Source organism: Mustela nigripes, chromosome 5, assembly GCF_022355385.1.
Source record: "Mustela nigripes isolate SB6536 chromosome 5, MUSNIG.SB6536, whole genome shotgun sequence".
Lineage (NCBI taxonomy): Eukaryota > Metazoa > Chordata > Mammalia > Carnivora > Mustelidae > Mustela > Mustela nigripes.
This window is the reverse complement of record NC_081561.1, coordinates 24,763,531-24,834,556: the sequence shown is the minus strand read 5'-3', so window position 1 is coordinate 24,834,556 and position 71,026 is coordinate 24,763,531. Positions and strand designations below refer to the sequence as shown.

Below are 71,026 nucleotides of genomic sequence, written 5' to 3'. Positions count from 1 at the left end.
CCTGGCCTGCTGCCCCCTGGGCGATTTTGGACTTACCACAACTCCCATAATCTTGTGAGCCAATTCCTTAAGATAAAGCTCCATACACACCCACATCCCACTGGTTCTCTCTCTGGAGAACTGAGGAATACAGTAGTGGAAACAAATTGTTTTACTTTTCACTTTTTCTGGTGACTGATGAAGATCACCTTTCTTATGTTTATTGGTTCTTTTGATATCCTTTTTTTCTGAAAGACCTGTTGAACTTTTCTGCCCATTTTTCTCTTGGATTGTCTATTTCATACTCATTTTCCTTATTCACATCCAGGTGGACCTGTACACGTCGAGAGGCTAGTTAAGCTACTCCAGGTGTGGCTGCCGTGGCATCCACTTTCCGTGGCCTGCAGGGAGCATCAGGAACGCCTGGACCTCCTATAAGGGCCATGCGGAATAGCCCACAGAGTCACCAGCAAATGTCAGGTCCTGTTAGGACTTCTCCAACCCCCCTGTGACCAGCAGTCCTCCCTGTCTCCCAGGACCATGACCTTGTGCTGTCCTTAGATTAGACCCCCGTGAAGCTCCCCCAAACCCCTCTTGTGGTCCGGATTGACTAATCCAGCCTTAGCCCCGGAGCTGCCCAAGCTCTCCGCCCATGCACCCCAATGACGGCAGATTCCAGGGTCTCATTGCTCTGTTCCCTGCCTTGACCTCCCCCTGCGCCGCCTTAAAGACTGCTGTGCACTTCCTCCAAGACCCGTGAGTCATGAACTTCTCTAGTGTGATCTCTCCCGTGGTCTGCTGTTTTGTTATTTTAACTCACTATCCGCCATCTCCTGCTCTACCTAACAAACGTTAACGTAACAGTGTCCTGATGACGTCTGCACAGCTCCCTGAATCCTGGAGCCAGCCTTCGGTGGGGCAAGCGTCACGGGAGGGGAGAGGTGGGCGGAAGCCGGGAAGGGCGCCCTGGGGTCCCGGTCGCCTGCGCCTCAGCACCCCAGACCCACCGCTCACGGTCCCCACCAGCGCGCGCCCCGCAGCTGTCAGATGAAGGGGCGAAGGAGGACAGTATTTGATCCGAAGCCGTGCGGCCCTGATGGTCAGGAATTCTAAAATGATCGCGTGGACACAAAAGCGACAAGCGTGCTCCCCGTCGGGGAATCGAACCCCGGTCTCCCGCGTGACAGGCGGGGATACTCACCACTATACTAACGAGGAGAACCTGGTGGCTGCGTCTTAAAGACGCCTCATAAAGGGAACTACAGGGCGCCCTCCCGTGCTCTGCTCGCGCTGAGGCCCGCGCACCCGCGTGTGCGCCCCCGGGGCTGCCCGTCCTCACCCCACGGCTCCCGCCTCCCCGCAGGGTGTCTCGGCCGGATCGGCGTCCGGCGCGCGCAGGCCACCGAGGCCGGGGAACCAGCGCCTCCGAGCGCTCTGCTCCCGGGCCTGGCCGCGCAGGAAAACCCCCGCAGATCTCCCCGCCGGGCGTCCCCCAGGCCCCTGCCCCCGGCCGCGTTCTCCGCTCCTTCGAGTTGGTAAAAGTGACGCCCCCTGGCGGTGCAGCTCTGGCCCGCCGGCCCCCCATCTTCCCCGGGGGCATTTAATCCAGCCCAAAAAGAGAGCTCCGTAGTCGGCAGGATTCGAACCTGCGCGGGGAGACCCCAATGGATTTCTAGTCCATCGCCTTAACCACTCGGCCACGACTACGCGGCGTTCGGGCGCTTTTTCCAGGGGCGGATGACAAAGAACGCAGGCAGGAGCCCTGCCCGCCGCGCCGGAAAGCAAACCGTGAACGGGACACGGACCTCCAGTAAGACGGGGTTTGTGGTTCTCATTTAAAAAGTCCAACCTCTCGCGCCGCCGGCGCAGTCGGGAGCCCGGGGACGCGAGTCCTCACCGCGTGAGCACCCGCGTTTCAAGCCAGCAGGTCAGTCCCGCAAAGCCTGCGCCCGCGCGGGGCCGCCCTGGGGCTGCGCGCGGGTCTGAGCCGGGCTCCCGCGTGTGCGCTCCAAGAACCACTTGGCTTTCTCCCCCGAGCCGGCCCTCGCTTCCAGCCCCCGCGGGCCCATGCGAGTGGGAGGTGAGGCAGCTCGTGTGAGGTCACCACTTTGACCGAGGTCCCGGCAGGGGCAGCTAGTGATGCTCCTGGTTAGAGGGTCCGCTGCAGCGCGCTCTGCAACGCGGGGAGAGAGAGGCGGTAACGTGCTCATCATTAAGGCGTTAGTAAGATGCTATTCCCATCACAGGGTACCACGGAGCCCTGGAAGAGTTAGATCTTCATCGTTTTACTCGGAAAATGTGCGTGAACCTTAATGCACAAAACAACAAATACAAATAGTCCCTTTTATATAAAATGAAACTCCAAATTACACAAGCCCATTTTTTAAAAATCTGATGGGATACTCACCAAGCTAACAGGAACGCAAACAAGTGGAATGGAAGCGACGGATAAAAATATCTCATGCAATTACTTTTGAATTCTTTAAATTTTTCATAATAGTTCTTGCTTTCTGCATCGTTTATATAATTGGAAAATATAAAAATGGAAAAGCAGGTTTAAATCAATATGCCACTACATACCCTTACATTAGAAAACTGGATGTGTCAACAAAAAGCTGAAAACTAACTTCCCGTGGGTGTTGGAATCATAGCTACTTCTTGTTTACTTTCTTCAGCTTTTCTCTCTCTTTCAAATTTGGAGGAAAAGTATAGTATTTCTTTGTATTTGGACGTAAGGTGCCCCACAATTCCTTTAAAGTTATAGGATGGTTCTACACAACTTGTCATCTGTTTGAAGAAACAAGGAGTGCTGTGGCATGGAAATTGATCTCGTAAAAAAAAATTATCTGGTATCTACCAACTCTGTATTTCACATTTTAGAAAGTGACTTTTGATTCATAACCTCATTAAACCCTCAGAACAGTTCCATGAAGTGCCACGAACCTCGTTTACAAACAGAAACATGTGCAGAGAAGTTCATCAATTCACAGGGCTACTGAGTGTTGGAAGAAAGGGCCTTAGTTCCCATGTTTCCTTAGGGACAGGGAAAATGACTCCCTCGAGAACTGAAAAGCAATAGACACTTTTTGCTACCCATGGATAAGCCCACTTGGTCACGGCTCATCATCTTTTTTGGAAATTACTTGATATGATTTGCTAAAATTTGTTAAGAATACTTGCAACTCTTTTCATGGGGAACATGGGTCTGTGATTTTTTTTTTTCCCTCAACTCTTATTTGATTTTGTTATCAGGGTAGTGTTGACCTCCCAAAATGAATAGGAAAGTGTTCCCTCTTAGTTTTTGGAAAAGTTGATGTAGATCTGGTGTTCTTCCTTCTTTAAAGGTTTGGTAGAATTCACCAATAAAGCCATCTTTATTGGCCTGGATTTTCCTTTTCTTTCAAGGTTTTATTTATTTGAGAGAGAGAGCGTGTGAGCATGAGAGCGGGAAGGTCAGAGGAAGAAGCACACCTGACGCCCGCCCGATGTGGGACTCAATCCTGGGACTCCAGGATCGTAACCTGAGCCATCCAGGTGCCCTGGCCTGGACTTTTCTTTGTGAGAAGGTTTTAAATTACAAATTCTGTTTTCCTTGTTTGCGTATTTATTTAGTTTTAAAGATTTTATTTATTTATTTAAAGCCCGCCCGAACCGGTAGAGGGGTAGAGGAAGAGGGAGATGGAGAATCTCAAGCAGATTCCACACTCTGCGCACAGAGCCCAAATCCAGGCTCATCCCAGGACCCTGAAACCATGACCTGAGCTGAAACCAAAAGTTGGATGCTTAACTATTTTAAATAGATATATGACAATTTAGATTCTTTATTTTTTCATGAGTGAGCTGTAGTCTGTGTTTTTTGAGAAATGGATCCATTTCATCTAATTTGTCACATTAATGGACATAATATTATTCATTATTCTTTGATTGTAGAATCTGGGCACGTGCTCCCTCTTCTTTGCTGATATTGGTAATATGTGACTCTTTTTTTCCTGATCAGTCTGACCAGAGATTTGTCAATATCATTCAACTTATAAAATAACCACACTTTGGGTTTCATTGATTTTTGTCTTTTTTCTGTTTTCTTTAATTAATTATTACTTTTCTGTTTAGTATTTCTTTTCTTCTGCTTATTTCATGTTTAACTTGCTGTCCTTTTTTTTCTACTTTCCTTTTTTCATTAGGTATTTTCATTCCAGTATTGTTAACACACAATGTTATATTAGTTTCAGGTATTATTAGATATTAGATATTATTAAAAAATAATATCTTAAGGTGGAAGTATAATTAATTTATTCATGAACTTTGTTCTTTTATAATATAAATATTTCTTGCTATAAATTGCTTTCTATTCAGAACTTCAGCTGCAGACACTTTGTTATATTTTACCTTTATTTTCTTAATAAAATACTTATATTTTCCTTGTGATATATTATTTGGCTTGTGGGTTTTTAGAAGTATTTTCTTTAACTTCTGGTATTGATTTGTGGTTTAATTCCATCGTGGTCAGAGAATATATTTTCTATTATTTCATTCCTTTTAAACTTAAGATTTGTTATCTTAGTAAGTATTCAATGTTACTTGAAACTTGAAAATAATGTATTCTGCTGTTGTTGGGTAGAGTGTTGTATAAATATTAACTAGGTCAAGTTCATTGATAATGTTGTTTAAATCTTGTATATTCTTACTGATTTTACTAACTAGTTGTTCTATCAGTTACTGAAAGAGAAGTGTTAAAACCCACTGGGTGGCTCAGTGGGTTAAGCCTCTGCCTTCACTCGGGTCATGATCTCTGGGGGTCCCTGGGTGGCTCAGTGGGTTAAGCCTCTGCCTTCACTCAGGTCATGATCTCAGGGTCCTGGGATTGAGCCCCACGTCGGGCTCTCTGCTCAGTGGGGAGCCTGCTTCCCCCTTCTCTCTATGCCTGTCTCTCTGCCTATCTATGATCTCTGTCAAATAAAAAAAAATATTAAAAAAAATAAAATCTCCAACTGTATTTGAATAATTTTTCTATTTCTCTTAGTTTATCACATTTTGCTACATGTATTTTGAAACTCTGTGATTAAGTGCATACATAGGTAGGATTATTATGTCTTTTTGACGTATTCATTCCTCTATCATTACGAAATGTCCCTCTTGATCTGTTTTCAGGCCTTAAGGTGGCTTGATTCTTTTCTCATTTGTTTTCCTTCTCCCGGGTATCAGAGTTAGTCACTGTCTGAGGATGTCTACTGTCGGAAGAGCATGACTCTGCTATACTTTATTCAGTTTTTTAGTTTAAGGTGGAAGAGTAAGTCTGGTCCCAGTTGTTTCACTGTGGTGAAAAACAAATCCTGGCACTGGTCGTTTTAAATCCACCAATCTGACTTTATTTTTAAAGATTTATTTATTTATTTTAGAGAGAGTGGCAGGAGGGGTAGAGGAGAGGGAGAGAGAGAATCTTAAGCAGACTCCATGCTGAGCACAGAGCCCCATGCAGGGCTTCACCCCCTGACCCCAAGATCATGAGCTCAGCCAAAACGAAACCAAGAGTCGCGACCCAACTGACTGAGCCACCCAGGTACCCCCCAGCCCCCACCACCAAACTGACTTTAAATCTTGGTGGGACATCATCCTTTCCTTTTTATTCATCCTTTTCTTCCATGACTGTCTTCTTGAATACAGACATTTCTGTAGCTACTTTTATTCCTGGTCAACCCTGTGAGAAGTAACACTTGGAACAAGTCCATGAACGGGGAATTGCAGTCAGCGTTCAAGGACAGAAGCAGAACCGCGAAGATGGTTACATACATTCACATATATACGTATATATATATATATATTCATATACATATTTGAGAGATTTATCGAAGTTGGCTAAGTAGTCTACATATACATGCTGACATGTCGTGGCTCAGCCTCCAGGGGGCAGTGTGATCCGGAAGGGGAGAAGGACATAAAGTGGGGAAGATTAGAGCAAGTGGGAACCCACAGGCATGAAGGGGAGCCCCACAGGAGGACTGAAATCTGTGTCACTTCGGTGCACGTGTCCTCCAGAAGCCAGGGCCTTTCATTTAGAGCTAAACACACACATTTATCAGGGTAAGAGGAGGCCGAAGGAGGATCCGGGGAAGGTGGGGCAGTGGCAAGGCCAAGTGCCACCTCCCGAGGAGGTCAGTCAGCAGAGGAATTGGAATGAGCTGCTACTTGACTTCTCCCCCCTCCAAGAATGTCTCTTGGGGACCGTCCAGTCAGAAACATCTAAAAAAGGGAATTCTGGGGAACATAGTTCAACCTGGCCAAGTTGCTATGGATATCAAGATAATGTTTTGGTATTTACCTATATAATAATCAATATTCTGTCTTGATTACTGTAGATTTATAAGTAACTACATATATCTTGATATATCTATCTTGTACCAGTCTTCAAACTTTGCTATCTTTTTCAATAGCTTCTTGTTTTTTTAAGTTGCTACACATTTTCATATGTATGAGACAGTGAGTTAATTTCCATAAGATACATATTTGGAGGATGATAAGGATTTTATTGAATCTATCGATCAATTTGGAAATAGTTGCCATCTTGATAAAATTGAGTCTTTCAAAAAAAATTGAGTCTTTCAAAACATAAACATAGTATTTCCCTCCATTTAATTTCTACCAGCAATATTTTGTGGTTTTTAATGCAGATTCTTGCACATCTTTTGTTAGCTTTATTCCTAGATGTTTAAGGTTTGGCTGCAAATGAAATATTTGAATTTTAATTTCCACTTGTTTTACATGTATGCATTTTATATATGCTCTATAATGAAGGAAGAAACAGAAACAAATAATGTTTAATCTTAGCTGAAAGTGGGATCTTCATGTTACTTCAAATGTGAACCAGAGGGATTGAAGAAATAATTGAATGCATACCCCTGCTGCACAAGAACATTCATTCACACTTTACCCACTAACATCTAAATAATATAATTTTAATAATGTTCAAATTAAAGGGTTGATTAAAATTTCAGGTTTATTTTTGTCCTAGAATGTGTTTCTTGATTATGAACTTGGATGGTGAATTCATTGAAAGGCTGATGTTGGGGCACCTGGGTGGCTCAGTCGGTTAGGTGCCTGCTTTCAGCTCAGGTTATGATCCCAGGACGGAGTCCCTTTGCAGGCTCCCTGCTCATCAGTGAGCCTGCTTCTCCTTCCACCCCTCCCTCTGTTCAAGCTCTCGCTCTGGCTCTTAAATAAATAAACAAAATCTTAGGGGAAAAGAAAAAAAAAAAAAAGCTGATGTAACACTCAGTCATTCAATGCACTTCTCATTTTTTTCCTGATACAAAATCATGGGACCCCAGAATGATTTGATTATATTCGCCCTTCAATCATGCAAGAAACTGCTGTGTGATACTTCTTTCTTGTGCCTTTATCCTGAATATCAGTCATTATTAAAAGTAATGTGTATGTTTCTTTGCTTACTATAGAATTCTGCATACTATTCTTTCATCAGGTATAAATTCATGTTTAATAATGTCCTCAACACCTATGTTACATCTAATGTTCAAATTGTGCTTGGGTTTTTATCTCAGTGAGCGTTATTTTTTAAATTAAGTGATCTATTGGTTTTTCTTCTTTCAACTTTTTATTTTGACCTAATTTCTAATTTATGGAGCAGTTGCAGGAATAGTACAAAGACGTTTCATAAAGCGTTCACCTGTATTCACCAAATGTTGACAATTTACGACATGTGCCTTAATTTTTCAACGGCTATATTGAAATTTACATCCATATAATTTTTTTCCTTAGGTATTGAAATTGAGTTTCAGACAAGATGTCCCTTTAGCCTTATTACTTCAGTGTTTTCTGAAAACAGGAACTTCTCTTTCCTAACCACAGAGCAATTATGAGACCAGGATTAAAATTCTTACTAAATCTACAGATCTTGTTAATGTTTTGCTAATTGTACAGCAATTTTATCTCAGGAAAAACTGGATTGCATCCAATTGTCCTGTCTCTTTAGTCCTTGAATCTGGAAGAGCTCCCCATTCTTTGTCTCCTGTTATATTTATTTGTTGTTTGCTTGTTTGTTAACCTACTTGACAGGGAGAGAGCACTGGTAGGGGATGACGGAGAAGCGGGGGTAGGGATGGGGGGCTCAGTCAGTCAGGTGACCCTGAGATCACGACCTGAACCAAAGGCAGACGCCCAACTGACTGAGTCACCCAGGTGCCACTGCTTCGCCATGGAAAAAACAATTTGGTCACGTATTTTGGAGAATGCACCTCAAACTTGAATTTGTCTTATGTTTCCTGAGAGTCTAATTCAGATTATGGGCTTTTAGCAGAAGGCCACACAAATGAGGCGGTACCGTCGCAGACCATCCTTGGGAGGTGCGCGATGTTGATTGTTGATACTGGAGAAGCTGACTGTGGTCAGTCGACGCACGTGGTGTGCGCCGAGGCTCTCCACGGTCAGACCACGATTCTGCTTTTGTAGTGCTCATCATGATTTATGGATTTCGCTTCTTTTTCGTTACATTTGATTGTCTAGAAAGAAAATAAGGTCAAGGAAGAAGAAAGGGAATATCTGACTGGGAGAACAAGCACGGTTTGTCGGAGCCACGAGATTGCACGGAAGCGCCATCAGGCCCCCCGGGAAGGGACGTGGGCGCCCGGGGGCCGCGAGGCGGGGCCGTGTCCGGGGCGGTGTGGCCTGACCGCGGGGTGGCTCTGTGGCTGGAGGTTAGCCCCCGCACCTCGGCGGGGACTCCTGCACACTCAGCCCCACCTGGGGGCTCGCGGAGCTGACGTTTCAAGTGACAGCCGTGTGCTCGCCACAGGGCGCGCGTGGGAAGAAAATCCGGGTGGGCTTTCAAGGGCAGCGGAGAGGCGGCATCGCCGAGCCCCGCGTTTCGCTCGAAGAAAAACTGGGTTGCTGGGCTTGCTTCTTTAGTTTCGTGTTTCGTTTTTGGCCCATGAAGGTAATTGCTAAAACAAACAAACAAAAAACACGGCAGGACAGGCGATTCGGGGCCGCAAAGTTACAAGTGAGGGACCGAGCAGGGCCCTCGGTCACCGGCATCCCCCTGCCGGGGCGGGAGCGGCCAGCGAGCTCCCCCCGGGGCAGCCTCAGGGCGGTGGGAGAAAAACACGTGCCTCAGTCGGCAGGACTGGAACCTGCGCGCGGGGCCCCCAGGGGATCTCGAGCCCGCGCCCTTAACCGCTCGGCCACGACCACCCGCAGGTGGGAGCCGCGCACACCGGCTGCCGGAGCTCCCGGCCCGCGCCGCGCCCGTCTCTGTGGGGGGGAAAGCGCCGGCCCCCGGCACCCCCGGGACTCCTGGCACCCCCGGCACACGAGAGCACCGACGCCACCAGCAGTCCCGGGTGAGTTCAGGCGTCCCCTGCGCGCTCTGGGGCCGGCCCCGCGCGCCGCCTTCCGAGCGCAATTCCCCGGCGGCCCCAGGGCCCTGAGGTCTCCTTCGGCGCCAACACCCCTTTCTGGCTGACCCCGCGCGCGGCGGGCTCCGTGGGGCGACCGGGGGTGACTCCGACCGGGTTTCCGGTTGGGGACGGCTCGGGAGGGCTCCGGGCGGGCCCCAGTGGGGCTTCCGGCGGGGGAGGGGGCGGGCGGGCTCCGGGCGGGCTCCGGGCGGGCGGTGGGGTGGGGGTGGGGGCTCCGGACCCGCACCAGGTGGGGCACTGCTTCCGCCGCTTTGCGTCCGGGACGGGGGGGACACGCCCCTCCCCTGCATATTGCTACGCCTCATTTTTTGTCTTTGTTTTCTTTGAATGTCAGTTTTTGAGGCAAAGATAAATAGGAGGTGGGGGACAGAGGTGTAGAGCAGGGTGAAGGGGGTGGGAGGGAAATGAAGAGCGAGCCCTCGCCTACTGACGTGAAATCAACTCTGAGGTGCCCCCAGTTTAATGGCGGGGAGTCTGGCCCGACGGGAGTATTAAGCCGAGTTTGGGGTAAAGGAGCTGAGCAGTTTATTGTTCCAACGTTTGCTCTCGAACTGCGTATCAATCACATAATCACTCTTTAAAAAGCAGGACTGAGTGCAACTTAAAACAGAAGTTGGGAGAGAGATGTTGCCAGAGTAAGTTAGATCGTGACTCTGCTGCTGGGTCTGTGGCGTCCGTCGGATGCGGTGGGGGCCCCCAGATGTGGGGGACGATCAGGTGGAAGTCGGTGGCCGGGCAAGCGGGGAAAGGATTCACCTGAGGCAGAACAAGGGGAATAGAAATTTACTGATAACATGGCGGGGGAGCGGGGGGCGCGGAGCCTGGCTGCACGGAGGCGGTGGGGGCTCGTAATTCCCGGTGCACCAGTGAGGGGTGCCTGGCTGGCTCAGTTAAGCTCACTGGGCTCTTGATCTCAGCTCAGGTCATGATCTCAGGGTCTTGAGATGGAAAGGGGGCTCCGAGAGAGGATCTGCCCCCTGCCCCCCACCACCCTCGTGTGCGCTCGCTCGCTCGCTCTCTTAAGTTAAATTTTAAAAATGGGAACGTGAGGAGGTATGGGGATATATGGAATTTTCCCTTGTTGAAACGTCCTGGGTTGTAAGTAGCGCATTGGTCAGCTGGGGCTTATGGGAATTTCTAAGCGGGTCACGGGATGGGCGGGTCCGCACAGGTGATGGCCGTGGGCACTTGTGCCTTCATCAAGTTCCCATTGCTCAAACCTGTTGTCTACGGTCTGCACGTTTGTAACAAGCCTACAGCATTTTAAGTAAATTCCTTTACAACTCTAGTTTGAAGGAAGTTCAATGCCTAAGAAATAACAGAAAAGAAACATTTCAAGCTTTCAGAAACCACAGGGGGAGAAAACATGGCTGCAATCAGTATGTACTGAATTTGTTGAATTGATTGTTTTTGTTTTTTGTTTTCTTTTTGTTTTGTTTTGTTTTTACTTAGACTGAAGTAACATCATTGACAGTTTCACCTTTTTATTTTTCTCCTCATTAACATGTCTGGACTGGAAAGAAGGGCGGCATGGGACTATAGATTCAGACAAAAGTGAATTGGAGTTCAGCTGCAGGAAACAAAATCATTCTAGCCATTTTAGTCCCAAACTGGAAACAATCCAAAGTCCATTAACAAGAGAAAGGGTAAATAATTGGTTTTCATACTAAACGTGGGTAGAGCACTGAAAATAAGTGAATTTCAACAGTACACAAACTGGAAAATCTCACCTTGTATTAAAGTGATACCACACTTAAAGACATGCATACCTCTGAAAGACCCCTCTCCCCTTGCTGAAGGCTTGATTAAGTAACCTATTGTCCCCATAGCCCGATGGCAACCCATACCAGGATGTCTATAGTCACCTGGCCTGTCAAAAGGGAAGACAAATGAGGAACAGAGTGACCTGAGACTTTCCAGAGTGCTGAGCCAAGGCCTGTCAGAACAAACCATTGTGTCCTTGTCTTAAACCCAGTGCCTGACAATGCTTGATTTAAATTTATCAATCAGACTCCTGTAACCATGCATATCTGCTTCTGTAACACCGCTTCCCGCCACCCCAACCTTACCCTATATAATCTGCTCCCCAGCCTAGCCGGGCATGCTCAGTCCACAAAGGCTGATGCGTCCGCAGGCGCCTGTGTAACCAATAAACCTCTTGCAACGTGCATCCAGTGGAGGCTTGGTGTCTGCTTCTTGGGTGAGGATCGAGGGTCTTTCATTTGGAGGTTCCACCGAGATCTCTTGGAATCCCACCCAAGACCCCGGCCAATCCCCACCGGGAGGTAAGCTGGCCAGCATCTGTGTCCCTGTCTCTCTGTTTGTCTGTTTTTATGTTTTATGTTCTGTACAACAACGTTGTTGCTCTGTGTTTGTGGGCAGCTGGAGAAGGATTTGACTTACTCAGACTTCTCCCCTGCCACGCCGGGGGACGCCTCCGGGGTCTAGGAAGGTCCATTATCTTGGGCCGTCTGTGAGTCAGGAGGGGACCTCTGTGCTCCTCCTGACCATCTGTGAGTCAGGAGGGGACCTCTGTGCTCCTCCTGACCGTCTGTGAGTCAGGAGGGAACCTCTGTGATCCTCCTGACCGTCTGAATCAGTTCTTTCGGTTTTGAGCCGAGGCTGCACAGCGATATCTGTTTTTGTCTCCTATGTCTAATGTCTAAATTGTCCTATTAATGTCTTTAAATGTGGTTATATGTTCCTTGTACTGGTCATGAAGGTTACATTTTGTTTAAGGGAAGAATGTCTAACCCGTTTGAATCTGAGGAATGTCTGACTGTATGAATGTGTTTCTGTGGCTCCACCGCCTTCGGCTGCGGAGTCTGAGTGCGCTGCACCCTGAGTCTCGGGGAGCGTCATACGGCATAACGGTCATCTACTCCATGGAGTAGCCTGGTCCGGGGTTTATACGGATAGACCTCAGCTAAGATGCTCCTAAGTTCCCGCGAGGGACGCGAGCAGCACAGCACCTGAAAGGTCCCCCTCCCCTTGTCTGCAACATCATACATATCGGAAGGAAATATAAGAGATAGGTATTAAGAGCTAAAACCAGATTCAATGAGTCAGCTAGTAAATTTCCTCCTGACATATTGGATAATAATTATGTAAATAAGCCTTCTTCTAGTAAACCCAGGTTGCTGGGCCATCCCTAGCAAAGGGGACTCTAACTTTATTTCCCTCTGTTTCTCCTAATAGATGTGGGAGCTTCTCCCTTACTCACTTCCTGTGTTGATGGCTATAACTGGAGCCAACTGGGGTTGGTCTGACTCGGGACAGAGACTAGAGGGAATATTCCCAAGCAGCTGCCGAAACTCTTTGTTTCGGGGAGGTTTCCCTGTGTTCTCTGGCCTGACTTAGACTGCCTAACCCCTCCCCCTTGGCTAATGGGAAAGCATGATGTCTGCTCCTCTGTTGGGCCTTATTGATGAGGGAGCAGGAGGCTGGCTGAGGACAGAGCAAAAGCTGGCGCCTTGCACCCCCTCTTCACCCGCTCCCCTCCATATGTGGAGCATTCCTCAGGCACCCCTGACTGCCATAAGACGATAAATAGTTAACTTGCAGGGATCGCAGTCCTGCAGAACAGGAATCTCCCTTGCCCTACAAGATGTCCTAGAGACCTAAACAGGGAGGTTACCTTATCAATAGCACAAATTTCCAGAGGCAAATAACTCTCGGTTCCTGAAGCCCTAATGTCTCCCTCCCACCATAAACTGGAGGAGACTGAGGTAGAAGGGAATGTAAATGATAGCCAGATCATAATGCCCCACCAAGAATCCCCCATTATCTTGATGTTAGTGCCTGACCTAAAGACGACATTGATCAAGCCATAAGGGCAAAGACTCCCCCCCGCACCTTGTAGGCCCTCCCTAACACGTGAGAACTCTGTTGAAACCTCCCATTCCTTCACCACCTCCCCCCAACCGTGGGGTATATAACCTGCCATCCCTCACAACCCGGGGCAGCAGCTCTTCCTGCCCACGGGTCCTGTCCCCGTGCTTTAATAAACCACCATTTTGCACCAACGACGTCTTAAGAATTCTTTCTTTAGTCGTCGGCTCCGAACCTCCTCACCCCACCGAACCTGACTTAGGTTCTGGGACTTCATCATTTTGAGCTCTAAAACTGGGAATCTTTTCTCTGCCTCCTGGCGGCGCTTTGTTTCTTCTGTTTCCCCCTTACGTGTTTCTGTACCAACGTGTGTGCAGCCTGCATGACTCGCCTCTAGATCATGCACCACGGCTCCTTCTCTCTTCACTGTCAAGGAGCAAGAAGAGCACCCCCTGGACCTAACACCCCCCCCACTCCAGATCTTCCCAACCATGTCTCAGGTAAACATTCAAAGTGGAGTGGGTCCAGGTGGAACATAAATCAGTGTTGGAACTAAGTTAAGTTTGTTGGTTTAATTAAGATAAGACCTGTCTTTTAAGTTATCAGAAGTAAATGTAAAACTTCGAAGTTTACTGAAGATCAAATAAGCTTATGTTATTTATTAAAATTTGTTAGCAAAGAAATGACTAAACTGATGGTTAATTGTCTGTCTCAAAGTTCTAATGGGTATTTGCTGAAGTAGCTTTCAAAGTCTTTGGTAACCTGAAAGTTTTAAAGTTTTGCTTGGATGACAAATGGAATTAAATTGTGGACATCTAGGTCTTAACCAAACAGGATAAAATGCTAAGTCGTTAATTACTGGTTGTAGGTTTGTGCTTTTGACTTCTTACTGCAAAGAAACTAAGAGTATTTAAATCTGCTGATAAAGTTGTTTGCCACTTAACTGATTCATAAATTTGCCACCTGAAGAATTCTGTTGTAACAGTTCACAATTAGTTAATAACTAAAGGTGTTTCTAAGAGTATCAAATTCTGCTTAGTGTAACTAAGACTGATGGAAATAAGGGAAACTCTATAGAAAAATAGATAAGTAAAAAAAAAATTTAAGAAATGGGAATACATTTTGTTGAAGGTAAGGGAAGGTAATTTTATCCTAAATGAGATGGTTGCTTGGAAAGAAATGGCTTAGGACAAGACCTGAATGCAAAGAAAAGTTATAAAAGGTTTATGAAGGGTCTTTCTGAAATTCTCTGTTCAAAGGATAAAGTTTTCTTAGATTAATTGATCTCCTGTTACGAAAATGTAAGTGATTTTCTCTTTGCCTGCCCAGAAAAACCAGTTTCTATGTTTTGTTTTATCAGGTGTTTAACATCCCTAATTATATTTAGGCATGTGCTTCAAAACTTTCTAAGATCTTAGCAAATGTTGACAAGATTTAAATTGTAAAATCTCTTTAACTCAGGCTTTTCCTTGATATATGAAGTTGCTCATAAAATACTACTGAATCGATGATAAACCTTGGATTACATTTGGTTAAATACTATAACTATTCTAGAGATTCTACGCACTTCCTAAAGTTTTAATATCTTGAGAGTCATCACTTGATACTGTAATTATGGAAATGTTATGTATCACAAAAATAACCTGATTTCCTTGCAGCTAAATTGTAAACTCCCATGTCTCTTTAGCTTTAACCATATCCATTCTGAGTTTTTGTCATTTATAGTTGTTTTAATTCTCTTGTAAAATAAGTTTTATTTCAAGGAGATTCCTATAAAGGACTTTCAGGACAAATACAGATATTTGATATACTTGAAAATCCTAAAACTGAAATGGGTAAAAATTTCCAAAACTGACTAAAGCTGCATTCACCAGATTTAGTAACATGGGACTAAATAAACTAAAAAAATATATATAATGTTATATCTCTTAATGTTTTGTCTTACTTTAAACACTGCTGGTTCTCTCTAATGTTTGCTCTTCCAGACTAGGAATACTTCCTCCTAGTTATCTGTAACTTATAGAGATGTAAAAGTGCTCATTTATAAAGGAGCTCAAAGCATTCAAGCTTTTCTCTCTATCTGAACCCTCTGAAACCAAAAGGTCTCAGTAAGTAAGCATTCTTCCATGGCAATCAGTCATTTGCATAAGTCCAATAAGAATCTGTTCTCCTTGTAACAGGAAAGAATTGGAAACACGGGTTATTTTACCAAGGCTTTGACTGGGATGTCATATTTGAAAAGACTCGGATATGACCAGACAGTTTAAAGGAAATAAGGTTGACTTTATAAAACCTGGAGCCATAAAGCCCCTTGGGACTGTTGGCCTGATACCTTGCTTACAGAGTTCCCAGCAGCCTCACCAGGTGAGTAAAGAATGTCACTCCTTGGTAGGTGCAGTCTCAGAAGAGGAATTTGCCCACTGAGGAATTCGCCCAAATCTACAGGTATTGCAAGCATGCCTGATGGCAAGTACAGGGTTTGGCTTCTGGCCCGGAGAGGCTACTAAAAGTTCAACCTAGATATTCCTTATTAAAAGTTCCAGCAAAGCAGATGCTAAAAGATCTATTGATCACACTCATTGTTCTTGCTGAGCTTATGTAAATAATAGGCCAAGTTTGTTAAAACTGAACTTGTTTCACAAGTGAATTAGCCCTGGTTTGGCTATCTCTGTAAATGAGGGTTATTTTAGAGAGAAAAATTCTGTTTTAGTAACACACCTTTATGGATGTTAAATTCTAGATTTGATTGTCTTTAAATGTTTACCTAAGCTAAACAATTTGAGGTAAACTTCAGAGAAGTTGTACAATAGCTTCTTTAGTCAATCTTATTATTTTGTGGGATATTAGCAGACCCCACGGCACATGATTAAACAACTGGAATAATAAAATTGCCTAAAAGCCAGCATACTGCACTCTTCTCCCACTTGACAATGATCCTCTGTAATCAGGATATTGTTAAGGTTGGGGACCACTCAAACGTCTTCTTATTGGTTTCATCCCTTAGTCATATTTATCTAGAGGCCACCTCCATTGAGGTGCAATTGCAAACAGATGCTTTAGCAAAACCTAAAACAGCCCTCATAAGAGAGCCTCAAAGCTCACTATGGGACAGTCCCTAACTGTAATAATGTCACATCAGGTCCAGATTTGTCTTAGTAGCCAAAGGCACCAATGGATGATGGAGGCCGACTTATTAAATACTGGGCTACACTAACAGAAATGCCAGAAATAAAACTTAAAATTTGTCAAACTTTAAACCTAGTTACCTGTATGCCTGAACCTGACCACTGTACTTCTTTCTCTGTGGAGCGGAGGTGTTCAAAGGTTGTTGATCTTGCTTATCCTATAATCAATAACCTCTGAACATTTTTGCTCTATAGACAGTCCTACAAAATAGGATGGCCTTAAATGTCCTGACAGTAGCCCAGGGTAGCACATGTGCAATTATCAAGACAGAATGTTGTGTGTACATCCCAGACTATCAAAAAAATGTCACAGGACTAATAAAAGATATGAATACCCAAATTAAGGCCCTACAAGATCTCTCTCTCTCTCTCAGTGGTTAAGTTCCTGGTTTGAAGGAGGACTATGGCCGAATCTCCTTTTCGGGCTTCTCATTCTTATCGCCTTATTAACCTTAATATGTTGCTTTGTTCCATGTTTCTCGACTTGGTGCCGAGACTCCATTGCTACAATGACTACACCACGACAGATGATCCTTGCGCGCAAGGACACCTCTTCACTGTCAGCGCTGGATTCAGCTGCCTCCACCTTTCGAAACTCCCTTATACATTCCTACCCTGATCAATATTGACCCCGTAAGTAGGGACAGCTCTACGCCCCTATTCAGCACAAAGAAGTTATAGAAGATGAGACCTTCCACCTTCAACCACCTTAAAAATTTAAGGGTCAAGATTGTTCAGGGGGGAATGAAGAAGCAGGAGGCTGGCTGAGGACAAAGCAAAAGCTGGCGCCTTGCAACCCCCCTCATCCGCTCCCCTCCATAGGTGTAGCATTCCTCAGGCACCCCTGACTGCCATAAAACGATAAATAGTTAACTTGCTGAGATCACAATCCTGCAAGACAGGAGCCTCCCTTGGTTTGCAAATGTCCTTGAGATTACAACAAAGAAGTTACCTTATCAATAGCCCAATTTTCAATCGGCCCTTGTATCTTAAATAAACTCATACAGTTCATGAAAGATCGCTTGTCAGTAATCCAGACAATGGTGCTGACACAGCAATATCAACTAATTAAACAGACCGGCTCTCAAACTGACTTACTTCATGAACAAAGTGAATGGATATAAGATTCTATCCATGATAAAGAAAAAGGGGGGAATGAAAGACCCCTCTCCCCTTGCTGAAGGCTTGATTAAGTAACCTATTGTCCCCATAGCCCGATGGCAACCCATACCAGGATGTCTATAGTCACCTGGCCTGTCAAAAGGGAAGACAAATGAGGAACAGAGTGACCTCTGAGACTTTCCAGAGTGCTGAGCCAAGGCCCGTCAGAACAAACCGTTGTGTCCTTGTCTTAAACCCAGTGCCTGACAATGCTTGATTTAAATTTATCAATCAGACTCCTGTAACCATGCATATCTGCTTCTGTAAGACCGCTTCCCGCCACCGCTTCCCGCCACCCCAACCTTACCCTATATAATCTGCTCCCCAACCTAGCCCGGCACGCTCAGTCCACAAAGGCTGATGCGTCCGCAGGCGCCTGTGTAACCAATAAACCTCTTGCAACGTGCATCCAGTGGAGGCTTGGTGTCTGCTTCTTGGGTGCGGATATAGGGTCTTTCACCTCATGATTCTATTTATATGTAGTTCAAAATAGACAAAGCAAATTTATGGTATTAGAAATCAAAGGTGATTGTTGAAGGTAGTTATGACTGAGAAAGTCTGTGAGGGGACCTGCTGGAGAGGCCGAAAATGGTGGTTTCTTGTTCTGGAGTGCTGGACACATCGGTGTGTTCACGCTCTGAAAATTTCTTGGGCTGTGAAGTTAGTTTATCGACTTTTCTGCATTGATACTATATTGTCTGTCAATAAAAATTTACTTAACAGAAAGCTATTTTAAGCAAAAGGGAATTTTAAAAGAATACAGAAACTTAAAAAGTTTTTGGAACAGAGGGATGGAGGCAGGTGGCAGCTCTCATCCAACCTTGAGGGAATGGTCTCCCCAGAGAGGCTGCTGTTGTCTCCACCATCAAGAAAGTAGCAGATTGGGGTGCCTAGGTGGCTCAGCCGGTTAAGCATCCAACTGTTGGTTTCTTGGTCTTGGCTAGGGTCCTGATCTCAGGGTCATGATCTCAGTGTCTGGAGATGGAACCCCGCCTTCATTAGGCTCCCCACTCAGCGGGGAGTCTGCGTCTTCTCTCCCTCTGCCCCTTCTTCCACTTGTGCACACTCTTTCTCAAATAAATACATAAATCTTTAAAGAAAAAGTAAGAAATGAAGATGCTCCCATTGAAATGGTTGATTTCAGGCATCTGGAGGCTTCTTCAATACGAGTGTTCTTTCTAGGGCAGTGGTTCTCAAAATGTGGCAGGAATGTGATTTGTCATGACAGAAGCAAGTCAGTCAGTGATTTTGTGCCCTGAGGTGACTGAGTGATGAGGGATCACTCAAGAGAGGGGAGGTCAACACAGAAAGAAGAATTTAATGTTACTCACAGTTCTCCCAGAAATGGTTTTGAGTTCTCTTAGAAACAGTCCTCCTGAAAACTAGAAACAACCCATGGTGGGAAGCACCAGTGTTCATCAGGAAGCAGAAAAGAGGAAGGGGAAAGCATGAGCCATACTCTTTGTTGGGATTTCCAGAGGAAAGGCAAGGCAGGTCAGGGTAGACAGTTTAGGATGGACCAAATTGAATCATCCAAGTGAGCTTTCGGGGTGTCAGGGTACTCCCTAGTTCTCTGGTACCTGGCCCTGGACTGATTTGGGGCAGGGACACATTGGCCTGGTTTGTGAGCATTAGATAAAGAAGATGGTTCAGGTAATGGGCTCTGGATGGCAGGAGACATTAAAAGAAAAAGAAAAACCCCACAAACTCTGGGGTTAATTTGGCCCTCTATGAGTGGGTACCAAACAGGCAAACACAGAATCTAAGACAACACAGAAGAGTCAGAAAGTAATTTAATTTCAAAACAAGCTGCCTTATGTCCACACTTGAAAACTCTGGGGCAAACAGAAATCACACCCAGAACCCTAGCTGCAAGGGAACTCAGGAAACGTATTTTTAACCTTCTTGCCTCTGTAGCACAGGAGGGTTCAGAAGATGGAACTAGATGGTTGCTGTGCAGACGTTGAAGCTGACATGTTCTGCCTTCCCAGACAATTAAAAATAATGTGCTAGTATCACACTGAGGGGAAGGTCACTCCACCTTGAAAGGGGCCCCCGTTGTTAGTGACCAGCTTTTCAGCCGTTGGCCTGAGAGATTCTACTCCGATTCCCACCATCGGACTGATTGCCTGTAGTCTTTTTTTCTTACTGCTTTTAAGGAGTTCTTTTTTTTTTTTTTTTTTAAGATTTTATTTATTTGACAGACAGAGATCACAAGCAGGCAGAGAAGCAGGCAGAGAGAGAGGGGGAAGCAGGCTCCCCGATGAGCAGAGAACCCGACGCGTGGCTCCATCCGAGGACCCTGAGATCATGACCTGAGCTGAAGGCAGTCACCTAATCGACTGAGCCACCACCCAGGCACACCTAAGGAGTTCTTATGTCTCTAAACATAAATTTTTTAGCCAAATATGTGTATGACAAATATCTCCTCCCACTCTGTGCCTTTTCATACTGCTGATGGTGCCTTTGGATGTGTTGAAGTTCTTAAGTTTAAAGAAGTCCAATTTATCAATTTTTTATGGTTTTTGCTTTTTCTGCTTGTTAAACCAGAAATCTTTGCTAATCCAAAGCCCATGAAGATCGTCTCCTGTATAACTCTGTAGCATTTGTTGTTTTAACTCTCATAGTTCCATCTCTAACACATCTGGCATTACTTTAGGGGGTAGTTCCACCTTTAACACCTTTAACCTCTGACACTAGTTTGGGGGATAGTTTGCAGAAGAGCTGGATGTCCACACTGTTTCCCTTCGTATGTCCGCCGACTCGTGTCTGCTTTGTGAAAAATCATCATTTGCCCCACTGAATGGCAGGGACACTTTGCTGTGTGTCTTTGTTTTTGTGTAAGCATATGTCTACTTTGTTTCATTGATCTTTTTATCTGTCTTTATGCCAGTAACATCTGTCCTCTTTTTTAAAATTTAAATTCAGTTAATTAACATATAAATATAATTTGAAATTTAAATTCAGTTAATTAACATAGTTTCAGAGGTAGAGGCCAGTGAGTCATCAGTCTTATGTAACACCCCGTGCTCAGTACATCACGTGCCCTCCTTAATGTCCATTCCCCTGTTACTCCATCCCCAGGCCTCTCCCCATCCACAACCCTCAGTGTGACTGAGTCTCTTGTGGTTTGTTTCCCTCTCTGATTTCATCTTATTTTTTCCTCTCTTCCCCTATGTTTCTTAAATTCCACATATGAGTGGAATTTTCTGTTTCTTTCTTCTTTTAAAAAATTATTTATTTGACACAGAGAGAGAGAGATCACAAGTAGGCAGAGAGGCAGGCATAGAGAGAGGAAGGGAAGCAGGCTCCCCGCTGAGCAGAGAGTGTGATGCGGGACTTGATCCCAGGACCTGAGCCAAAGGCAGCGGCTTAACCCACTGAGCCACCCAGGCGCCCTTCTGTTCTGTTTCTTAAATTGCACATATGACTGAGATCATATAATTGTCTTTCTCAGATTGACTTATTTCACTTAGCATAATACCCTGTAGTTCCATCCATGTCATTGCAAATGGCAAGATTTCTCTTAATTTAAATTCAATTAATTAACACATATTATTTGTTTCAGGGGTACAGGTCTGTGATTCACCCGTCTCATGGAATACCCAGTGCTCATCACAACACACACGTTCCCCAACGTCCATCACCCAGTTACCCCATCCCTCCACCACCCTCTCCTCAAGCAACCCTCAGTTTGTTTTCTCTGATTAAGAGTCTCTTGTGGTGTGTCTCCCCCTCTGGTTTCATCTTTTCCTCTCTTTCCCTGTGATCCTTTGCCTTGTTTCTCAGACTCCACATACCATTGAGATTACATGATAATTATTTTTCTCTGATTGACTTATTTTGCTCAGCATAATACCTTCTAGGTCTATCCACATTGTTGCAAATGGCGAGTTTTCATTTTTGATGGCTGCATAGTATTCCACAGCATAATATTCAATATATATACCATATCTTCTTTATCTAATCATCTGTTGATGGGTATCTGAGCTCTTTCCACATTTTGGCTATTATGGACATTGCTGCTGTAAATATTGGGGTGCATGTGCCCCTTCAGTTCACTGCATTTGTATCTTTCAGGTAAATCCCTAGTAGTTCGACTGCTGGGTTGTAGGGCAGCTCTGTTTTTTTGAGGAACCTCCATGCTGTTTCCCAGAGTGCCTGCACCAGCTTGCATTCCCACCAACAGTGCAGGAGGGTTCCCCTTTCTCCATATCCTCGCCGGCATCTGTCATTTCCTGACTTGTTAATTAGCCATTCTGACTGGTGTGCAGTGGGATGTTATTGTGGTTTTGATTTGTATTTGCCCGATGGTTGATGATGTTGAGCATTTTTTCATGTTGTCTGTTGGCCGTTTGTATGTCTTCTTTGGAGAAGTGTCTGTTCATGTCTTCTGCTGATAGTAACACTAGCTACCATGTTATTCACCTATTAAGTGTAATTTTCAGATTTTAAATTTTTTCTTTGGCCTTAAGAATACCCTTATTATGTCTTGTAATGCACATCTTCTAATGAAGAATTCTCTCTGCTTTTGCTTGAGTTAAATCATCCTTATTTTGCCTTAATTTTCCTCATTTTCTAAATTTTGGTATAATTTATATACTATAAAGAGCACAGATCTGAATAATGTAGTTTGATCAGTTTTCACTTATACCTGTGTGACAATCACCATGATCAAGATGTGGAATATGTTTGGGCCATCTGGGTGGCTCCGTGGGTTAAAGCCTCTGCCTTTGACCTGCTTCCCCCCCTCTCTCTGCCTCCCTCTCTGCCTACTTGTGATCTCTGTCTGTCAAATAAATCTTTTTTAAAAGATTATTTATTTATTTATTTGACAGACAGAGATCACAAATAAGCAGAGAGGCAGGGAGAGAGAGAGAGCAAGGGAAGCAGGCTCCCTGCTGAGCAGAGAGCCTGACATGGGGCTCCATCCCGGGACCCTAAGATCATGACCTGAGCCGAAGTCAGAGGCTTTAACCCACTGAGCCACCCAGGCGCCCCCAAATAAATAAATCTTAAAAAAAAAAAAGATATGGAGTATTTTCAGCAGTATGAAAGCCTCTCATTATTCTCGTTGCAGTCCGTGCATGTGCTCCCTCCAAAGACAAGCTCTCGATCATCATAAATTAATTTTTCTGTTTTGTACTTCTTCTTAGTGGGTATTCTTCTGTGTTTTTTTTGAGTGACATTATATCTGTGAGACTTAGCCATGTTGTTGTGTTAATATCAGTATTTATCCTTTATGCTGATTTTATTTTTTTACTTTATTATTATTTTTTAAATATCCATTTCCATTTTTTAATTTTATTTTTTACTTTATTTATTTATTTATTTTAATCTCCATTTCCATTCTGCCACAGACACTTACATGGTTTCAGATTTTGACTATTACAAATGAAGTGTTATGCTATTTATGTTGGTTATATACTCAAGTAGTGTAATGTCTGGGTTATAAGAACATTATGTTTAACTTTTGTAGATATGGTGAAACATTTTTCCAAGCAGTTATACTAATGTATACAGAGAGAGAGAGAGAGCACAAGCAGGAGCAGGGGCAGAGGGAGGAGCAGATTTCCTTCCAAGCAGGGAGCCAGATGCAGAACTTGATCCCAGGTCCCTGGGATCATGACCTGAGCTGAAGGCAGACACTTGACCGACTGAGGCACCCAGGCATCCTCTGATTTATACTCCTACTAACAATGTGAAAAATGCTCCTACCACCAATTTGTATTGTCAGAGTTTTACATTTTATCCATTGTGATTGGTGTGCAGTGCTATCTAATTTTGGTTTGGGTTTGCATTCCTCTCATGACTAATAATGTTGAGTATATTTTCGTATGTTTATTGACCATTTTTATAAAGTGTCAAGTCTTTGGCCCATTTTCAAATTGGGTTGTCTATTTTTATTGATTTGTAGATTGTCTTTGTATACCTGAATATTAGTCCTATATATATATTTATATATTACATATATACCACAAATACCTCCTCCCATTCCATGGCTTGTGTTTTCCCTTTTTAAATGGTGTCTTTTGCAACCAATACATCCTTCATTTAAAGTATCTAGCTCATCAACCTCTCATTTTATGATTTAGGTTCTTTATGTTTTGTTTGAGAAATCTTTGTCTAGCCCAAACCTATGAAGATATTCTACACTTTTTCTCCTAGAAACTGGGTTGATTTTTCTTTCACATGATGGTTTTAGGTTTGTCATGAAATAGTTTTGTTTAGAATGTGATTGTACTGTGAAGTAGGAAGGCTTATTTTATTCTATCGAAATGTTGTATCATCATTTATTAAAAAGACCACCCTTGCTTGACTAAATTTACCTAAGGCCTGTTTTGTAAATTGGCAGCATAAGTCTTCTAGTCTAGTTTGTCTTCTTCAATATTGACTTGAATTTTCAAGTTCCTTTGCATTTTCCAATATAATATTTTAGAATTAGTTTCTACAAAAATACTTTCTGAGATTTTGATTGGGATTTCATTGACTCTATTGATCAATTTAAGAAGAACTGACCCAACACTATTGAGTCATCCCATGTAAAACCTGGCATAGCATTCTTTAGGTCTTCTTTAATTTATCCCAGTAATGTTTTGTTGGTTTTGTTTGTTTGTTTGTTTTTTCCTTTTTTTTTTTCCAAAGATTTTATTTATTTTTTTGACAGAGAGAGATCACAAGTAGGCAGAGAGGCAGGCAGAGAGAGAGGGGGAAGCAGGCTCCCCACCGAGCAGAGAGCCCAATGTGGGGCTTGATCCCAGGACCCTGGGATCATGACCTGAGCCGAAAGCAGAGGCCTTAATCCACTGGGCCACCCAGGCACCCCTTTTGTTGGTTTTTAATGTATTCTTCTTGCACTCATTTTTCAGACTTACTTCTAGGTAATGTTTATAATGTTTGGAAATGGAATTTAGAAAATTTTATTTTTCACTTGCTTATTGCTAAAATGTACTCATACATTTGATATTTTATATATTGACCACAAAGGCAATAACCTTCTAAATGGTAGCTAATAGTAAGTAACTAGATTCAGTTAACTAATTCCAATAGTTTTTAGATTCTTCTTAGTTTGGTACATTCATAATCAAGTTACCTTCTAATAACAAAGGCTTTATTCCCAATATTAATATCAATTATTCTTGTTTTATTGTGCAAGATTTTACTTTTAGCACCATGTTGAGTAGAAGAAATGATATAGTCATAGTCCCAAACTTGGGTTCATTGTAGGTTTTTTGGTTTTTTTTTTTTTTTGCTTTTAGTTAGACTAACACAATTCCCCTCTATTCAGCATTTTTTGAGTTTTTATCATGAATTGATGTTGAGTTTTATCAAATGTTTTTTTATATCTACTAAGATGATCACTTTGGTTCTTATATTCTATTGATGTGGTAAATTACATTTAAAAATGTTAGATCAGTCTTGACTTTCCAGAATAAATCCCGTTTGGTCATGATGTTTTAGATTTTTAAAAAAATATTTTATTTATTTATTTGACAGATGGAGATTACAAGTAGGCAGAGAGGCAAGCAGGGAGAGAGGGGGAAGCAGACTCCCCGCTGAGCAGAGAGCCCAATGTGGGGCTCGATGTGAGGCTTGATCCCAGGACCCTGAGATCATCACCCCAGCTGAAGGCAGAGGCTTTAACCCACTGAGCCACCCAAGCGCCCCTAGATTTTTTTTTTTAATGCTTGTTTTGATTTGCTAATATTTTAGTTAATGGTTTTGAGCTTATGTTTATAAGAGATATTGGCAAGTAATTTTCTGTTCTCGTAGTCTCTTTTCAGGTTTTATGTTGGTCTCATAAAATGAGTTGAAAGATGTTTTTCCATTCTCTGAAAGGGTTTCTGTAAGATTGATTTTATCTTTCTTTGCATAGGAGAAATCACAAGTGAATCTGTCTATGCTTTGAGAGGTTTATATGAGTGACTTTTTAAATTGTGGATTGAATTTCTTAAGCATAGGACAATTGGGACTTCCTACTGCTTTTTGTGTCGGCTGTCGACTTTGTGCCGACTGAGTTTTTCGAGGAATGTACCCATTTCATTGAATGCTTCACATATACTGACATACAGGTATTCATAATAATGCGTTCTTGTTTTTAAAATATATTTACTTCATTGATTTTTCTCTGGCGTATGTTTGCTTTCCATTGATTAATTTTGGCACTTATTTTTGTATAGGCTTCTACTTTTTGCATTTAAATTCTCAGCATTTTAGGACTTCCTGAGCCGTTAAGTTAAAAAATTAAATCGCTTATTTTCAACCTTTCTCTTGTTCTAGTGCTTGCAGTTAAATGTAAAAATTTCCCTCTAAAAACAGCTTTATCTACATAAGACAAATGAGAATATACTGTACTTCATTACTAACCAACTCAAAAATGTTTAAATTTCCAATGTATTCTCTTCTTTTACCCGTGGATTATATAGATGCTTTCTTTTCAAACATTCAGGGTTTACTGGTAGTCTTTCTGAAATATATAAGATTAAACCTTTGTTATAGTTGGTTTATGTTAATTTTTCTTTACTCTAAAGACCTAGCCATTACTCCTTTTGTGTGGTTCTTATGACCAGGGTTTGTCACTTACTGCTTAGCCTCTAAGTCCCAAATGACAGCAGATAGTGCTTATCCAGTTCCCTCTGACTGGGAAAGGCGTGAGCTTTAAGGGTTTCCCCACAACTGTGCAGCTGCTGAATCCCTACAGCGTGTTATCAGTCTTAGAACTGCTCTTTCCTGCAGAGCTTTGGAATATCTTTTTGTATATGTGTAATTTAGGAATTAATCAGTGATGTTAGAAGAGTTTATACACAGAAGTTTGAGCTTCTCTGTGGTTCCCTCATCACTGGAGCGTGGTCCCTCAGGGTCCATGGACGTTGGTAGCCCCAGACTCTGAGGGTCTCCTCAGCCCAGTGTGTCTACTTCTTTGCACTATTCCAAAATGCTGCAAAATAGAACATGTCCTCAAGGGGAAGCCCTTGTGCACCTCATATCGTTTCCTTTCTCTCAAGAATTGTAGCCCTTTAAACTCTGCCTGCATTCATTGCTTATCAGTGCCTTCACAGTTCCTATCCATAAATATGATGAATCATATTTCCTCCATAAAGTAAGAATATTTTGTCTATGAGAAAAAGAAGTAAGAGACAAAGAAAATTCAGTGCTAGGTGAAAAGAAGGGGGTACCCTCCTCTGCAAACTAATGGCTGACATTGCTGTAGAGTAATACTACTATTTACTTATTTATTTATTATCAGAGAAAGCACATGCTGGGGGGAGTGGCAGGCAGAGCAGAGGGAGAAGCAGTCTCCCCACTGCGAGGAGCCTGGGATCATGATCTGAGTTGAAGGCAGACACTTCACCAACTGGGCCACCTATTCATCCCTTAATAGTACTTTTTAAACTTCACTACCAAAAATTCATGACAGAATGCTAATTAATTTTAAAATAAAATTTCAGATTTATTCTTTTTTTAAAAAGATTTTATTTATTTATTTGACAGACAAAGATTACAAGTAGGCAGAGAGGCAGGCAGAGAGAGAGAGGAGAAAGCAGGCTCCCCACTGAGCAGAGAGCCTGACGAGAGGCTTGATCCCAGGACCCTGAGATCATGACCTGAGCTGAAAGCAGAGGATTTAACCCACTGAGCCACCCAGGCACCCCCAGATTTATTCTTTCATAATGGAAGGGTGTTCCTTCTTTCAAAAAACAGTGCTGTTTGGGTTTAACATGGTTCACAGAAATACAGACTTTAACATTTGTCCATTTGGTAGTTGGTCCCAGTACTGAGTGTCCGTCTAATTCAAACCTTATTCATCATTATAAAGGAGCAAAGAATGATTCAGATTTGGTCACATCTTTCCATGTTACAATTGTTGTTGTGGATTTTAGCACCATTTTGTTTTCATATATTAAAGGTAGTCAGTTATTATAAGATAATAATAACCTGATATTATTTTGTTTCATTTTTTTATTAACATATAATGTATTATTAGCCCCAGGGATACAGGTCTGTGAATCATCAGACTTACACACTTCACAGCACTCAGCATAGCACATACCCTCCCCAATATCCATATCCCAACCACCCTCTCCCTACCCCCTCCCCTGCAACAACCCTCAATTTGTTTTGTGAGATTAAGAGTCTCTTATGGTTTGTCTCCCTCCCAATCCCATCTTGTTTCATTTTTTCCCTCCCTATCCCCCCGACAACCCCTTCCCTACCTCTCAAATTCCTCATATCAGAGAAATCATATGATAATTGTCTTTCTCTGATTGACTGATTTCACTTAGCATAATGTCCTCAAGTTCCATCCACATCATTGCAAATGGCAAGATTTCAGGTTTTTTCTAGGCTGCATAGTATTCCGTTGCGTGTGTGTGTGTGTGTGTGTGTGTGTGTGTATACCACATCTTTCTTATCTATTCATCTGTTGATAGACATATGGGTTTTCCCCATAGTTTGGCTATTGTGGACATTGCTGCTATAAACATTTGGGTGCACGTGCCCCTTCGGATCCCTACATTTGTATCTTTATGGTAAATACCCAGCAGTGCGATTGCTGGGTTGTAGGGTAGCTCTATTTTCAGCTTTTTGAGGAACCTCCATACTGTGTTCTAGAGTGGCTGCAACAGCTTGCATTCCCACCAACAGTGTAGGAGGGTTTCCCTTTCTCTGCATCCTGGCCAACATCTGTGGTCTCTTGTTAATTTTAGCCATTCTGACTGGTGTGAGGTGGGATCTCACTGTGGTTTTGGTTTGTATTTTCCTGGTGGTTGATGATGTTGAGCATTTTTTCATGTGTTTGTTGGCCATTTGTATGTTTTCTTTGCAGAAATGTCTGTTCATGTCTTCTGCCCATTTCTTGATTGGATTATTTGTTCTTTGGGTGTTGAGTTTGGTAAGTTCTTTACAGGTTTTGGATACTAGCCCTTTTTCTGATATGTCATTTGTGAGTATCTTCTCCCATTCTGTCAGTTGTCTTGGTTTTGTTGACCATTTCTAAAGATAGTCAATTATTAAACAATGTTGTTTTAGGCATGTACTGTTTAGGTTTTTCATGTGTGTTACGAATTTCTTTGCTCACTCTAGCACTTTGCACCCATTCCTTCATCAATCCTAAATTCATCTTCCATAATTTACTCATTGCCCCTTTCATATCAGTGGTGCAAACTGTATATTTATGCTTTTAAATTTGAATGCATATAGTCTTTATTTGTGGTTTTATTCTTTTTTCTTTTAACTTTATTTTAAAATAATTTTGAAATAACTTCAGACTGACAGTGAAGTTACAAGAATATAAAGAATGTCTGATTACCTTCCATTCCCCAAATTTAGCATATTTAGCACCATTACTGTATTTTCTTTTTCTTTGTCCTATAAGAAAGTGTCCTATACACTTTTTTGGAAACCATAGGAGACTAAGTTTTAAAGGCATTCTTTTACATAACCAAAGAACAATTAATACATTCAGGAATTACCACTGATAAAAAAAATTATTTAATGTATGTGCTTTATTCAGATTTCACCAATTGTTCCAATAATGCCCTACAGCAAAAGAAAATCCCGGATCGTGTGTTGCGTTAAGATGTCTTTTTAAAATCTAAATATTTATTCTTTCCTTGTGTTTTCTAAAAGTGCTATTTTTTTAAAAGATTTTTATTTATTTATTTGACACAGAGAATGAGAGATCATAAATAGATAGAGAGGCAGGCAGAGAGAGGGGGGGAAGCAGGCTCTCTGCTGAGCAGGGAGCCCGATGTGGGGCTCGACCCCAGGACCCTGAGACCATGACCTGAGCCGAAGGCAGATGCTTAACGAACTGAGCCACCCATGCGCCCCTAAAAGTGCTATTTTTGAGGAGTATAATTTAGTTATTTTGGAGAAAGCGCCTTTGTTTGAGTTTGTCTGAGGTTTCCTCGGATCAGATTCGGTGGACAAATTTTTGAGCCCTACTGATACGTCACATCCGGAGGTAATTCTGATTGGCCGCTCCTGCCCACCACGTGGTCAGTGGCGTCTAGCTGGCACCGCCCCTGCCGGGAAGCCATTTTTTCCTTGGATTCTTGTCCACTCCGCGCTCACTGTGTATTCCGGGCCTGAACGCCAGGGGGCGCCACCCCTGTCCGGCTGGGGACCTCGGACCCTGCGGCTGCAGGGGGATGTCCCAGGGCCGAGCGCGGGCCTCTCCCCATCTCGCGAGGATGGCTGGGACTAATAGAAGGGGAGTGGCCGGCCTTTAAAGCTTCAGGCCGGTCTCCCGAGGAAAAGAGGCCGTCGCGCGGGGAGGGAGTCCCGCGCTCTCAGGTACCCAACTCCAAGCGGCGCGCCAAGGTCTGTCTCGGAGAGGACTTCCAGGCGCCGGGCAGAGAAAAACACGCCGTAGTCGGCAGGATTCGAACCTGCGCGGGGAGACCCCAATGGATTTCTAGTCCATCGCCTTAACCACTCGGCCACGACTACTCAGCGATGGGCCGGTTCCTTAAAGTCCCTCCTAGAAACTGGCGTCGCTGGAGCCTCAGGCGGGGCGATCGCGGCCGCCCGCGCAGGACGCCGCGGTCTGAGACCGTAACGGGAACCCTACGGCGAGGGCGGCCGGCGGCACGAAGGTCCCCTCCCGCAGCGGGGGACCGCGGCCCTGCAGGGGGTTCTCCCAGCGGCGGCTGCGCGGACTCCCGAGGCCCCCGCTCCGGACCACCCCTGTCGCCTTTGTGCGCCGCAGCCGCGCTGCCGGGTGCTTCCTGGGGAGGCCAGGGCGCTGCCGCCCAGGGTCCCGGGGTCCCGGCTTTCCGGGCAGAGGGCAGGCCCGCGGCGGGGCTCGCGCAGCGGAGCCGCTCAGAAGCCGAGCTTGTCCACACTTGGCGCGTCCTCCGCCCTGGAGCCCGGCCACTTTCCAGGAGGAAGACGCCCGGCTGACTTGGGGCCCAGGCAGCAGCTCCGCAGGCGAGCCCGTGGTCTTTGCCCCCGTCCGGGGTTCCGATCTCCCAGTCGCAGGCTGCGGGTGACGGCGCGGGTTCCGATCTCCCAGTCGCAGGCTGCGGGTGACGGCGCTCCCCCGAGCCCTGCGCGCGAGCCTGGGTTTCTGTCTACCGCTCGGTTGGCGGTGCCAGTTTGAGAGAAGGGGAAACGCTGGCGAGGGGAGAAAGCACGCGGTGCACGGGGAGGGGAGGAACGGGCGGGCAAGCGCTTAGTGGGACAGCCTGCTCCGAAGGGATAGATGTGAGCTAGTTATTATCCATAATTTACACAGATCGCATACTCTTTATTGGGTGTACACATACACAATTACGCATTTTTCATGAATTTTCATCCCTTTCTGTTTTGTACTTGGCACCCTAAGTTGATTAAATGAGTTAATTCAGGTAAAGTATTCAGAGTTTGGTATCCAGTAAAAACTCAGTAAACCTTGGTTTTTATTTACTAAATTATGCCTTCTTTGTATATAGTGTTTTTTATTGGTGTGTCACACTTGATAGGATCAGTTACTATTTTACCTGTGGAGCTTCTGTATTGGCTTCCTGTGGTGCTTACATTTCATGTGCAGACCCAGTCACTAAAACTAATATAAAGGTACACACGCACATTTTTCTTATCCTCAATATATATTGAAAGCCTCATTAGTATAAGGTATGGCTACAAAAAATTCCAAATCATCAAATATTGCTTGTCTTTTGCTAAACAGTTCTTTTCTCAATTTCTTTTTAAAAATTTTTAAAAATTATTTTTTAACTTTTATTTTTACTACAGGCAGCAAGGAGAAATCAGGCTGCACCTTCTACACTTTGCTTGGCAACTTCATCACTAAATATTCAAGTTCATTTTTTATAAATTCTGTTTTCCACCCAACTATAGAGTACAATTCGGCCATGTTTCTTTCACTTTGCAACGGCAGTCACTTTTCTTCCCGTTTCTAGTTCCATGTCTCTCATTTCCTTCTGAAAACTTACCAGAGCACCTTTAACAATCCTGTTTTTTAATAACATACTTTTAAAAAGTGTTTTAGGTTTATAGATAAATTGAGCAGAAAGTATAAAGTTCCCATACATTCTGACTTCCCCCTTCCCCCACCACTTTTCCCTATTAACATCTTGCATTACTGTGGTACTTTTGTTACAATTGATGAGCCAATGTTGATAAATTATTAACTGAGGACCCCTAGTTTACATTAGGGGTTCACTCTGTGTCTTGTATATTCTATGGGTTTTAACAAATACATAGTGACGTATATCTAACATGACATTATCATGCAGAAATAGTTTCACTGCCCTAAAAACCCCTTTGTTCTGTCTGTTCATGCCCTCCTCCCCTCCTCCCACACCTTGCAACCATTGATCTTTGCTGTCTCCATAGTTTTGCCTTTTCCAGACTGTTATATGACTGGAATCATACAAAGTTTTTCAAATTCTTTCGCTCAGCAATATGCATTTAATGTTCTCTAGGGTGTTTTGGTAGCTCAATAGTTTATTTCTTTTCATTGCAGAATAATATTCCATTGTCCAGATGTACCATTGTTTATCCTTTCACCTATTGAAGGACATTTTGGTTGCTTTCAAGTTTTGGAAATCAGGTTTTTGTATGGACATAAGTTTTCAGCTCATTTGGGTACATGCCAAGGAGTGAGATTGCTAGATCATATTGTAAGAGTATGTTTAGTTTTATGAGAAACTGCGAACTGTCTCCCAAAGTACTCCCACCAGCAATGAATGAGAGATGCATTCTTAAACTCAGGAAATTGTTCATGCCTTTACTTAGGATACTAGTGTTACGGAGGTAAAAGTGAGAGTTTGGGACCAAATTACTAAATTCAAGTCCCAGCTTCCCCATATAGTGGCTATGTGATCGTGGGCAAGGCATTCAACTTATTTGTGCCTCAGCTTCCTTTATTGTAAAGCAGGAATTATAATACAGAAATAACTTTATTAGGTTGTTTTAGGAATTAAAAAAAAAAGTTGAAAGGCAAAAAGCAGTTGAAATAGTGCCTGGCATATAGAATGTTAAATCATAGCTGATTTCCTATGGTCGCGTTCCTGATGGTTGGTTATCCCTGTGCCGGCTCGCCTTCATATCTCTTGCTTCTTCACTCATCTTTTTCTTTTGAATCATGGAAGAGCTTTATAAGGATATTCTATACATAATGGACTCACTTTTCACAGCATCAATTCAGTTCTTGTTCAGTATGACTTTAATTATGGTGTTTCCTTTTAAATATGCTCGTTATATATTTTTATCCTTTTTCATCTAGAATGTCTTACTAGTATTTTGTTTTGTTTTCTCCAGCTTGTTCTCACATCTTTTTACCTGTTTCATTCAGGCCATGTCTTCTTGCAGCCTACTGAGAATACCAACTTGTTTCCTGAAATTTTCTAGTGCCTACCTTAGATCTTTTCTGAAATCTGCTCTCAAACACTTCTAATTTATAGTCCCCTTTCCTTTGACTGTGAATGTTTTTCATATACTCAGTGTTAGCATTTCCGAATTTAGTGTTGGAGTGACCTGATCTTCCGCCCTCTACCCAAAAGCTGGGGACGCACAGCACAGTGAAGTGTGTGCGCCAACCACACGTGGAAAGTATCAAAACCTACGACTTCTGTTGGGTTCTTTTTTGCCAGGAATATGCTGACCAGCGTCGGACTCCACCGGCAGCCGGCTGACGCAGGCAAAACCATGCACTGCTGTAGGGCTGTAGAGCAAAATACAATAACAACACCTCCCGGTTTCCCTTAGCATTTAAAAAAAAAAAAAAAAAAAAAAAAGTGGGTCGTGACCCATTTGAGAGTGCTGAAAGCAACAGGATGGGTCACGACCAGAATTCTTTAAATGACAAAGGCATAGAGCCCTAAATAGAATGCAGGACAAGTAATGAGGCAAGTAATGCACCGAGAAGTACCTGTGTTTTAAAACTATATGCGCGTGTAAATGCATATTTACACTGTTCGGTCACACAAACTTGGAAGTCCCCGCTTCCCGCAACTCCCACCTGCGACGCTGAGAAGCCAGTGACTGGAGGGGAGAGCTCCCGCCCCGTGCGATGGGAAACCGTACACGTTGGCTTTGGCCTCTGGGAAATGGAGTTCTGTGTCATGGAGCATTCTGGGAATCGTAGTTCTGCGAGCCCTCCCGGCACGGTGGAAAGCCTGCGACGTGCGGGGGCGGGGTTCTCTTCGCGCGACCGGAAGTGGCCGTTGAAGCCGGCAGTGGGCGTGAACAGAGGTTGGCGTTGGGGAAGTGCAGCCTCCTCGACTCCCTCCGCTAGGTCTGGTGATTGTCCTGGCGCTTCCGGACGCGGGATCCGAGCGTGTGGATCGCCCTAGAGGGAGGGAAGCCCAGGTATCACCATGGCAACCGCCAGCCTTGCAGCCGTGTGACGTCACCCTTCTCCCCGGGCTGGAAGCGGCCCCTGCGGGAGGGAGCTGGGGAGTCCTCGAGGGGGGCGCCCCTCGCCTCCCTCTGTGCGGGGCGGTCCCGCCCCGATCCCTTGGAGGGCTTTGTTCTTTTGTTCCGGTCTAGGAGGGAGGACTGGAGCGGGCCCCGCCCTGCTTGTCCGCCTTCCAGCTTTGCCACCCTGCAACAGGTGTGCCTTCCCGTCCCCGCGCCGGGGTGGGAGCCCGCAAGTGTGCGTGGAGGTGATGGGCCGGGTCTGGGGGCGCCTCTGGCCGGATTTGACGGTCCGCACCAAGGCTCTCCTTGCCTCTGGAGCTGAACCTGCGTCCTCGAGCTCCGCTCTCTTTTTGTTCAGCGCGAGTGACTGTTCGGTGGCTCTCGCGGGCACTTCTCTTTTCCAGGGATCTCTCAGCCGCCGTGCAAAACTCTGAAGTAGGATTGTGACGCATGCAGCTGACCCCGGGCTGTGTCTTTTAGGGCCGCCAGTCGCAGCGTGTGCAAGGGCTCATCTGAGCCCCAGACCGAGGCCCCAGCTGCAAGGGCGCTGCGTGGGAAACCCGGTGTGCACGTTCCAGAGGAGCGGAATGAGCTGCTGAGATGGAAGGTAGTGGGCATCACAGGGGGAGAGCGGGGTGATGCGCCAGAAGAGCAAATATCTGACAGCTGGCAGAGATGGGAGGAGGGAGCCTTCTCGCAAGGATAGAGAAAAACTGGATTACATTAAGGTGTGAGATTCTTACTTAGGTTTATATGAGGAGACTTGCAGGATGAGTTAATTCTCCCCGGCTTCGGGATGGGGAATGAAAAGGAGCGATGATTCAGAATATCTGTGATCCTCGCATGACTTTTATTTCTTAAATATTAGAATGATAATCTTGTAGTCAGAAAAAATCTTGGTAATCAACCCTTCAGTACAAGAATAAAAGTAAGCCTGACAGATGGCCGTTTGTTAAACCTATGCCTGGAGTGTGGCATTAAACTCTCTATTTTGGGTGTAGACTATTCTCTTGGTGGCTCTTTCTTTTCTTTTCTTTTTTTTTTTTTTTTTTTAAGTTCATCATGTTAGGCAGAAGTGCCTTTCCCCTTAACTTCTATGCTGGATCTTAGTTCTTAGTCTCCAAAAGCAAGAGACTGTTCTCTCTCTCACGTTATTGCCCTTCAGAATGTGAATTCAGCTGTTATAACTCCTACTCAGATTCTTTTCTTTTCTAAGCAAAACAGCCACAGTTCCTCTCACGGATCTTCATATCTATTTGGACCTCTTTTCCCAAGACTCTCCCAACTGAGAGCATGCTTCATAAAATGCATTGCCTAAAGTGAAAGATTTTAGATATGTTTATGATAAGTTCTATATACTTTTAGTACCTGTAAGTACTTTTTCCGGTTTGGATTATACTTTTGCTGTTTAGCATCAGATTATGTTTGCTTTGGAAACAATCAGTGATATTATGCTGTAAACTCTACATAAACCACTGTACATACACTACAGTGAACTAGATTTCTGCCTGCCTTGTGTAAGAGAACTGCTTTTTTATCCCTAATATCACGATTTACATATATGATTGTTCAGCTTTTTGTCCAAGTTTTCCAGCTTGTCAGAATAATGATGAATCTTCACTAACTCAGTGTTTGAACTGTCCTTTCCAGCTTCGTGTCCCTGGCATATTTAGTGAGCGTTCCTTCTATTTCTTCCTTCTTGTCCTTGAACAGATCAGTGTTAGGACAGAGCCAGGTGACATGTCACTATAGACTTTCCTCTGCATTGTCAGTGTTTTTACATTCTGTAGGTATCAGTATGCACTCAAGTTTGGTTTAACCTGTTCTCATACAATTTTTTTTTAATTTAATATCATTAGAAATCTTAACATTACTTATTTACATAGGTTTGAGCCATACCTTATATTAATCCTCAATTCTTTTTTTGCAAGAGTGCAGAGAATCTTCTTACAACTGCAAGTGTATTTAAAATTTATCTCAAAACAAAGAGTTAATTGTGAAAATCAACTCTTTCATTATTAGCAGTAACAATTGTAAATTATAATTAAAAATAACAATTCTGCTTTCAATAGCATCAAAAATATGAAACAGGAATATAATTAGCATGTGTGAGATCTGTACACCGAAACTACAAAACGTTGCTGAGAAAAATTTTTCCAGATATAGCTGTTGTGTAAGCATTGTGTAAGTTTAAGTTTTTCAGTGCGGTGACTTGAAACACTTGGATGTTGGGAAGTGAACACCACAGTGAGGTTAGTTACCCCATCTTTCACCTCACGTATTTGCCTTCTGGCATGTGCGTGGTGAGAACCTTTAAAATGGACTCTCTTCAGCGGATTGCAGCTGTGTAATACGCTGTTAGTAACCACAGTCACCATGCTGTACAGAGATCCCCGGAACTCGTTTATCTTAGAGCCGGGAGCTCGTGCTCTTTGACCAGTATCTCCTGTTTCCCCCGCCCTCGACCCCTGGAAATTCTTCGTGTCAGCTGTTTTAGATTCCACGTGTAAGTGAGAGCATGCGGTGTTTGTCTTCCGTTGTCTTACTTCACATAGCACAATGTCCTCAAGGTCCACGCATGTTGTTGCAAATGGCAGGATCTCCTTCCTTTCTTTATGACTGAATAGTATGTCTGTGTGTGTGTGTGTGTGTGTGTGTGTGTGTGTGACACACACATATCATCAGAGCTGATAGGAATGTAAATTGATATGACCTCTTTGGAAAACAGTACAGAGGTTCCTCAAGAAATTAAAAATAGGGGATGCCTGTGTGGCCCAGTCAGTTAAGCGGCTGCCTTTGGCTCAGGTCGTGATCTCAGGGTCCTGGGATCAAGCTCCGCACTGGGCTCCTGCTCAGCAGGGAGCCTGCTTCTCCGTCTCCCTCTGGGGCTCCTCCTGCTTGTGCTCTCTCTCTGTCAAATACATAAAATTTTTAAAAAATTAAAAATAGAACTACCATATGATCCAGCAACCCCACTTCTGGATACATATCCAAAGAAAATAAAGTCTCCTTGGAGAAGTACCTGCACCCCTGTATTTACTGCATTACTAATCACAACAGCCAAGACACAAGAACAAAACTATTTCCATCAGCAGATGAACAGATAAAGAATAAGTGATCTCTGCATTTCCATAGTGGTATATCAATTTACATTCCCATTAATAGCACACAAAGGTTCCTTTTCTCCACATCCTCACCAATACTTGTTATCTTTTGTCTTTTGGATAGTACTCCTACTGACAGGTGGGAGGTGGGATCTCATTGTGGTTTTGATTTGCATTTCCCTGATGCGGAGTGATGTCAAGCACCTTTTTATGTACCTGCTGGCCATCCACGTCTCTTCTTTGTCAAAATGTTTATTCAGGTCCTCTGCCCATTTTTAAGTTGTATTATTTGTTTTTATGCTATTGAGTTGTATGAGTTCCTTATACATATTTCATATAACCTATATCAAATACACGGTTTGCAAATCTTTTCTCCCATACCATAGGTTGCCTTTTCATTTTGTTGATTATTTCCTTTGCTATACAGATTTTTTTTTTTGTAGTTTTGTTTACCTTTGCTCATGTTGCTTGTGCTTTTGATTGAAAAGGTTGCCAAGACCAATGGCAAGGAGCTTTCCTTCTAACTTTTCTTCCAGGAGTTTTAGGATTTTAGGTTTTAAGTCTGTAATCTATTTCAAGTTAATTTTCATGATTGGTGTACAGTAGGGGTTCATTTTCATTATTCTGCATGTGATTATCACATGGTGGTATTCCTTTTTTTTTTTAAGATTGTATTTATTTTTCAGAGAGAGAGAGAGGGAGCAAGAGCAAGCACAGGCAGACAGAATGGGAGGCAGAGAGAGAGGAGGAAGCAGGCTCCCTGCCGAGCAAGGAGCCCGATGTGGGACTCGATCCCAGGACGCTGGGATCATGACCTGAGCCAAAGGCAGCTGCTCAACCAGCTGAGCCACCCAGGCGTCCCGACATGGTGGTATTTCTTACCACCATTTTTTGAAGACTGTTCTTCCTCCATTTTTCCCCCATTGAGTGTTCTTGGCTCTCCTGTCCAATATTAATGGGCCAAATATGCTGTTATGCTGAGTTTGAGAAGTACTGGTATTAATTCTTGCACTGTTAGATCGAGTTCACCGGTGAAACTGTCTTATACTAGGCTTGTTTGTTGTGGGGGGTTTTACTGGTTCAATCTCCTTACTCCTTATTTTTCTGTTCAGATTTTCTGTTTCTTCATGATTCCCGTTTTATTAGGCTATATGATTCTAAGAGTTCATTTTTTATAGGTTATCCAATCTGTTGGCATAGTAGTTTTGTCGGATCCTTAGTATTTCTGGAGTATCAGTTGTAATGTCTCCTCTTTCATTTCTGATTTTATTTAAGTCTTTTCTCCTTTTTTCTTAGTTTAGCTGAAAGTTTTTCTATTTTGTCTGCCTTTTCAAAAAACCAACTCCTAGGTTCATTGATCTTTTAAATTATTTTTCTGGTCTTTATTTCATTTACTTCTGCCCTCATCTTTATTTCCTCTTTTTCTACTAACTTGTGGGCTTAGTTTGTTCTTTTTCTGGTTTCTTGAGGTATAAGGCAGGTTGTGTATTTGAGATCTTTTTTCTAAATGCAGACATTTAGCACCTCTCAGAGTTTTTGCTACATCCCATAGGTTTTAATATTTTGTTTCCATTTTCATTTGTTTCAAAAATATCTTTTGATTTCCCTTTTGAGTTCTTCTTTGACCCTTTTGGTTGTCCCGAGGGTGCTGTTTAATGTCTACATATTTGTGGCTTTTCCAGTTTTTGATCTCTGGTTTCATTCTAATATTGTTGGAATAGACAGTGGGTGTGATTTTAGTCTTCTTAAATTTGCTAAGACTTGTTTTGTGATCTAACCTGGAGAACGCTTCTGTGTCCTTGAGAAGGATGCGTATTCTGGTGGTGTTGGATAGAATGTTCTGTAGATGTCTGTTAGGTCCAGTTGGTTTAAGGTAGGTTCAAGCCCAGTTTCCTTGTTAATTTTGTCTGGATGATCTATTTGTTGCTGGAAATGTATCCGAAGTCTTGTTGTCTATTTCTCTGTTAGTATTTGCTGAGCAGATTTAGGAGCTTTGGGGTTAGGTGCATGCGTATTTATAATTATATTCTCTCAGTGAATTGACTGTCATTACATAATGACCCTTTTTGTGTCTTTACAGCTTGTGACTTTTAAGTCTGTTTTATTTGATACATACATAACTAGCTCTGTTCTCTTTTGCTTTCCATTTGGGTGGAATATCTTTTTCCATCCATTTACTTTGAGTCTAGTGTGCCCTTAAAACTGAGGGAGTCTTTTCTAAGGATACATTTGGGTCTTACTTTCTTTATCCATTCAGCTACTCTGTTCCTTTAATTGGAGAATTTAGTACATTTATGTTTAATAATTAGTAAATAAGGACATACTGATGCCTTACCAGTAATTTTCTGGCTGCTTTCTACTTCCCCAGTTCTTTTCTTCCTCTTTTGCGGACTTCCTTTGTGAACTGATCATTTTCCAGAGAGGTATGCTCGGATTTCCTTTTCTTTATCTTTTGTGTGTCTACTATAGGTTTTGCTTTGCGGTTATCCTGGGGCTTACAGAAAACATCTTACAGATAAAACAGTCTGTTTCGGGCTGATTACTAACCTAACTTCAGTGGCATACAAAAACTTTTTCCTTTTTACTGCTCCTCCCATTTTAATGTCTTTGATATCACAACTTACATCTTTTTATATTTTGTATTCATAAGTTATTGTAGCTATAGTTATTTTTAACATTCTTGTCCTTTAACTCTTACTGTTGAACACGCAACTGTATTTCAGTATTAGAGTGTTTTGAATTTGACTGTACACTTATTTCTACCAGTGTGTTCTGTAATTTCATGTTTTCATTTCATTAATCAGCATCCTCTCATTTCATATTGAAAGATGCCTTTTGGCATTTCTTGTAAAGCAGATCTAGTGCTGATAACTCCTTCAACTTCTGTTGCACAGGAATATCTTCCTCCATTTCTGAAGCACAGCTTTGCTGGGTAAAGTATTTTTGGTTGGTAGTTTTTTTCTTTCAGCACATTGAATATATTATCCCACTCTGTCCTGGCTGCACGGTGTTTTCTGAGCGCTCTGCCAATAGCCTTACAGGGCTTCTTCCCCTTAAATGTGAGAGATTTTTTTCCCCCTCTTTCTGCTTTTATAATTTTGTCTTTGATTGTAGACAGTTTTATCATAATGTTTTATTTATTTATTTTTAAAAAGATTTTATTTATTTGACAGACACAGCAAGAGAGGGAACACAAGCAGGGGGAGTGGGAGAGGGAGAAGCAGGCTTCCCACAGAGCAGGGAGCCCAATGTGGGGCATGATCCTGGAATCCTGGGATCATGACTTGAGCTGGAGGCAGATGCTTAATGACTGAGCCACCCAGGCGCCCCCATAATATGTTGCATTTTATTTTTTAAAGATTTATTTATTTGTCAGAGCGAGAGTGCGCACAGCAAGGGGAGCTGCAGGCAGCGGGAAAAGCAGACTCCCTGCTAAGTAGGGAGCCCAGTGTGCAGCTCAATCCCAGGACTCCAGGATCATGACCTGAGCCAAAGACCGATGCTTAACCTACTGAGCCACCCGGGCACCCCATCATAATGTGTTTTAGAGAAGATATTTTTCAGTGGAAATTATTTGGAGACCTGTGAGCGTCATGGACTTGGAGGTCCTAGTTTCAGCCAAGATTTGGGAAATTCTTAGCTATTATTTCTTTACATAAGCTTTCTGTCTCTTTTTCCCTTTATTCTTCTGGGACTCCAGTAATGTGTGGATTGTTTAATGGTATTCTATTGTTTACGTAGAGTTCCTCATCTTTTTCTCCTGCATTCTCCTCTGAGTGGACAATTTCAAACTTACCTCAAGGGTTCTTTCCTGTGTGTGGTTCAGTTAGAATAGGTGTCTTCCATTGCATTTTTCATTTCATTGTGTCCTTTGGCTCTAGAATTTTTGTTTTGCTTTTTTTTTATGATTTATATCTATTAAACTTCAAATTTTGTGTATGGTTTTCTTAATTTCATTTAAGTGTTTTCTTGTATTTTCTTAGAGCTCACTGAGCATCTTTAAAACAACTATTTTGAATTTTTTTAATCGTGTAAGTCCTAAAGCTCCCTTTCTTTAGCATTAGTTATAGGAAAATTACTCTGTTCTCTTGGTGGTGTCATGTTTTCTTTCATGTTTCTTGAAGTCTGGTGTGATATCTTTGCATTCGAAGAGGCAGTCCCCTCTTCCTCTCACTGGCTTCCGGAGAAAAATACCTTCTGTCAGCCCTGTTAGGGATTCTGAGGTGTTCTCAGACCTTCTGTGGATCTGTTTCGCCCACTCTTCTTGTTTCCTCGTGGGGAGGCTTTCTTAAAATTGTACGCCTTCTCTCGGTCCTGCAGCGCTAGGCCGGGTGCGGACAGACATGCATTTGCTCTCCTCTGGTACTGAATGCTCAGGCTTTAGTGCCTTTTTCCCAATCCTGCAGAGTCAGGCTGGCTTGTTTGCTCGCTAGCGGTCTCCCAAGTCTTGCCCTCACTGCCATCAGGGATGTATGTACCCGGGGCGTCCGCCATGGGGGGTGTGTGTGTGTGCAGGTGCAGTAGGCAGAGCGCTCGGGGCTGCCGGTAGGCTGGCGGGGCGGATCTTCAGCTGAAGCATCCCCAGTGGCCCTGTGGCAGGCTTCCTGGGGGTCCACGAAGTGGCTCGTAGGATCTGTGGTCCTTTGTTACCCTCCGAGACATGGACTGCCGTTCCCCCAGCTGCTCCCTGTCCTCCAGTCACTTGGGACACTTCAGTGCTCTGGATGGATGAGAGGGAGGTGGGTCTTTCTGGTTGCAAACCGCACAGCTAGGGGAGCTGAGGGCTCCCACATGCTCTTTCCTCTGTGGCAGGAATGATGGGCCAAGAAGGTCTCTCTTGGCCCGGGATGTGACATAGACCAAACGAAACCGCCTCTTACATCTTCAGTGCGTCCAGTCCTGGGTGTTTTAGTTTTTTTCGTTCTTTTGTTACTATTTTGTTTTGTTTTGTTGTTGTTGTTTTGCTTCCATCATGTGTTGAAACTTCCCCTGTTGGACTTCTGGACTTCCACAGAGACATTCTCTTCTGTGGGTGATGGTCTAATCCATGTTTGGATCCATCCATCCATCTTTGCAGGAAAGAGGATAGAAAACTCTCATTATGCCACCTTGTCACTCCTCCTCAATGTGCGCCTGTTACGTCTTTTATAAATGTGAATCAGCCAAAATGGTTTTAAGTCCTTGCTTTTTTTTTTTTTTCTTCTTGGGATTTTTCACAGTTATAGTTTTCATGTGTCTCTGTCCCTTATAGTCATAATATTCATAACATTTACCGAGCATCTGTTGTTGCCATTTACTGGAACCAACATAGTTGGTCTCCACAGGTCTCGCTCTTGTTGGTTCTGTTGGATTCTGTTACTTGAAATCAAAAGCATCTTCCCTGAGACATTTGTCTTGATTCTGTTTTCCTAAAGTCTAGGTTACATATCTGTACATACACAACATTTCCTTCTGCTAAAAACTCTAAAATCACACCATTTTTTTCCTCAAAATGTCTATTACAAATCAATTTTCCCTTAGCGAGCAAATGTAAGTCAAGAAAAATACATAGTTCCTTTTAGTGCTTCCTCTGCTTTCTGAGAATTGGTCTTTCCTGTGAGCCATTACTCTGAATAGAACTCTCCAAGAACATAGTTTGTTTCTGTTTTCTGGACATGTAAGTTACATACATTAAGTGCTCAACTCTCAAGTTCATTGCCGGATTAATTTAGGTGTCATACACCAGTGGAATCACCACCCACAGTAAAATGTAGGATGTTTCTGATGCCCCAAGTTTCTCTTTTGCTCCTGCCCAGTTACTACTATCCCGCCCGGCAGGGGTGACCACTGTTCTGACTTGCATTGCCATCGCTCAAGTCTCTGTTTATGTGAGTGCAGGTATCCAGTTGTGTTCTTCCACATCTGCTCAGCATTGTAAGGTACATGCGTGTTCCTGAGTACATCAGTAGCTCATTCTTTTATGTTGTTGAATAACATTCTGCTGTGTGAAAATGTGGTTTGCTCATCCATTCACCTGTTGAAAGACATTTGGGTGGTTTCCAGTTTGGGGACATTTTGAACAAATGTGCTCTAAACAATCTTGTACAAGTCTCAGCGGTCACGAGCCTGGCACACGAGTGGAACTGCTGAGTTCAGAACAAGTGTATGTTTAACTTGGGTTTCTAACTGCCCAGCAGTTTTTCTCTGTGGTTGGTACCTTTCCTGCTCCAGCACTACGCCGAAGTCCCCGTTGCTCTGTACGCTTGCCAGCAGTTGGTACTGACTATGTGAGTTTAAGCTTTAGAAATTCTGGTGGGTAGGCAGTATAAGTAATCGTGCCATTGTGATATATAATTTATATTAACAGCAGCACTTTAAAGGGCCTATGAGGACTTTTGGGAAGTAATCATATTGTTTATTCAGATGTTCATAGCAGAGAAGGCAGCAGAAATACTTGGCTTTACTTAATAGGGAACAGACTGAACTGAAGGATACTGTACGTGTCCGGGGACAGACGTGTGAATGTTGACACTTTATGCCCTGAGTCTACCGAGGAGGGTACCAGTTACGTTCTTTGTGTTTTTAGATTCAGAGAAGTCAAGGAAACCGCATAGTTCTTGCTATTTTCACATGGGAAGATAGCTGGATTTAACAGATTGCTGGGAACAGCTAATCTGGACAGGATTCATTGTGGTTCCTTCTCCTTCTCCAGATCGGTCCTCTTTGGGGTCTGCCCTTCTCCAAGGCGAACGGACTCTCCTCGCTTCAGCCAGTTTCCAGGTAAGTGGGAATTCCCGAAAAGCAGTTTAGTCAGCAGAGTAGACTGTGTGTTTCCTGCGGGGGGGTGGGGGGGCGGGGAGGTTATCCATTTAAAAACCAGCACCAGGAATTTGCTCCGGGCTCCCAGCTGCCCAGTGGCGCCCGACCTCTGCCTCTCCAGCCTCACTAGCACACTAACACGCTCCTGCTTAGTGTCTGGTCATGCTCCAACAGTGACAGAGCAAAGGACGTACAAAACGGAGTCCTTTACTGGCATAGACCAGATGACTGCTAAAACCAGAACAGGTGAATATAAACAAAGCTAAGCGAGTACCATGGAGAACAGAGAATGCAGGTATGTGCGGTCTGGAGGGCTCAGTTTCGAGGGGTATGGGTTTGGCACAGCCTCTCACAGGATGGCGGCCATTTGGATACTTAGACAAGTAATGAGGGGGGATGGGGTGATTTTAGCTTGGAGAAGATGTTGAGTAAAGGTTCACAATTAACAACATGTTAAACAGGAATCAGAAAACTTGGGAGAGCCCGTTTATTTTTGGCAGAGGGTAAACAAATGATTAAATAAGTCGGAATGTGGCAGGCCTCAGATGTCTCGATGAGAAGTTGGAAGGCTTTCTTCTGAAAGCCATCCATTAATGGTTTTTGAGGAAGAAAGGGACAGGATACTCTTAGGAAAAACCAGGAACTGACTGAGAAGTCATACAAAAAAGGTAACCCGTGTTGCACCGGGTATAATTCATCTCAAGGCCTTGCTTAATCAGCCTCCTTGTTCTTAGACTTTCCCCTACTTCCTTCCCACAATGTAATCAAAGAAATGATCCCAGTTCTTCCCACTTTCAGCTCATGTACTTCTGGTGTCACTTTTTTATTGAGGTATAATGTGATGATAAACTACATCTATTTGAAGTGTGTAACTCAGTAAGTTGTGACATACCTGTGCATCCATGAAACTGTCACCACAATCAAGACAGTGAATGTATCCAGAGAACACACATTGTGTGACTGGAGTCTCTCTGGATTTGAGACGTCTGTTGCTGTGACTGGTCTTGAGTAAGTGAGCAGTGAGCCCTTGAACAGAATGTATGTTTTGCTGTTGTCGGGTAGAGGATTCTAAGAATGGATTAGCTTCCTTTTACCAGCTTAATGACTGAAAACAACACATTAACTCTACAGTTACAGAGGTCAGAAGTCCAAAATGAGCTGGCTGGGCTGCATTCCTCTGAAGGCTGTGGGGCAGCATCTGTCCCCTCACCTTCCAGCTTCTAGAGGTGGCCTGGGTTCTTGCCTGGAGTCTTGTTCCTCCGTCCTCAGAGCTACTGGTGTGGCATCCTTAAACCTCAATTCTTCACGACTCCTGCTCTGTGACCTTCTTATTAGGCCTCTTGGTGACACTGGCCCTGCCTATCATCTGGGATAATTTGCCCATTTTAAAGTCCTCAACACCATCCCGCCTGCAGTGCCTCTCATTTTCAATAATTTCAATAATTTCGTAGTTTGGAGGATATGGATGTGGCCATCTGTGGGGGACTGAGGTCAGGTCACATCGGTGGAATGTTGTTCAAATGTTTTACATCCTTACGGATTTTGTCTACTTGTTGATTCATCAACTCTCGCGACGGGGGTACTGAAATTCGGGGCTGTCATGATGGAGATTTGTGCGTTTCTCCCTGCAGTTCTCTGGTTTTCCTGCCTGGATGTTGAAGCTGCTCCCGGGCGCATAGGCATGTGGGATGATTACGTCCTCTTCGTCGTTTTCACTGAGAAATGAACTTTCCGTTGTTGGCCCTGAAGCTTGCTTTGCTGTTTCATTAGTGTCAGTGTTGCATATCCTTTTTCATCCTTCTGTTTTAATTTATTTGTGTCTTTATATATATTTATAGGTAACACATAGTTCATTGAGTTTTGCTTATTTCAGTCCAGTCTGGCAATCTGCCTTTTAATTGGGGTATTCATTTATTTATTTATTTTTTAAAAGATTTTATTTATTTGACAGAGATAGAGAGCAGGACAGGGAGAGAGGGAGAAGCAGGCTCCCCACTGAGCAGGGGACCCCCCCCCCACCAACGTGGGGCTCCATCCCGGGACCCTGAGATCATGACCCGAGCTGAAGGCAGACACTCAGCTGACTGAGCCACCCAGGCGCCCTCAGTGTGATTACTGATGTGAATATCATTCAGTTTTGTTTTTTTTCCTGTTCATACTGCCTTTGTTCACTTTTTCTATTCTTACCTTCCTTTGGAAACTGAATATTGCTTCGGATTCCAGTTCTTCACTAGCTTACTAGCTATAAACCTTTGCTATTCTATTTTATAATTTTACGTTTAAAGATTTATTTATTTGAGAGAGCGAGCACTGGAGAGAGAGAGAGCAAGCGCCAGGGGGGTTGCTGAGGGAGAAGCAGACTCCCTGCTGAGGAGGGGCCCGAGGCGGGACTCAATCCTGTCCTGGGATCTTAACCTGAGCCCAAGGCAGACATTTAACCGACTGAGCCACCCAGGCTTGTTGCTTAGGGTCTACATGTTTATCTCCACTTACTTTCCAGTGATACTCCCACTGAACAGAAGAACGTTCAGTAGTGTTCCTCCATTTCTCTCTCCTCCCAGTATTTAATGCAATTTGTGGCACATGCTTTCCTTGTACATGTGCTGTAAACCCCACAATATTTATTTTTGTTTAAGCAATTATCTTTCAAAGGGGTGTAAGATAGTAAGAAAGGAATTTCTGGTGTTTTTCATCTTTATGATGTATATCAGTGACTGACAGTTTGGGGGATTTTAGCCCCTGGGACGTTCGGAAATGGGAGGAGACATTTTGGTTGTTACAGCTTGCTGGGACCTGCTCCCCGCTCCTGGAGGGGTGATGCTGGCCATGCTGCCCCCACGATGATTTAAAAGAATGATTTGGGGGCGCCTAGGTGGCTCAGTGGGTTAAGCCTCTGCCTTCAGCTCAGATCATGGTCTCAGGATCTTGGGATAGGGCTCTCTGCTCAGTGGGGAGCCTGCTTTCCCCCACCCCCGCCCCGCCGCCAGCCTATAATCTCTAATAAATAAATAAAATCTTTAAAAAAAATTATTTGGTCCAAAACATCAGTAACAGTGAGGTTGAGAAACGTCGGTGCTAGATCCTCATTCTCATCTGGTATCGTTTTTCCTTCTGCACGAGGGGCTTCTGCAAGGTTTCTTACAGGGTGGTTCGCTGGTCATGAACTCTTTCAAGTTTGTAATGTCCGAAGAAGGCTTCATTTTGCCATTGTTTTAAAGTTCTAATTGGGGGACGCCTGGGTGGCTCAGTTGGTTAAGCAGCTGCCTTTGGCTCAGGTCATGATCCCAGCGTCCTGGGATCGAGTCCCACATCGGGCTCCTTGCTCAGCAGGGAGCCTGCTTCTCCCTGTGCCTCTGCCTGCCATTCTGTCTGCCTGTGCTCGCTCTCTCCCTCTCTCTCTCTGATAAATAAATAAAATCTTAAAAAAAAAATTTTAATTGGACCATTTTTCTTCTTTCTAGTATATAATGTTCCATTTTCTTGTTTGCATTGCTTCCAGCGAAAAAGTCACTGTTGTATTTTATCTTTGTTCCTTCACATTTATGTGTCTTTTTTCCTCGGGATGCTGGTAGGACCTCCGCTGACACTGGTTTGAGCTCGTTACTAAGGTGTGTCCGAGCATCGATTTCTCTGGGTCTCGTGTGCCTCTGGTTTCTCGAGTTTCTTGGGTCTGTGAACTTTCAAGTTCAGCAAACAATGAGCTGTTGTTTCTTCAGACGGTTCTCTGCTCCGCTCCCCTCCTTCTGTTTTCATGGACTCCAGGTGCACACGTTGGGTCCCCTGAAGTCACCCACAGCTCCCCAAGGCCATCTTTTTATAAACGGTTTTCTCCTGTTTCACTTTTGATATTTTCTATTTTGTTGTCTTTGAATTTACTTTCCTTCTTCAATGCCGAACTGCCGGGGAGACAGTCGGGCGTGCTGTTCATCTCCCAGCATTCTCACTTTCAGCTCTAGCATTCTCACTTTCAGCTCTAGATGTTCCATTAAGGTCTTTTTAAAAAAGTCTTCTGTGACTCTGTTAACTTTTTGGACATCTAGAATACAGTCCTAATAATTTTTAATGTTCTCCTCTCTTAATTTTAGCATCTTTGTTAGTTCTGGGTTGGCTTTAATGGGTTAATTTTTTTCCTCATTAAGGATGTATTTTCCTGCTTCCCTCAGACATGATAATCTCTGACTGGACGGCAGACACTGTAAGTTGTACTTTACTGGGTTCTGCATACTTCTGTGTTCCTGTAAAATATTCTTAAGCCTCACTCTGGGGTTAAATTACTCGAAACTGTGTTTCTTTCAAATCTGGCTTCTAAGACACATTAGGTGACGCAGATGGTGTGCAGTGTAGGGTCGCCTGGTGCTTCGAGTGTTTTACCCAGCATCTACGAACCGTGTAATTCGCCCATTTGACTGGTGGGAACAGAAACTCTATTTCCTCCCTTTATGAGCACCGGTGCTGCTCCCTCGAATCCTGGGTGATTGCTCCCCTGCCGTGGGGGTCTCACCACGCCTGCACCCTGAGGGGTACTGTGCTGGGTACTCGAGAGAGAACCTCCGTAGCTCTCGTGGCTTCTCTCCTGGTGCAGCTTTCCTCTGTCGGGCTCTGTCCTTAGACCTCAGTGCCCAGATGTCTGCCGAGACTCCGCATCCTCCTCCCCACCCCGTCCCTGGTCTGAACCCTCGCCTGGAAACTCGGGCAATGAGCGGGAGCGATTGTGGGACTCCTCTTGTTGCCTTACTGGTTCTTAGGGATCACTGGCCTTTGTTGTAGGAGAGTCACGTCTTGGAAACTTGTTTCCTGTGTTTTGTCTGGAATTTTTTGGTTAGTTTCATACAGGAATGCAGATCCAGTCTTGTTAGTCTCATATTGACCATAGCTTGATCCTTTTTATGTTGTTGTCTTTGAATTTATTAAAAACCATAAGCTTTATTAGGGTGAATCTAGCCCAGCCTCACTCCGGGACAGTTTCTCAGTGGCCCCAGGACCGCTCTATAAACCAGTGACTTGCTAGAAGCACTCACCCAACGCTGGGCCATGACTTAGGGCCAAAAACGATTACAGCAAAGGATACAAAACAGGATCAGAAGGAAGAAGGTCCTTGTGCCTGGAAGCCAGAGAAATCAGGTGCAGGGCCTCCCTTTGTGAGCCCGGCACGCAGGGCCTCTGCTTCTGGCTGTAAGCCACAGAGATGTGCGGATGGCTCTCCCTGGGGGAGCCTGGGAGGCCAGAGTTCTTAAAAGGAGGCCACCCTGGGGCACACACCCGCTGTTAAGAGCTCTGGGTGCCGAGGGGCTTTCAGGCTCAGGTCATGGTCTCCCTTCTCTTGGGGTTGCTGTTCTGTCCTGCCTGCTGTTCAGATACAGAAACGTTTCTTCGAGATCCGTCGCTGTGGACACTGGCAGACCTAGTCCACCTGCTCCCTTGTGGTTAGAAATCTCACGAGCTGACTTAGCCATTTTAAAACAAAATTCACTCACCCAGTTTCAGATACAGACTAAAGAATAAGTAGGACGTCCCGGGACCGCCTCCAGCTCCCAGACACACTCCCTCCGGTAACACCGCTACTGTCGTCTTTCAGATCTTCTCTGTCATTTACATACAAACCTTCATAGTCATAAACATACACAGGATCGTGCTGTGCAGACTGGTCTTGGTATCACGCGTGTTTCCTAATCCGTGCACAGAGACAGACTTCATTTTTAAAATGGCCACTAAAATCTTTAAAAAAAAAAAAAAAAGAGGGGGAGCACCTTGCTGACTCATTGGGTTAAGCCTCTGCCTTCGGCTCAGGTCATGATCTCAGGGTCCTGGGATCGAGTCCCACATCGGGCTCTCTGCTCAGCAGGGAGCCTGCTTCCCTTCCTCTCTCTCTGCCTGCCTTTCTGCCTGCTTGTGATCTCTGTCTGTCAAATAAATAAATAAAATCTTTAAAATAAAATAGCCACATAAGGCGCTTTAGTATGGATGTGCCGTATGTCCCCCGTCCTCCAACCGCGCTCCTACAACGGACACGCACGTTTGCTTTTCATCCTCTGGAGCATGGCAAGGGTGCTTGAGCGCAAATTCCTACATGTGACAGAACGGGACTGGATGATGGGTGCATCTGAAGTCTGGGTGGATCCTGTCATGTTGCGCCCCAGGCAAGACTGACTCAGCACCCTGGTCCGCGGGTGGGCGGCCCAGCCGGCCTCTCTAGGCCCATGGTGGTCGCTGACGGGAACGCATTCTCCTGCTTCTGTGGTATCGTCATGGGTGCGCCGCTTGTTTGCGATGTTGGCTTGTGGGTTCATCTCTTTTGCTACTTACGGAAATTCAGAATATTGCCTTTTGTTTCTAGTTTTAGAAGTTTTATATTTTTATGTGGTTATATCTGTCAGTCTCTGAGGATTTTTTCTTTCTATATTTTAAGCTTTTAAACCCTTTTATTCTATTTTTGCTTTTTCTTTAAAATTCTACTCCAACAGAAATTTTCGTGTGCGCCGTGGAGACTCACCTTAATTTTTTTCTCAAATAGTCATTTGTTATGATACTATTTAGTGACTAATTCAGCTTATTTTAGCTAATTTGAAAGTTGCTTAATCCTCTTCAGTTCTTAGAACCCTGGATCTGTTTCACTGAGTCTTAGTCCATACTAGGCCACTGTTTTACTTTCTCTCTTGCTATACCTACTTTAGGTATATATATATAAAAATATAATAGGGCAAGTCTCCTCCCCAAATTCTTTCACAACTATTTTTGGTTATTCTCAGACACTGGAGGTAGGTAGGACGTCTACTGTGGTTGGTAGGAGCACTGTAATACTTCATGTACTTAGAACACAGAGATGATGGTGGTCAGCGTGGCCGACACTAACCTAGGCCAGTATGCCGGACCCTAAATGAAGAACTTTCTGTTGAACATTCCTTATTAATTTCTCACAGTAACCCTATGAATGAGGTACTGTTTTTTTATTCATTTCACAAAGAGGAAACATCAAAGCCATTTCTCAGATTGCCCTGTAGCCGTCTTGCCTTCCTTCTGTCTGTACTGCAAACTCCACCCCTTTCCTAGGTGGTGGCTTTATGGCTAAGGAGAAATCTGTTTGGTATTTCAGGAGTCCGTGACCTTCAAGGATGTGACAGTGGATTTTACCCAGGAGGAATGGAAACAGCTGGATCCTGTCCAGAGAGAACTGTTCAGAGATGTGACACTGGAGAACTACACGCACCTGGTCGCCATAGGTGAGGGGGGTCCCTGGGCTGCTGGTCCAGGGCATGCAGCAGGAGGGGTCTCTCGGGCTTCGGTGAGTTTTGGCCTTTAATGAAGTTAAGGAACCCAAGATTCCTAAATTCTGAAAGGCTGTGAAAAGGTGTCTCTCCTAGCAAGTAGAAGTACAAACAAGTTAATTTTTCTGAGTCCACATCGGTTCCCATGTTTTAACCATATCTGGGGATGTATGACGTCGAGCTTTATGTGCTCTTCCTCCTGTCGGACGTGTCTCTTGTAGCACTTTGCTCCTGTAATCAGGCACCTTTTCCCCCATGGACAGGACTCCAAATTTCCAAACCTGACGTGATTTCTCAGCTAGAGCAAGGGACGGAGCCGTGGACCGTAGAGCCTGGCATCCCAGGAGGTGCTTTCGGAGGTGAGTAATGGGCGCCTGCTGGACAGGTGTCATGGACTCTGACCATTAGCTTGACGAGAGGGTTTTCTGTCCAAAATGCAGTCGGACTTGCTTCTCTTTAGCATCTCCTGTGGAGATAGGAGAACCCATCTGGATTCTCAGGGCTTTGTCAGAACACTAACCGTCTCTACATGTACTCTGTTTGCATACTCCTCCCAGAGGTGGTTTCCTTCCTGCTCTTTTCTGAAGGCAGCCCCTTGACCTGCACTCTGGATTCCACCTTTCCCCACCTCCTTTGGGACCCTGGTCTTCTAATTCAGACTTACCATGTGTTCCGGCCTGTAGGCTCGATGACTAGGACCTCCCGACAGAAACAGTGCCCGACACCCACATGCTTTTACTCTCCATCCTTTCGGCTGCCATGCAGTCCGCCTCCCTGCTTTCCCAGCCACACTCTTCCGCAAGTGAGCCCCATTCCCGCAGTCTCATTTATCACTTGTTCCTTAGGCTTCTGTCTCTACCCTTGAAATTGTGAATAGTTTTCCTGTAAACCATGAATTCCCAAACTGCACAGAGAGGCACTTCAAAGATCTGAGCCTGAAAAAATACACTGACCTTAAACGCTAGGTGAGGGACAGAGCTCCAGTGTCAGTGAGGGGGGAGTACGGGCTCTTTTTGTGGGGAGAAAAGAAAGCACTCCATGTTCAAATTTGAGAAGTGCTGGGTCATCAAAATTCTAGCAGGTTTCTTACTGAAAGGACACTCAGTTTCTTAAATACATAACAGGCCAGATGAACTTCCCACAGGATTGCATAGAATGCAACCTTCCTCCCCCACCCCCCAACCATGAAGGCTTTTCACACTGCGCCCTTTAAAATCTTCCTCTTAGAAGATGGTTTCAAGGAACACAGTTTAGAAAAGTGACTTTAGAAAAATTAAGAGCTTTATTAAACCACGTTTAACTTTTGAAAAGTCATTTTATTACAAATGAAAGTTTTAAAAAGCCCCAGCTTGAGCAGATAGAAAGCAATTTAAAAATATTTAACTGTGTACCAAAAAATCCTAGACTTTTCACAAAACGCTTCAGCCATCACCAGAGATATTTAGGTAAAAATTGCACTAGACACCTCACATTGCGTGGATAACGTCCATGGTCCCAGTGAGCCAGTCGGTAGGCAGGAGACAGTCGCTTGAAATCCTTGGCCCCGTTCCTTCGTGGACTTCTGGTTACTGGAATGGGACCCCACGATGGCGGTCCTGGTAAGCCAGCCGCTGGCCTGCGCTTCGCAGCATTCTGAGCGGATGTCACTGATGGCTTGGCTGCTTCTATCTCTGGAAGAAGAACGCACAGCTTTACAGACATGTACAGGTACCCGGAAGTTGTAAGTGTCACTAAAGGGAGGTGGCTGCTGGTCCTGGGGCCTTGTCTGCATTCTTCTTACCCTCCTCATGCCATCATCTCTGGGCCCGTAGAGACCCAGCCCCCGCAGAATCCTGACATGCATCTTACCTCATGGCTCCACCTGGGTCTCCTCCTGCGGCCTGGCTGTGAGCCCCCCAACAGCTGCCCCACGCGCAGAGGTGTGGCAGTACTGAGGCCAAGGCCCACAGCTTTGCAGCAGTAAAATGAGAATTCCTCTTCACCCTAGAAATGGTGGTGTTCGGTCTGGCCTTCTGGAACGCTCTGGAATCCTTCATTCTTTGCCCTACACAGATCTAAGACAGGCCAGCGTGGGTAACGTCGGTCACATGCTCGTTGCTTTCAGCAGCAACTCCAGCCATGGCTGGACGCCCTTTTCCCCTTTCACAGCCTCAGACCCATGGTCTCCGTATTCCTCACTGTGAACTACTTGCAGAACGTATTTTTTATGGCCAGCTGCTGTACAAGTAGGTCTATCTGGTGTCGTTCTGCTAGTGGAAATATACCCATTCCTTGTACTGCACAACCGGCCATTCCCCCAAACTGTGAGTCTGCGCTGAAGGGGTCCGGCTGTTTTGGGTCGGCCTGAGCTTCCAGATGCCCTGCCTGTAGCCAGGGCACCTGGAGCAGAGTGGGTGGAGGGCTGTCCTGTGTCTCTGCCTCACGGCACACTCTTGCAGTGACGATGGTGGTAACTGTGGTCCTCTCCTGTCACCAGTGGAACCGAAGAAACGTGTTATTACACAGCTCTGTTTCCGTACTCTGAATCTGCCAGCACAGATTCCCTTGCTGCTTCAGTTGTCCTATCCCTGGCCTTAAGCAACATTCCACCTCCTGGTTATGTGTCTGTCTGTTATTTGTGTGCGGAAAAACTGCTCTCATTAGTCCGTTTTAGTCCGTGCGTTACCCTATCTTCAAGGGACTTTGCCTGCTCTGTTCTTTTCTCACAGACTTTACTATTGCTTTTCCTGTTCTTTTGGTGCTGTTCGTGCTGATCCTCCCGTGTATCTGAACATCTGGGTGGTTCTACTTCTGGCATCTTCCGCCCCCACAAACACTATAGTCTGGTCCCTCAGTTCTCTTCCTAATTCTCTGAATGCCTAGAATTGAAGTAAGTCCTCTGTCTGCGCCGCTCCCATTCCCGGCAGAGATGCAGCTGTGGGCTCAGGTCGGCGGTTGACAGCAGGGCCTCGCGGGCTGGGTCTTCCCCGGTTGTCCTCACTTGAAATCTTCCTTCACAAACTTCTGTTTGCTGCTCATTGGCAATCAATCCCAGCTCAGACTTGCTTTAGTCTCCTCTCCGCCATCTCTCATCTCTGTGGTCAGTTTCTAATTTACTGTTACCTTCCTGGTTCCTCGAAATTACCTATGAAACTGAGTGTGAGACATTCCCTTGCCACTTTCATATTTGTTGTTATGCTTTGCTCTTTCCAGCTTTACCCCTAATGGCTATACCGGGACATCCTTCAGATTTCCTAAGGGCCTCAGTTTTAGCTTCATGAGGTCCTTCCCACAACAGCAATGATTTTTCCCCTTTAATATAGAGAATATAGACATTTTCTTTCTCTTTCAGACTGTGAGACAAGACCAGAAAAGAGCAGATCAGCCCCAGAGCCAAACATCCCTGAAGAACAGCCATCTCAGGAGGCAGTCGTGGAGAAGCAGCTAAGGGATGATCCCGGTAGTCCTAACTTTTCGGAGAGTTGGGAGTATGAAAGCAGTGTAGGGAAGCACCAGGCAAGCCGACAGACGCCAGCAGGAGAACGGAAAGTCACGGAAAAGACAATGCCCGCCTGGGAGAGAGGCCCTGTGACGACCGACTTTGCAAAAAGCATCAATGTGAGTTCAAGCCTTTTAACACGAGAAAAAGCGTCAGAAGAGACCTCAACTAAAACGAGTGCCAAACAGAATGCAAACCCAGTTAAGAAAGAGAAATCGTGTAAGTGCATCGAATGCGGGAAAGCTTTTAGTTACTGTTCGGCTCTTATTCGCCATCAGAGAACACATACAGGCGAAAAGCCCTACAAATGTAACGAATGTGAGAAAGCCTTCAGCCGGAGTGAGAACCTTATAAACCACCAAAGGATTCACACCGGAGATAAACCGTATAAATGTGATCAGTGCGGAAAAGGCTTCATTGAGGGTCCGTCTCTTACTCAACATCAGAGAATTCACACTGGAGAGAAACCCTATAAATGTGACGAATGTGGGAAAGCCTTTAGTCAGAGGACCCACCTGGTGCAGCACCAGAGAATTCACACCGGGGAGAAACCATACACTTGCAATGAGTGCGGAAAAGCCTTTAGCCAGAGGGGCCACTTCATGGAACATCAGAAAATTCACACCGGAGAGAAACCCTTTAAGTGTGACGAATGTGACAAAACCTTTACCCGGAGCACACACCTTACTCAGCACCAGAAGATCCACACGGGCGAGAAAACCTACAAATGCAACGAGTGCGGGAAGGCGTTCAACGGGCCCTCGACGTTCATCCGCCACCACATGATCCACACCGGGGAGAAGCCGTACGAGTGCAACGAGTGCGGCAAGGCCTTCAGCCAGCACTCGAACCTCACGCAGCACCAGAAGACGCACACGGGGGAGAAGCCGTACGACTGCGCCGAGTGCGGGAAGTCCTTCAGCTACTGGTCGTCCCTGGCGCAGCACCTGAAGATCCACACGGGGGAGAAGCCGTACAAGTGCGCCGAGTGCGGCAAGGCCTTCAGCTACTGCTCGTCGCTCATGCAGCACCGGCGGATCCACACCCGCGAGAAGCCCTTCGCGTGCAGCGAGTGCGGGAAGGCCTTCAGCTACTTGTCCAACCTCAACCAGCACCAGAAGACCCACACGCAGGAGAAGGCGTACGAGTGCAAGGAGTGCGGCAAGGCCTTCATCCGCAGCTCGTCGCTGGCCAAGCACGAGCGGATCCACACCGGCGAGAAGCCCTACCAGTGTCACGAGTGCGGCAAGACCTTCAGCTACGGCTCGTCGCTCATCCAGCACCGTAAGATCCACACGGGGGAGCGGCCGTACAAGTGCGGCGAGTGCGGGCGCGCCTTCAACCAGAACATCCACCTGACGCAGCACCAGCGCATCCACACGGGGGCCAAGCCCTACGCGTGCGCCGCGTGCGGCAAGGCCTTCCGCCACTGCTCGTCGCTGGCGCAGCACCAGAAGACGCACGCGGAGGAGAAGCCCCACCAGTGCGGCCAGTGCGACAAGGCCTTCAGCCAGAGCTCCCACCTGGCGCAGCACCGGCGCGTCCACACGGGCGAGAAGCCCCACCAGTGCGGTGAGCGCGACAAGGACTTCAGCCGCGGCGCGCACCTGACCGAGCACCAGACGGCGCACGCAGCCCAAAAGCCCTGCGACGGCCGCGAGTGCCGCAAGGCCCTCAGCCAGCGCCCACGCGCACGCTCCGGGGACAGACCTTTCGGCTGCGGCGACTGCGGGAAAGCCTTCCGGTACCGCTCGGCCCTCAGCAAGCACCAGAGGCTGCACCCGGGCATCTGACGCAAGCAGGTCTGCTCGGTCCCTGGCCGCGTCCCCAAGGGGTGGAGCGATGGGAGAAGTGGGGCGGGCCCGGGGGCCTCTCCTCCGTGCGCTGGGGCGTGGAGAGGACATGGGCTGGGGTGACCGGCTGTGACGTCTGGCAGCTCGGGGACACTGCAGAATGGCACCATTTGACGCTTCGGTTTGCTCTGTGAATGAGGGAGTTGGATAGAGGGTTTCAGGGGCTGTTCGGAGTTTTCTATCCCAATTTTGTATATTCACAATCTCTTTTTTGTGATTAGGATTACTCTGCGTCAGCGCTGGGCTCTGTCGCCTCTAGAGTGTGTCTGTCTCTGCATGTTTGGCTAATAGAAAGCATTTGTGCTTCAGCAACTAGACGGGGACCTGTGAGGCTCCTGTTCTCATGCATTAAATAACTGGTTCCTAATAAAAAGAATTATAAAGCATTCTTAAGTAATTCAGATTGTATACTGGCTCACCTCGGGGCGAGGATTCAACCTTCCCGTTCAAATTTCTTGGAGTATGTCTTAGCATCTTAGGAGTCGGTCACCACCACGGAGACGGTTTGCAGCTAAACCAGCACTACTCCCCTTCATTGAACAGTGGACTCGCTGCAGGGCCTTTAGGAAATTCTGCTGCCAAGGCCCCACCCTTGGAGAGGGACCTTGGGAGGGATCAGGATTCGGTGTCTTTTTAAATTCCTAATGTGCGGGCGCCTGGGTGGCTCAGTGGGTTAAGCCGCTGCCTTCGGCTCAGGTCATGATCTCAGGGTCCTGGGATCGAGTCCCACATCGGGCTCTCTGCTCAGCAGGGAGCCTGCTCCCCTCCCCCTCTCTCTCTGCCAGCCTCTCTACCTACCTGTGATCTCTCTCTGTCAAATAAATAAATAAATAATCTTTAAAAAAAAAAAAAAAAATAAAAAAAAAAAAATAAATTCCTAATGTGCAGCCCAGAAGGAGCTGGCGCAGATCCCCCACCCCTGTGGTCAGTAGCCTCCGGTGGGCCCTCCCAGAAGCAGCCATCATTTGCACACATAATTTCGACTGCCCCCTTGTTTTCTAAGTTAGGTTCTCACATGCTCTGGGAGGTAAGGTTAATTTATTTCCTCACCAGAGTACAGAAATTAAACAGCTGCGTAAAGGTCATTTTATCGGCTTTTCCTTGGCCCCAGACACCAAAGGCAGATGGCAGTGCTAATGACATGCGTGGCTGTGGGCAGCTGCCAGCCTGCATGGCCACTGAGGCAAACCCGGTCAGGATAATATGTGAGCTGAGCAGTACTGGAAGAGACAGGCCCGTTTGATTTCCTCCAGATCTAGTCTGATTACCGGGCAGCTCTTTTCAGGGCAACTGAGGATTTTCCATCCTGGCCTTGAGAATAGAGAGCTCTGAGAAGAGAGGGTAGCACAGAAAAGCTCTACTCTTCTACGGGCGAGGTTTGGGGAGAGTGGGCACTGCAGATTCTCACAAGTGGAAAAAAAAAATCAATGCAGTCTTTATATAAATGCCAATGACCTACCCTGGAATCCTGCCCCTCCTTAAGTGGAGGTGCCTGACAGTGAAAAGCAGATCAAATTCAGGAAATTATGTAGCCATTTTAAATCTCAGGACCTTTCTCTGTTGTAACTTGAAACATCTATAAAGGAATGTCACCTTGGTATTTCTTAGTTTCTCAAGGCTTCCATTATGTAGGAATTCCAGTCCTCCCAGCACAGAGGTGGAAATGAGCAGGATCCAGGGTACGCTTGGGGTACAATCAGAACCCCCCCCACCAGCCACGGGACAAGGAACTGAAAGTTCAGTACCTGCATGAAGGGTCCTATCATGTCAAAGGAGATCTAAGAATGGAACACACCAGAGTCCGTCTGGAATGGGAAGACTCCTGTCCTGGGGCCACCGATTCCTAAATGGAAGAGATCTGATGAGATAACGTGTCACTCGCCCAGAAAGGTCCCACTTTGTTCTGTTCTCCACAGATGCCATCAGATTCAGATCCCGAGCCCCCAGAGCGGCGATCACTGCCAGACTCCGTTCTCTTCTGCCTCCCTCTGCCTGCCTGTCCCCCATCCGCCCACGTCCCTCCCAGGTCATACCAGCCTGCAGAGGGGAGAAGCAGGGGGCCTCCAGAAGTTAACAGGACCTAAGTTTCCATATCTTCTTTCTGAATAGCTCGAAAAGTCCTACTAGTTTGTCCTAGGACACATGCCACGTTCCCAACGGGCAGTTTGCAAGTCCTGCTCCTACTCTGACACGGCCACCAAATCTGCCACAGTCGTGAGTGAAGGTGTTCATCACCTGACTTGTCCCCTCCCCACACGTTCCTCCCCACCCCCCTGACCCCGATTTTAAGAGCTGAGAGAGGAAGTTCCTTTAAGTGCTTCCTTGGTCCTTTTTTCTTAATTTAGTCACTCACATGCCACAAACACCTGTAACGTAACTGTGGAGAGTAACATGCTCTCTCCTATGGTGTCCTACTAGGCAGCAGAGTGAAACTAAAACCTAAAGGGGAGAACTGGAAGTTAGAAATTCAGCCTTTTCTTTGAACTTGTAATCAGCCCAGAAAACTAGGAGCTCAGTGCACATGAGAGGTGGACCATCACTGAGAAGCTGCCCAGGAATAAAAAGATCTCAGAAATAACCCACGAGCCCAGACAATACTTTTAAGAGAAATTCTCCACCATTCACAAGAAATCCTATGGCTTCATACATAGTTTCTTCCCATCCATGTGCTTTAATAAAAACACCTTTCTGCACCGATGACATCAAGAATTCTTTGGCCATCCTCCCTCTGCTCTCAGGGCCTCGAGTAGCGTGAAGCGAGCAGCCGCCGCGGCCGGAGAAAAGACAGACCGGAGAGGGACCAGGATCACAGCCGGGGTGAGGAACCTGAATTTGGTTTTGGAACTTGTGAAGCATGGGAAAGCCCCACAAAATACAAGTGGATAAAGAACACATCTGTCCGGTGTCAAGACAAGACAGAAGAGCATCGTCGGCCTCCCAGTACCCCCAACTCCATCCCCTTCCAACCACAGCTGTCGTCGCTGCCCCAGGGAACCACCATCCCGCTAATACCGGAGACTGATTTCACCTGTGCTGGATCTCTGCCCACACGACAGGCTTGTGCGACCAGCTTTTTAGACTCAGACTGTGTGTGCAGGGCTCGTCCACGCCGTCACAAGGAGCCGTGACTGTCGCACAATTTATCCGTTCTACTACGGGTGTACCAACTGGATCATTTCCTCTTCGAGGCAGCTGGGACTAACACCACCGTGGGCAGCCCTGCCGTCTCGTGTCACCTCGCACCCGCCTGCGTCGTGTACACGGGATGAAGTTAGGGTGTCGGGTACACGGGGAAGATACGCGCTCGACTTCACTGCCGCTCCCCGACCACCACCGCCCGGACTGGAGGCTTTCCCCGGCTCCCTGTCTTTGCCAACATTTTCGTGGGTTTTTACTTCACTCTCTGGGCCGAGGGCTGCTTCAGGACCTCGGACACGCAGGGCAGAGATCGCGTGTGTGCAAGACGTGCAAGCCTGGGGGAGGCGGCGGGGGAGTCCGCCCTGCGGCTTTACAGCCCACTGAGGCACCCAAGGGTGTGGCTGTGGCCGGGTGACAGATGAGGAAGAGTTACAAGGACTGAGCTCTCAAAGTGCCACTGGCAGAAATCGGAGGAGGGGATCCCCGTGAGAGGCAGGCGGCCTGGGAGGCGGGAACATGAGCGGTTGAAGAACGAGAAGACGACAGACGCGGACTCCTGGGGAGACCGCACTGCGTGAAGGCTGAGCCCTGCCCTTCAGATCTGGCAGGGACAAGACCAGGGTCTCCCTGAAGAGCAGCCCTGCGGGACTGCGGACCGGAAACCTGACGGGAGGGCGTAAATGTGAGAATAGAAGGAAACAAGAGCAGGAGGCAAGTTTGGGCACTTGGGTCTCGCTAGAATGAGAAAAAATTGGGATAGTTGCTACAAGAGGATGATGAGTGGATGACTTTTTTTTTTTTTTTTTAGATTTTATTTATTTGGCAGAGACAGACACAGCAAGAGAGGGAACACAGCAGAGGGAGCAGGAGAGGGAGAAGCATGAGCAGGGAGACTGACGTGGGGCGCTATCCCAGGACCCCGAGATCCGACCCGAGCCACAGGCAGCCGCCTCGCTGTCAGAGCGAGCTGCTGACCCCAGCAGGAGCCCGGCCCGCGTGCTGGAGCGCGCTCAAGCCTGGCCGCGGAGAGGGAAGCACCGCCCAGCCAGAGAGCTGGGAAGACACCCGGACGTCTGGAGCAGAGGGGATGCAGGAGCTCCGGGCCCAGGAGGGCGGGACAGGCGGTAGCGCGGGCTCACTGGGGGAGGAAAGATGTGGAAGTTCCCCTTCCACTGCTGCTGTTGATCTGCGGAAACAAGTCGTGAGCGGAGGTGGAAGAGCGGGGGACGCACCGTCGGAGGCTGCAGGAGAGGACACAAGGCGCGGAACAGGGACCTCTGACAGAGCAGGAGAGTGACGATGGGAAGGCGACAGGCCCTTCGAGGAATCAGGTGGAGGATTTCCAAGGAGACCTGTCACTGTCTGTGCTTCTCTGGGGATGTTCCGCTGCACCGGGGAAGGGATAGGATAAGCTGAAAACTGGGTTTATCTGGGATTTTTCTAGGCGACTGTGGCCCAAGAGAGGTTGGAGAGAGCAAAGCTGCGTGGAAGCGACAGAGGACAGTGATGAGCTGTGGCATTTACGCGGGGAGTGGAGGGACGCAAACAAATCCACGGGTCTCGCTGTTTCAGGTTCTGCTGAGGTTGAAAACAAATCCTCGCACCCGAGGGAGGAAGTAGAAAAGGTGGAAGGTGGTCAGCAAGCAGGCGGCTCACAGCGAGGGGGGGGGGCGGGGGCGAGCGGGGGGGGGGGGGGGGGGCGGGTCACGGCGGAGGGGGGGGGCTGCTCACAGCGGAGGGCGGCTGCGGAGGTGGAGGGGAGGACGTGGGGACTCAGGCTGGGCAGTTCGGGGACTGACTACTTGAGTATTAAAATCACCACGAACACTGGCCTAAGCAGCAAGGGAAGAGTGAGCTCTGATCTCCAGGGGGCAAGGCAGTGACTTGGTATCAGCAGACACTTCAAGAAGGGGTGGTGTGTCGTCTGGCTTGACGGTGGATGTCTTAGGGGGGCCGGGGGTTCCAAGGAGCCAGAAACAGTGCCCTATAAGTGGCAATGAGGAGCAGGGACACCCACCTCTCCTCCAAGCCCTGTTAAGTCAGAAATGCGCCAGGGAGGAAGAGCTGGAAGGCAGAGGAGATATTGTAAAGGAAGTGTCAGAATGACCTGAAGACTGGTTGGCATTTTCCTCCGAATCCTCTCACTGTGACAAATGCACGTAAGACAGTGACTGGTGATCTGGGAACACCTGAATCAAGACCGAGCAGGGACCACAGGAGGGAGGAAGGAGAGAGGCCCTGGGAGCGGGCACCCGCCCCGGGCCCACCACGTCAGAGGGGGTTACTCAGTTCCGGTCTATAACTCGGGAACTGGTAGAAAGTCAAGTAGGGCAAATGCATTACAAGTGAGGAGAGGGGTCAGTATTCATCAAAATGATCGTATTTTTGAAGGGAAAGTACCCATGGGCCAAGTCCCTAGGTCGGTCAGAGCCTCCAGGCTGGAGAGAACTGGAAGTGTAACTGGGAAAGGCCCTAGGAAGGAAACAAAGGGACAAGGGGCCCCCGAAGGTGTTGGGCTGGCAGGAAGGGCTACTAAAGATGGTGAAAGTTCCCGCCACAAGACCTGAGCTCGGACAGGAGAACAAAGGCCCAGGCAGGAATCTGAGACCCCCGCCCCGGGCTCCCGTGGACCAATGGGATCCCGATGAGCAGGCGAGATATCCAAATAAGGGAAACTTCCAAAAGACCCCTGAGCTTCCTCCGAGACCCCTTAAAAGCCCCCTCCTCCCTGCCTTGGGCGCGACTTCCGCCACTCTGCTTTCCAGAGTCCCGGAACCTCGCCCGAGGGTGCCCACCTCCTCCCGGCGCAACTTTCCTGGCTCGCCTTCTCCTGAGCCCTGAAACTTCGCCGGAGAGCGTTTTTAATAAATCTTGCCTTGCACCCACTTTGCCTGGTGTTGTGTTTATCACGCTGGAAAAAACTTTACAGAAGGAAAGGCACGTAGGGATGTTGGGGGGACCTGGGAGGGCCAGAGGCTGATGCGACAGTGCGGGGTGATCGGTGTTCTCCAGGAGCCGCAGGTGACAGATCTGGGGTGCACTGGCCCATGTGCAGATGCCCCTACATTCTGGCCATGCCCGGCCCCAAATTCTGGGGACCACAGCAACAGTTAGTACCGTGAGTACCGTGGATCAGAAAGCAGCATTCCAGGCCACGTAACATGCATTATCCCCTTTCTTTAAAAGGACGAGACCCTAGTGTGTGTTGCTAAATCTGCCTTTACAGGTGATAAAACTGTACCTGAACTGGTAACTAACATTTCTGTCAATCGCACAGTGAGGGAATGAGCCTCGGAATTCTATCCCGGCTTGCTTCCAGGTCCCTATCTCCCCACCTCCTCACGATGCCTGCCAGTAGTCACCAAAGGGAAGCCCTCCCGGAGTGCTGAGCCCAGCAGTTTCTTCCAGTCAGAGGCAGAGCCGTGCACCTCTTTCAGTCTCCACTGTAGTCTTATGGACTCAGCGTTCCAGCTCCGTGACATTCTCCCTGTCAAACGCTTCCCCAAACACAGGAGTCGTCTTTAAAAAATAAATAACAACCATAGCACCTAGGGGGCTCTGCTGGTGAAGTATCTGCCTTCCGCTAGATCATGACCCGGGGGTCCTGGGATGGAGCCCTGCATCAGGTTCCCAGAGGGGGGCCTGCTTCTCTGCCCCTCTCCTGCTTGTACTCTAATAAATAAATAAAATCAATAAATAAAATTTAAAAAATTTAAAAAGCTTTGATGAAGCTCCTTGTCAAAAGCTTTTGAAAATCTAAATCACAACATCATCAAGGCAAACTTCACTGCCTTGGTGTACCAGAGGACTCAGGCTACCCTCAATTAAAAAAAAAGATCAATACTTTTTAAATGAATGTCCATACTGTAGTGATCATGAAGCAATGGACAGAAAATACCGCTACCATTTGGCCCAGAAATTAAATATCATAACCAAACACAGAACTACAGGTTTTTAACCCGTCTACACATCAGAGAGCAACAGCATTATGAAGTGGGTACCATTTGGGTGCCTGAGTCACTTCTCACCACCCTTCACCAGAGCTTTCCTCCTGCGGAATCAGGCCAATTCATTCGAAATCAGTTTGTCATAAGTGAATTAGACAGAAATCAATGTGTGACCAATTTGGTGAAAAATCAATTAATCTATTTTACAAAAAAAAAATATATATAAAGTTGCAGTTGGATCAAGTGGGAAAAGAACTAGGCCATGATGAAAGTCAAAATGTTGGATACATGAGTTCTAGTATTTTTTAAGATTCCTGTAAAATTTTAGCTGGGCAATTCTCATTTTTCTAGCATACAAAAATGAAATGAAATGAAAAAAATCAATCAGCTTGGAGAAATAAAGATTATAAAGTAGTCATATCTTCTAATTGGTTATGCAAGAAAAACTAGACTCCGAAACCCAAACCCTCAGCGAGGATTGGTAGTACTCTGACAGACGTCGATCATGGATTTTCGGAAGAGCCAGTGAGGGCTGGGCTTCTCAGACTTTAAAGTACAGGAATCACGGGGCAGCTTCTTACTCCTCCAGGAGGCCGGGGAAAGGTGTCTGAGTTTCCCAAGAGCTGCTGACCCATGCAGTCCATTCTAAGTTCTAAATTCTACGGTGCTCTCTTCAGTATGAAACAGCCACGCTCCTGCTATGAACTAGAAAAACAAACTGAGAGCTACTCTGCCATTTACAGCACGGAGGGACCAACGGCAACATTTTCTAGAGATCAACTTTCAAAAACACAGAAGAACTCAAAAGTAGCCTCCCAGATCCCATCACCCACAAACTGTTAAAATTTATCAATCTGGTTGCTACAAATATGAAATCCGAGGAAGGGAGTGACTGCTGCAAGTGAGTGAGGGAGAGGGGTCCTTGTGGCTTCTGCTTGGCAAGCCCTATGTCGCCGATCAATCTTTCCCTGGTTGCAAACACTATTTTCCAAAAATGGCCATAGCAGTACTTCAGGTCCTACACATTCTTCCAGAAGGCCTCTCCTCCCAACTCAACCTCCCCACCTGGGTGGGACGGTCACTGCCTCCTTGAGCAGCATCAGCAGAAGTGACTTGGCTTCCAGCTCTAGGTCGTGAAAGGTGAGAAGACCCCTCACGGCCCAGCTTCTCCTTCCACCCCAGAAACTGCCTCTTCATCCCCACCCGATCCTTTGTAACACGCACTGCAAGCCTGGACGTCCCCTTCCCCTTCCAGAATACGGAGGTTTGGAGAAGAGTTCTTTGACAAATTATACTGGATCTTCATTACTGTTTTCTCTCTACAATCCAAGCGACTGAGAAAGAGGATTGTCTAAACCCCAGACAGCAAGTGGAGCTCAGAATCCTCCCCTAATCAGCTCCTGACCCTCTGCCTCCCCATTGGATCATACACTCTCACCCCACTGAGCGTGAGCTCTGTCCTGGAAGGTTCTCGACCCTTCATGCAGAAACCACCAGCAATTAAGGGTCTTTTGTTTTTGATTACTGGCTTTGGGCAGCTTTCAAGCCCCCCACCCCCCGGCCTGCCCCGCTGTCTGCCCGGTGTTTGGCCCAGTCCTGGTTCTTCCTCCTTGGACGTCCTAGGTGGGCTCCGTCCAGCCCACACAATCACGGCTCACATGTGGGAATTCTCATCCCAGCCCCCCATCCACCATAAAACCCCACGCTAGGAACCCCTCCACACTGCTCTCTGACCACACGGGCAGCTCACTGGGCTCTCCCCAGAAAGTCTCACTTTCACACTGTCTTGGGGCCCGTGTGGGGTCATCAGTCTTGACCTCTGACCAACCGAGCCGCCACCTCTGCCTGCGTCCTTGCATGGACATGGCTCGGGTCTGAGCAGGCGAACTGCACGCCTCAGTGTTAGGAATCAAACCGCCTGTCTGCGAAAATCCCGGCTCTACAGTGAAGTCACGAAAACGAAGAGCATGCCTGTCTGCCGGGCAGGAACATGACAGCTGTCAAACCACGTGTGGCTCCTGTGCTCCCTGTGCTCCCATACGGCAGTCTGTCAGCTCTGAGAGCGCTGGCAGTTGCTGCAGGATGCAAAAATACGGCAGAACGAATCAGTGTTGAGGGAGAAAAAACCCCAACAGTCCATTACCTTTTCCCTCTGTGAACTGCCATCATTCAATTTCAGGGGTGCTCAAGGGGAGGGCCGGGTTCCACTGTTTGCAGGGAGTCAAAGCGTCAATAAACATCTTTCAGGGGCACCTGGGTGGCTCAGTGAGTTGGGCCTCTGCCTTCAGCTCAGGTCATGATGGCTCCGGTCATGATCTCAGGGTCCTCGGATGGAGCCCCACATCAGGCTCTTTGCTTGGCGGGGAGTCTGCTCCCCCCCCCACGCCTCTCTGCCTACTTGTGATCTCTCTCTCTCCCTCTCTCTAATAAATAAGTAAAAATCTTTTGAAAAAGCCAACCAAACAAAATAAAACATCTTTCAAGCTACTACAGGACCTCACTGCGGCAGCTGTCTGTCCCGGGGATCAGACAGGACAAAACAGGTGACAGCTTAGCACAGCACCTGCTTGGAGCACGGACGCCTGTGCCGGCTGACTTACCGGCTCAGACACCGGCCCCCGGCCTGCGGTTCTGCCTCCCATGGTGCCAGTTCCCAGGGCTCAACCCCTGTCCAGAGCAGATGGCCTTCCTTCAGGGAAACCAGCAGGTCAGTAGGAGCCTATGGCCACGTCACAATGCCTATGTCCTTCTCGTCACATCCTCTCATCCAGGACAGTCCCTCATCCCTCACCACCACAAGAAGGGGGAGTGTGGCCCATTAAGATATTTGGAGAGAACTATCTTTTAGTTCCATACAACTGTTAAGTAAGGTAGTATCTGGTCTCCTCTAATGCTTGGGTCAGGCAGGCTTCACAGCAGCGTCTCCTGCTAAGCAGTGCAGTCTGAGTCAGATGGGGGCGGCTGCAGAGATCCAGAATATGGGCCTTGTGACTTTTCATCCACCAGCTCTTGATCTCTGTCCTTGGTCCAACCCTAAGTCCTAGGAGGTAGACTTTTATCTTTGTACAGAAAGGGAGATTCCAAGAAACAGGTGGATAGTGGTTTTTTGTTTTTGCTTTTTTAAGAGAGCGTGCCTGGGACAGAGAGGGGAGGTCGGCGGGGGGGCAGAAAGACAATCTCAAGGAGCCAGATGGACGCCTGACCATCTGAGCCACCCAGGTGCCCCAGGATGGTGATTTCTTTGCATGGGACTCCTAGGAGCTGCTGAATCAGATATTTGACCTTCTGGGGAGCACAGAGGAGGTGGAAAGGAATGCTTTGACCCACACAGGTCAGGAGTGGAGAGAAAGCTGGCAAAGCGGGCTCTCAGTCTGGGGTGTTTTCCTTACTGACCGGTACCAGAATCAGATACATATTGGGGGAAGATAACAGCAAATTCGAAGAGTAGGAAATGAAGATCAGAGGCAGAGGCGGGTTTAGGAAGCCCTTTGCAAAGCTATAGCTGAGGGCTTGTATGTGAACTAAGCCAGTGAGAGCAGCAAAAGTAGGATCAACAGGGCTGGGCTAAATACAGGACAAGAGAAGAGCGGTAGATGTCACCATACTCTGAACCAAGATGCTGGGCTGGAAAGTGAGGTCATCACCCTAGTGGCCTTTGGAGGGGAACGCTTCCGCTGTGCCAGATTGCCGCAAGCGTTGTATGATGTTTCTCATCACGGACTCCTGCCCACTAAACTCAAGGAATACCCCCCAGTCACTGTGACCATGAAGGTGCCCTCTAATGGGCTGGGGACACCACTTGGCCCAGGAATCAGTCCAACAAGCAGGGTTGAAAATGCACACACATTGATCTTGAGCGCCAACACAAGAGTGGTCTGCAGACCCCCAGGAAACAGGCAGAAATGCAGGTCTTCCACTCGGGAGGAAGGCTGTGAGCTGAGATGCAGCCGCGACCTCCGAGTTAATGGTTTAAGCTGCACAGAAAGACGAGAGCCAGAGGAAAGATGCTGAAGACAGAACTTTGGAGAATGTGCAAAGTGAAGAAACAGAAGAGCCAGAGAAACAGAGAAAGCAAGTCCGAGTACTAGGAGGGGGACAAAGCTCTGACAAGTGAAATGAAGAAATTCCAGGGTAAGACTGTGTATGGCAATTAGGAGCTCATGAAATCCACAGAAAATGCAGGTTTTTGAGTAGCTAAAAATAGTCACATGGCTCAAAAATCACAAAGGTATTAAAAAAATACATTAAACTTGTCTGTCACTCCTACCTCTGCCCTGCACCTGTCCAGAAGTCCCCTTCAAGGAGCCACTTTAATTAATTTGTGTGCCCTTCCAGAATTGTGGTGCAGATAAAAGCAAATATAAATTCATATTCTTGTTTTAATTCTTTAACACCAGATATGTCGCAGAAAATGTTATTCACCTGTTTTTTTTTTTTTCACTCATAAATATATTCTAGAGCTCTTTCTACAACACAGTATCTTTGCTTTGTTTTTATAGGGGTATATAGTGTGTCACTACAGAGAAACAGAACCTATACAGATGACATGCAGATTCTGATACAGAAAGATGGAAATTAATTATTAAAAATTGGCTCATGCAAACGTGGGAGCCAACAAGTCCCAAATTCCCAGGGCAAGCCAGCAGGCTGGACGGGGCAGGATCTCCGCATCACGATCTTGAGGCGGGATTCCTTCTGCTCTGGGCAACCTCAGTTTTTGTCTTAAAGCCTACAAGTGACTGAATGAGGCTCACCCACATTACAGAGGGTTCTCAACTTTACTCAATGGTCAACATCTACAAAATACCTTCACAAAAACATCTAGGGTTTTGACCAAACAACTCAGCACATAGCCCAGCCAAACTGACACACAAAATTAACCATCACAAGATGCACAGTATTTCACAGGATGGATGGGCAGAATTTATTCGACCAATTCTATGATGGAGGACATTTAGCTTATTAACAATTTTTTTGCTACTAAAACTAGTCAGTGAACTACCTCAGATATATGTCACCTTAAGTATGTGCAGATACGTGCGATCGTCACACACTGCCTAACTCCCCCTTCACGGGGTTGCTCCTCCTACCAGCGATGCAGGAGACTGACTCCCCACAGCCTTGACAACAACCATGCTATCAAACCTGGGAATTTTTGCCAGTTTGACTGATGAAAATAATAGCCCCATGCAGTTCCAGTTCTCCTTTCTCTGTGAGCAGACACAGCTGAGTTTCAAGGGGACAGGTCAAATGTCAGGGGCCAGGGAACACGTGGATGATGGTATGGTGTAGAACTGAAGAAGCGGGTAGTCTAAAGGGACAGAAATCTGGCAATTATTAGGAGAGAATTTGCTCGGTGGCTAGAGCAGCATGTGGGTTTAGTGAAGATATCTTCAAATAGAAGAGATCTATTAGACTTGTTTAAAGTGATAATGAGTCACCAGAACCAGAGAGACTGAAAATCGAGGAGTGTGAGAGCAAAGTCAGAAAGGAGACATAAAAGAGTGGATCGCCAACAAAGTCGGGATGGGTAGGAGCTAAGCGGTGGGTGTAGCAAGTGTGGAGACAGAAGCTGGTGGGTGGGGAGCAGACGGCAGGCACCTTCTAAAGGCAGAGGAGGAGGAGAACTTTGGAACAAGAATTTAAAAGGGAAGGACTGGATTCAGCGGTGGGAAAGGAAAAGCGTAAGGCGCAGATGCTACACAGGCCCCAGGCATGGGGCTTCCTACCGCAAGACCCCAGGGTTCCAGACAGAAGGCAGAATGTTTGCTGGATGATTCATCCATGTGGACACGAACATTCAACAAATAATTACTGAACATTCACCCTGTGAGCCACACTGATGTCAGTCAGAATGAAATGCGACCAGGAAACCGGGCAGAAGTATGTAAGCCAGATGCCAAGGTCACGTATGTCTGAGACCGGGAGGAGAGAGGGTCAGGGAGCATGAAGCTAGAAGGCATGTTCTGGGATAAGCGGAGATTTACTTTAGCCTCAGAGGTACTGTGGAAAATCTACTACAAGATGGGTCCTAGGAAAAGGAATCACTAGCATCACAGAGAGGACTGGAGGAGAAAATTCTTCATTTGGTCAGCGGTGAAAGGACGTTTTGACATGAGGCAGGAAGGAATCAGTGCACCTCACTGTTCCACAAGGAATGCTGGTGCACAGAACAATCACTACGAAAAAGTTCAAATACACAGGATAGTATAGTGAACCCCAATGCATCCCTCACTCAGCTTCAATAATCAATATTTTGCCGGTCTTGTTTAGTGATCACCCCCTCATTCCCCACTTTTAGTTATTCCTGGAGTATTTATCAGTAAGACCCAGATATAGGAGTTGTATCTCTTAAACCATAAAGGACTTATTCTTTCATTTAAAACATAACCATAATGCCATTTTCACAACTAACAAGAGTAATAATTTTGTAAAGTTGTTTTGGGAGTAAGTGACCGAAGCATTTGCTAAGGGTGCAAAATAAACACCGTGGTGTTTAGAAAGCCTGGAAAGAAAAGCTGATGCAGGCACAGGTCTCTGACAGTAGTATTAGAAGCTACGACGCAAAGCATTCACAGGGGGAAGTTCAGGATGATGTATACACAGTGTTACAGGTATAACCCGTTATGTAGAAACACAGATACCCGTCTCTCTCCATACTCAGCGTATGTAGGAGACTCAGAGTAGGTACAGACAGACATGATCGGGGAGGAAATGAGGCTGAAAGCCCAAGTACTAGCCTCTGCCCACGGGGAGGAGCACCTTGGCTCTTCAGCCAGTGTGGCGGGGCCGGGGGGAAGGACTGCGGCCCCTGTGATAGGCTGAACGCACACCCGGGGGAGGGTCTCCTGCTGCATCCTAACCCCCACCCACCCCTTGTCCACACGTCAGAAACGCGGATCACAGCGAGCCCGCGTGGCAAGTACACGGTCAGCCAACCAGACAGAACAAATAAGCCTTCACTCGGCTTATCACGTCCTTAGAAAAGGCAGCGACAGACCCAGCGCCCGCCGCCCGCCCCAAACAGGACCCACCCGCACCCCCACAGCATCCCAGCAGCAGCCACCCCCCCCCACGCCCCGCAGGCGCTTCAAGGGGGAGTGACGTCACACAGGGCTCCCCGTGGGGGCGGGGCTTGTCCCCAGGAATTCTGGGACATGGAGTCCGGAAGCTGGGACGGCTGGGGGCCTTCGGGGAAGTGTAGTTCTCCGCGGTGGGTTCGGAGCCGGGCGCGGAGGGTGCGGGGTTGCTGCGAGCACGGTGGCAGGGTCCAGAGGCCACCTCCACTGTGGAGGAGGAACGCGAGGCTCCGCACACACACCCTTGCCGGCCATGAAAGGCGGTGAGGCTGTGGAGAGCCGGGTGCCCCACAGGAAGCAAGCCCTGGTACCCGAAGTTCCTGCGGGAGGCGGTCTGCGCGCGGGCTCGGGGCGGCTGTCAGCCGGCCCACGGTCGGGGCAGCGGGGCAGGACGGGCGGGACGGGGCGGCTGAGC

At 46.1% G+C, this 71,026-nt stretch overlaps 1 protein-coding gene and 3 non-coding genes across 7 annotated transcripts; 1 reads left to right on the top strand and 3 right to left on the bottom strand.

Moving 5' to 3' along the window:
• Positions 1-1,125: 1,125 nt before the first annotated feature.
• TRNAD-GUC (transfer RNA aspartic acid (anticodon GUC)) lies at positions 1,126-1,197 on the bottom strand. The gene has a single exon. It is a non-coding gene; the product is annotated as a tRNA-Asp (tRNA).
• Positions 1,198-1,604: 407 nt separating this feature from the next.
• Positions 1,605-1,686, bottom strand: TRNAS-AGA (transfer RNA serine (anticodon AGA)). The gene has a single exon. It is a non-coding gene; the product is annotated as a tRNA-Ser (tRNA).
• Positions 1,687-29,955: 28,269 nt separating this feature from the next.
• Positions 29,956-30,037, bottom strand: TRNAS-AGA (transfer RNA serine (anticodon AGA)). The gene has a single exon. It is a non-coding gene; the product is annotated as a tRNA-Ser (tRNA).
• Positions 30,038-33,600: 3,563 nt separating this feature from the next.
• ZNF184 (zinc finger protein 184) lies at positions 33,601-57,267 on the top strand. Of its 4 annotated transcripts, none has more exons than XM_059399622.1 (6): positions 33,601-33,901; positions 34,433-34,559; positions 43,748-43,815; positions 50,945-51,071; positions 51,380-51,475; positions 54,448-57,267. In XM_059399622.1, the coding sequence occupies exons 2-6, from the start codon at positions 34,553-34,555 to the stop codon at positions 56,385-56,387; spliced, it is 2,238 nt and encodes a 745-aa protein (XP_059255605.1). In that variant the 5' UTR covers positions 33,601-33,901; positions 34,433-34,552; the 3' UTR covers positions 56,388-57,267. The 4 variants fall into 4 exon arrangements, with proteins under 4 accessions (XP_059255605.1, XP_059255606.1, XP_059255607.1 ...); XM_059399623.1 differs by lacking the exon at positions 33,601-33,901 and adding an exon at positions 33,942-34,145; XM_059399624.1 differs by lacking the exon at positions 33,601-33,901 and adding an exon at positions 33,942-34,145 and having other exon boundaries at positions 34,357-34,559.
• Positions 57,268-71,026: the final 13,759 nt, after the last annotated feature.

Bases quoted from the DNA above. Each gene is read 5' to 3' on its own strand.
- ZNF184 (XM_059399622.1), top strand. The intron at 51,072-51,379 runs GTGAGGGGGGTC...CCCCATGGACAG, and splicing joins CACGCACCTGGTCGCCATAG to GACTCCAAATTTCCAAACCT. The intron at 51,476-54,447 runs GTGAGTAATGGG...TTTCTCTTTCAG, and splicing joins CCCAGGAGGTGCTTTCGGAG to ACTGTGAGACAAGACCAGAA.